The 61,364-nt window shown below is 64.5% G+C and overlaps 1 protein-coding gene across 1 annotated transcript; it reads right to left on the bottom strand.

Moving 5' to 3' along the window:
• Window positions 1–12,478: 12,478 nt before the first annotated feature.
• SH3TC1 (SH3 domain and tetratricopeptide repeats 1) lies at window positions 12,479–59,181 on the bottom strand. Its single transcript, XM_042937017.1, is given in 19 exon segments — window positions 12,479–12,984; window positions 15,346–15,542; window positions 16,339–16,489; window positions 17,152–17,274; window positions 18,937–19,087; window positions 20,098–20,278; window positions 22,259–22,885; window positions 22,888–23,916; window positions 25,602–25,643; window positions 28,030–28,163; window positions 30,623–30,818; window positions 31,556–31,632; window positions 32,430–32,634; window positions 33,294–33,440; window positions 34,185–34,290; window positions 34,927–35,054; window positions 37,094–37,168; window positions 38,588–38,809; window positions 59,037–59,181. Coding segments are annotated over 18 exon segments (4,017 nt in total). The 5' UTR covers window positions 38,778–38,809; window positions 59,037–59,181; the 3' UTR covers window positions 12,479–12,726.
• Window positions 59,182–61,364: the final 2,183 nt, after the last annotated feature.

The raw sequence follows: 61,364 nt of genomic DNA, 5'->3' as shown, positions 1-61,364 counted from the left end.
TACCCTACGACCCGCTTCAGGGATGGACCTAAAGGAAGTGCGAGCGGGCTGCGGAGGGTTCTCTGCGCCCCCATGGTCTTGGCAGCATCATTCACGCAGCCGAGACACGGACGCAACCCCAGCGTCCGCCGAGGGACGAGCGGGTAGGGGGATGTGGCGAGTGTGGACGATGGGGCGTGACTCAGCCGTGAGACAGACGAACTGCGGGCGCTTGCGACGACACGGGCGGACCTGGGGCGCGCGGAGAGAGACAAACAGCGCACGATGGTGCCCGTATGTGGGTCTACGGAGGCGGAGCTCGTCGGGACGGAGAGCAGAGCGGGGGCTGCCGGCGCTGAGGGCGGTGGGGGTGGGAAATGTTTAACTGCTTCTGTAAGCAGCATATATATATGTATTAAATTTCCTTTTAAGAAATCCTTCTCTGGGTGCCTGGGAGGCTCAGTCAGTTGAGCATCTGACTCTTGATTTCGGCTCAGGTCATGATCTCGAGGTTCATGGGTTTGAGCCCTTGCATGGGGCTGCATGCTGACAGCACAGAGCCTGCTTGGGAATCACTCTCTCCCCCCATCTCTCTGGCCCTCCCCTGCTCTCTCTGTCCCTCTCAAAATAAATAAACACACTTAAAAAAATAAAAGAAATTTAACAAGCCTTTTTACATCCTTATGCAAAAGAGTGAAGCTGGACCCCTACCTCACACCATATCCAAACATTCACTCAACGTGGATCAAAGACCTAAACGTAACAATAAGACAATAAAACTCTTGGGAGAAAAATTAGGGAAAAGCTTCATGACGTTGAATTTGGTGACTGTTTCTTGGATAGGACGCCACGGGCACAGGCCTCCGTCAAAACGAAACCCCTTGTATGTCAAGGACACAATCGGTCAACAGAGGGAACAGGCGACCGACACACACACCTGCTGGTGGCACATCTGACGAGGGGCGAGTGTCCAGAATGCACGGGGGAGGTGACCACGCTCTGGAGATGCGGGTGGTTGCACGTTATGAATGCGCTTAATGCTGCCGAACTGTATACCTAAAAATGGTTCAAAGGTAAATTTTATCTTAAATATATTTCACTACAATTAAAAAGACATCACAGCTCCTTTAACAGGACGGAATGGTCCCGTGCTCTAGCCAAGGTCAGCCTCGGCCATCCCATGCGACCCCTTCCCGGTCCCCACCTCAGGCCTGTGCCCACACTGTCCTTCTGCACGGCCGCCTTCCTTCCACCTGCCCCTGTCCCTAAGGCCCGGCTCAAGGTCCTGTCCTCCACCCACACAGTTGTACTTGGGACCCCAGGCAGCGAAACGCCCATTCTGGGGTCACCGGGCAGGCTGGTGCCCAGGGTAGGTCTGACGCCAGTGTTTCTCACCCACGCCCAGCCTCCCCAGCCCTCCCTGGGCACCTGCTCCCGGGCACGTAGCTGCGTCCTGGGTGGTGTTGCACCGGGAGGGTCTCAACCGTGCCAGGTGCCCAGAGCCTCGTTCTGTGTTCACTGCGGCCACGGAGTCCACTGGAAGGAGGGTGTTATAAGGCCACGTTTCCGTGAACGCGGCCCCCTGGGGGTGCTCTCCAGCAAGTGTGCCCCACGGGGCACGAAGGCTTCATGCTTCGTGAAGAGGGTGTCCCCGGGGTGAAAGAGACGACAATATGCACGGAAGGGCCGTATGATGCCTTTTTGTAAAAATCAGAAAGGGTATGTGCCTACACGTTCCTCCTATCCGGGTCTGGAAGGAGATTCTCCAAAGTGCGCCTCTCGGAGGTGGGACTCGGGCTGATTTTTCCTTTAATGATTGCCTTTCTCTACATAGACACGTACTGAGGGTACGACGGTCGAGAGTTACTTTGGAGCCGTGTTTGTGTGTGTGCACACGTGTGTGCGGGTGTGCGCGTGTGCAATGTAGGCGTGGGTGTGCACGCACACACCTGTGTGCACATCGTGTGAGTTCGAGCGGTGTGGGCAGGTGTTGTGGGAACGTTGCTCCGTCTGGGGGCGTGTCAGTGTTTCCAGGCCGGTCACTGTCTTCTCCAGCAGACAGTCCTGGTCCCCAGGGCCATTCCCAGGGCCAGGAGGAGGGTTCTTCCCAGACTTGCGGTCCTGGGGTTGTTTCCGGAGGGGGGAGGGGGGCTGGCCGCCTCCAGCTGGTGGCCGGCGGGCGTCTGGGATGCTCAGAGCTCAGGACTGACCTCCGGCGCCCGGAAGGCGGAAGGTCAGGTCCACCAACAACCTCAGGGAAAAACACTCACTTTCCCATCTGTCACCGCAGAGGAGCAGGGCTTGGCCGGGCCGGGAAGCAGCCGCCTCCATTGTACAGATGTGGAAACTGAGGCCCAGGGAGAGCATGAAACTTGCCCAAATCACGGAGCTGGCGAGCGGCCGCGGGGCACGGACTCCTGGGCTCAGAGCTTTGCCACCACCCCAGGCTCCAGGTGGACATGATTTGGGGGGACGCTATTCAACCCGTTCCCTGTCCTCAGGCTCTCTCCAGGCTCCCGAGCCAGATTTTCAGCCTGTTGGCAAATAGCACTTGCTGTTAATTTCTCAACCCCCCCCCCCCCCCCCCCGCCATTCCCGGTGCCGCTTCTGTCCCCCAGCCGCAGGCCCGCGGCCCTCATGAACGTGAAAGAAATGAGCCACTAGTGAGTAAGCAAAGTGTCAAAACAGACACAGGTGATGGGGGCGGGTCCTCCCCTCACCCCTCCCAAAGGAAAGAAAACCCAGCTCTCCGAATCCAGACCCCAGACCCAGAACAAAGGAGCCCTCGGGGGGAGGCAGGATCACACACACCGTGGAGGCCCTGAGCCGCCGGCTTCCCCGGAGGAAACCGCCAGCTTCCGCCTGGGCTCCTGCCTCCCACAGGGCCAGCCGCGCTCACACGGCCCAACCTTCCCAGGGACCCACCACTGCCGGGAAGCCGGTCTCTGGTCTCCTTCCCAGGCTCCAGGACGGGCTTCCCCCTGTCCCTCCCTCGGGGGGACTCGGGCGGCTGGTATGGAGGGGACCGGCGCCCCCTGCCTGCCTCCGTCTGTGTTTGGTGGGGGGCCCACAGCCAGGGGTCTACCTGACATTACACCCACAGCCCCACCTCCCTCACTGCCCTCTATGGGGCAATGGAAGGGGGCTGAATGGCCCTCGACAGGTGGGAGCGGCAGGAAGACGACCCCCCCCCGAGAAATGTCCACGTCCTAACCGTGGTCGTGTGAACGTGACCTCATACGGCAAAACAAGGAGTTTGGAGATGAGTTTACGTGAAGGATATGAAGAGGGGGGTTATCCTGGATTAGCTGGTGGGTCCGACCTGGGTTCGCAAGCGTCCTTCTCGGGGGGTGGGGGGAGCAGAGTGTGAGCACACACACGGGGCGGGGGGGGGGGGGGTGATGAGGGAGGTTTCCAGGATGCACCCTGGAAGGTTCCAGAGACACAGCCACCGGCCCAGCCGTGCGGCAGCCCAGCCCCCGAAGCCGGAAAGGGCAGGAAGCCATTCTCCCCAGGCCCCCGGAGGGAGGAGCCCCTGACGACTCCCCCATTTCAGAGTCTGGCCCCCAGACGGTGAGAGGGTAATTTCTGTCGTTTTAAGCCCCCCGCGTGTGTTACAGCCGCCACAGGAAGCCAACGCACTCCTACCCTTGAACAAATGAATATGAAGTCAAAAAAAATCCTGAGATACTGACTCGCAGTCCAGACCCCTACGTCCACCTGCCGCATTTCCCTCACCCCTGCCCCTTCCCCCAAAGGACCCACCCAGCCCGCGGAAGAGAGGGACGTGCCGGCACCGAGCCCACCAGCGCCGGCAGCCCGGGCAGCGGGAAGGGTCGGGCGAGCGGAGACTCAGTCCCTCGGTGGTCCCCAAGACTGCTCACTAGACTCTGTGGGCTTTCGAAAATTCCAACGCCGGGTCTCCACCTCGGGCCAAATGACAAGAAAGTCGGGCCCCAGTGACTGCAGAGACCGTGTTCTTTCCATTCGTAGCGACCCAGTCACTTTGGTTTTATTTGTGTATGTATTTTTACTGTTTACTCATTTTTGACTGAGAGTGTGCAGCAGGGGACGGGGGGACAGAGGGGGGGACAGAGGATCTCCGGCAGGACAGCAGAGAGCCCGAGGTGGGGCTCAAACTCCCGTACCGTGAGATCACGACGTGAGCTGAAGTCAGATGCTTCACCAACTGAGCCCCCCAGGCGCCCCTCACTTTGGTTTTAAGCGTGGCCACCTTAGGATGGGAACTTGGCCAACTTGGGGTGTTCCTCCCCTTGCCCTCGGTTCTCAGGGGTAACGGTTGGCTCAGCTGCCGAGGAGACACCCCCAGCCCTGGACGCCCCTGCTGGCCGCGGGGTCTGGTGCTGGGGGCGGGGTGTCCCATCCTGCCGGCCCTCGCTCACACCCTCCTCGAGGGGGCAGCCAGCCGGGTGCCCCCCGGAGGACTCTCGACACGTCCACGGCCTCCACGCCGGGGGGTCTGACAGGCCGTCGCCCTCGGCCAGAGTCGCTCTGTTGCTGGAGCCGCGTCGGATAACGTTCTTCCCGCCACCCCGATCTGATTCCCTAAGGGAGTTCGGGGGCCCCACGGCAGAAGGGGCCCTTTGTAGTCAAAGTCCCCCCCCCTTGGCCCAGAGCCTCCCCGACTCCCAGCGCCCCCACGAGAGGGTGCTTTTGTTAAATTGGCGAACCCGCGTGGGTACGCAGCCCCCAGTTCGCGTCAAGGTCCCTCTCGGCGTGTGCGTTCCGCGGGCTCGGACGCACGCGTGATGGCAGGCAGACTGCCGTTACGGTCTCGCCCGGCGCGGTCCACTGCCCTCGACACCCCTGGGCCCTGAGCTGTTCTGCCCTCCCCGGCCCCCAGCCCCCGGCCCCCGCTGATCTTACCGTCCCCACCGTCCTGCTTGTTCCGGAATGTCCCGTGGATGGTCGGCCACACGGCGTGCGGCCTTTTCAGACCGGCCGCTCGCCCTCAGTCATGCGCGTCCACACTTCCTCCGGGTCTCTTGCCGGCTTGATGGCTCGTCTCTTTCTAGCGCCAGGTAATATCCCGCCGTCTGGAGGGACCGCGGCTTATTCGTCCGTCACCTGCTAAGGCCACGTTAGTTACTCCTGGGTTTTGGTGATTATGGATAAAGATGCCGTTCACACCCGAGCTCAGCTTTTGGTGTGGACATAAGCCGTCGGCTCCTTTGGGTAAACGCCAAGCAGCGCGATTGCGGGATCCGGTGGCGGATGTTTACTTCCGTGAGAAACCACCGCCGATCTCCCGAAGCGGCCGCACCGCGATTCTGAGTTCCCGCCAGCCGTGACCGGCAGCTCCTGTCGCTCTGTGTCCTCGCCACGTGTGTGTGTGTGTGTTGGGGGGGGGGGGCAGAGTCCTGGATTTGGCTGTTCCAATAAGTGTGTAATACATGTCCCCATTTTTGTTTTTTAACGCGACGCTCGCCATGATAGAGTGGTTCCCACCTGTCACCAGACGACGTCATCACAACATTGTGGGCGGAGTTCCCGGTGCTGTACTTTCATCCCTACGATTATGCATTTTATTCCTGTAGGTTATTTTGTAACAGTAGCCGCTTCTAATAGGAAACCGTCTCTGGTGGCTTCGTTCTTGTTCTTCGTTTGTTAAACGCAGGTTCATCGTCCCGAGCTGTTCTCAGCCCTCCAGACTTTGCTCTGAGCCCTACGAGCCCGGCCCTCCCGGAATTAAAAACAAAACCCACCCGATGTCGAGGGCTGCCGAGCGGGGCCGGGACGGGGGAGGGGAGAGGGGGAAGGGGTGCGGGGGAGGCTGCTACAGGCTCAGGACAGCCGGACAGCGGCGTCTGCTCCCAGAGCTGCCTTCAGTGACCTCGGGTGGGCCCCCGGGATTGGCCAGGCTGGGAGGGTCCCCTCCGCGGGAATCAGCCTCAAGGTGGCAAACCTCACGTGAGTCGAATCAGGATGGCGGTCGTCGGGGGCACCTTGTTTCTCCTGCCGGAGGCCTCGTGTTCGCCAAGGGGGCTCGGCTGGCTACGCCGAGGCCTCGGGGCTCCCGGCCCGCGGTAAGCAGCCGAGCCCCGAGCGTGCGGCCACGCTTTCCAAGCCTCTGCCTGCGTCCTGCACGCTCATGTGCACCGGCCAGAGCCGCTCAGCGGGGAGGAGACGCCGTCTGCAGGGAAGACGGTACCCGACCTCCTATCACATCTGCCGACACAAAGGGTGCTTGGGCACGAACCTGGACGTCTCCCGGGGCGCCTGCGTGAGGCTGGCCGGGGACTGTGTGTGCTGCCACGTCTGCTGTGGCATTTGCCCCTTTATTTAAAACAGTCCACCATGGGGCGCCTGGGTGGCGCAGTCGGTTAAGCGTCCGACTTCAGCCAGGTCACGATCTCACGGTCCGTGAGTTCGAGCCCCGCGTCAGGCTCTGGGCTGATGGCTCAGAGCCTGGAGCCTGTTTCCGATTCTGTGTCTCCCTCTCTCTCTGTCCCTCCCCCGTTCATGCTCTGTCTCTCTCTGTCCCAAAAATAAATAAACGTTGAAAAAAAAAAAAAAAAAAAAAAAAAAAAAAAAAAAAAAAAAAAAAAAAAAAAAACAGTCCACCCTGTGTGTGTGTGTGTGTGTGTGGTTACATTGTATACACGTGCATATATATGCTGCACGTATCACATATAGTAAACACACACACACACACACACACACACACACACACACAGAGTTACCCCCGCTCGGGACGCATGCAGGTGTCTTCTCCAAGTCTGTGTCTTGTCTTAACACCATGTCCGTGATGTCTTTTCATGCAGGATGACTTATCACTTCTTAAAAATGTTTATTTAGGGTCACCTGCGTGGCTCAGTCGGTTGTCAAGCGTCCGACTCGGGCTCAGGTCACGCTCTCGCGGTCCGTGGGTTCGAGCCCCGCGTCGGGCTCTGTGCCGACAGCTCAGAGCCTGGAGCCCGCTTCGGGTTCTGTGTCTCCCTCTCTCTCTGTCTCTCTCTCTCTCTTAAAAAATAAATAAAACCATTAAATTTTTTTTTAAGTTTACTTATTTTTGAAAGAGAGAGTAGAAATGGGGGAGGAGCAGAGAGCCCACTGTGGGGCTCAAACTCACGAACAATGAGATCACAACCTGAGCCAAAGTCACGAGCTGGACGCTTAACCGACTGAGCCCCCCGGGTGGCCCCCACTCGTTTATTTTCCTTGGTTTGATGGTTTTCTGTGACCTTCAGGACCAGGTGGACTAGAAGTGGGGGGGCACCACCCGGCCCCCCTTGGGCCCACACGGAACCCATTCAGGCTCCACGGAGGGGAAAAAGCCCTCATGAGCTGGGGCGGGTCTCACTTGCTGAGGGTGTTTATCCCCGGGGGGGGGCTGGGAGGACGTGGAATGCCTTCCTGCATCTGCCGAGTGGCTCCGGGGTCCTCTGTGGGTCTGCCCCACGGTGTTGGCGGACATTGGGGTGCAGCCAGATGAGCGGCTGAGTCCAGAGTGCTCTGGCTCCCCCAGAAGGTCCGTTCCTGCACAGGGAGGACCGTCCCCCAGGGCCAGGCAGAAGTGGGAGGCGACCCTGCCCAGGCAGGACCGTCTGGGCCATGTCCTGGAAAGCAGATGTCCCTTTGGTCAGGGCTCCCCCCCCCCCCACCTCGCACTGGGCTCCAGGATCCAGGCCGAGGCAGGAGCCGGTGTCTGTCGTGCTGGACCGAGAATTCCTGGGGGCATCAGCCGTGACCGGACTCTGCAGGATCCTCCCTGCTGGCCCTCGGGCCTTGAGCCTGGGTAAGGACGGGCTCAGGGCCGGATGTGCACAGGGGCTGCCCCCATGGGGCGGGGTGGTGCAGAATGTGAGGAGAGGGGCCTGCTCTGGGCCTGTCCCCCGCCCCCCGCCCCCGCTCCCTCTCCTGCCCCGGGGGTGGGGCCTGTTCTGGAACCTGAGACAGCTTCAGCTCCCTCCCTTGCCCTTCTCTGAAAACCCCGCCCAGCCCTCCTCTAGCCTCGCCACTTCCCCAAATTGATGGGTCTCCAGAGAGGTTCCCCCGCCCTGCAGACAGGCGCACCAGAGCCGTCACAGACGCGGAGCCCACCCTGCGTGTTCTGGGGGGGACGCCCCTGTTTCCCGGAGACACCCCGGCCCCGTGTTCCCTCTTCCCCGGGACGCCATGCAAACCCAGCCCAAAGCCACAGAGGTTGTGAAATGCTTTCGGTTCTGGCTGGAGGTGAGGGCCGGCCTGGGGAGCACAGGCGAGGGTGGACGAGGGCCGTGCTCGCAGCTGGAAACGGCTGCCCCGGGGCGACGGCAAGGCCCTGCACCGCCCTTCGTGTCCAGGGGCGCAGGCCCACCCGGAAGATCCCCCTCTGCTCAGGGGGACCCAGACTGTCTGGGGCCCGCAGCCGTGCGGAGGGTGGCTGAGAGCCCGGGGTCCCGACGCCCGGCCCTCCCCGTCTCTCCTTCCTTAACCGCAGGTGCGGGAGCCAGGCCCAGGCCTCACACGTGGACGAGTGGAGCCCAGAGAACACGGACAGGTGGGCGCACAGGTGCACAGGCGAGGACAGCGCTGGGGAGGACAGCCAGCGGGGAGGCTGAACGCGGCCCCTGCAAGGTGGGGTCAGGCTGCAGGGCCGCCTGGCCTTTGGCCTTGGTGTGTGTTATCCGAGCCTCGTAGCAAAGGATCACGAACTTATCGGCTGAAAACTACACGCATCTGCTGCTTCACACTTTCTGGGGGTCAGGAGTTGGGCCCGGCTCTCTGCTCAGGGTCTCAGCCGGCTGCCGTCAAGGTGTCCGCGGGGGCTGTGGTTTGAGCTGAGGATCGGGGACCCCTCCCAAACCACATGGTTGTTGGCAGAACTCAGTTCCTTGTGGTTGCAGGACTGAGGTCCCCATGCTCGAGGGCAGCCGCAGGGGACCCCGGAGCTCCTTGCCATGTGGCCCCTCTACGGGAAGTTCACACCGTGGCTGTTTGCTTTCTCAAGGCCACAAGGAGAGCAGCTTAGATCTCTCCTTGCAGGGAAGGCTGGACCCTCTGTTAGAGGGATCGCCTGGTTAGGTCAGGCCCACCAGGATACTCTCCTGTTTGAGTAACCCCGTCCACTGATGAGACATAGTTACCTCCGCAAACCCACTTCACCTTTTCCATGGAACATAACCTACTTCTAGGAGTGAAACCCCATGGGTGCAGCTCACTCAGGGAAGGGGGTTCTCCAGGGCCGTTTTGGAATTCTGCCTTCCGTCTGGGGGAAAGCACACCCTGTCCTCTTTCACCTTGTCACGTCGGCCGTGGTGACCCCAATAAGCCCCCGTTTGTTACGGCACCAGTGTTTCGAAAGCCGCCGTCAACCCTCCTAACACCTTGGCACGGAACTTCTCTCGTCCTTCGCGTACAGGAAGCCGAGGCTCGCGGAGGGCAAGGCCCATCGGCACACGTGACTTTGCCGGGCGTCCCGGGTCACACAGGGGCGGAGAGAAGCAAAGCCTGGGCTCGCACAGACCCCCCGCCCCGCGGCCGGCAGACAGGTTCCCCGAGCCGTGCAGCCGGTGGCCGACAGACCCCCTCCCAGGCCAGGTGCACGCGGCCCAGGAAGCTCAGGCTGACCCCCCCCCCCCCACCAAACGCAGCTGCGACCACGGGCCACGCAGACCTTCTTGTCCCCAGCAGAGTGTCAGGGCCGCCGAGACACCTCTCCTTGGCGAGGGAGGGCCCTCTGCAGCCGGGGGTCCAGGTCTCCCTGAGGGGGGCCTTCCTGTCGCCAGAGACCCGGCCTGGGAGAGCGCCCAGCCTCACACCAGGCACGACCACCGCCCGCAGCTCCCGCCCGCTCCCTGTTCGCAGGTGATGGGGCTGCCGTCGCTCCACGGTGACGATGAGGATGACGGATGCTGTGTGTCCTTGGGACGGTCGCTATCCCTCTCTCAGCTTCAGTTTCCCTCTCCAAAGCCAGGACCCACCTACGCTTGGGTCAACATTTGTCCCTCGTAAGAAGCCGGTGCCGAGAAAGAGGTGGTCTCCACGGAGGCAGAGACGGCCAAGCCGGGGTGGGGACGTGCGGGACCCTGAAGTTAGGAAGTAGGGCTGTGTGACCCTGGGGGGGTTGCCTTCCCTCTCTGTTAGGGGAGGTGGATGGGCGTCTCCCGGGACCCCTGGCAAGGAGTGGTTTCATCCCTGGCCCGGGGGCTCCTCCTGGAGGAGGGGCCATTTGTGCCCCCTCATCATCCCCACGTGGCTCAGCCCTGAGCACGGCCTGCAGCAGCTGGTGATCCCGCACGCGGGTCCCCGAACGGACCCGGTGGAGACGCCTCCTTCTACGGCTGGGGCAGCGGGGCTCCTGGGCTGCGTGCCCGGTCGGCGCACGGGTGCCAGGCACGTGCCCGTCTCACACGCGCTCTGCTCCAAGAGGGGCTCCGGGGTTACCGCCTGGGGCCCTGGTCTCTGAAGGGCCCCCCCTGCTGCCCGCCCCCGCCTGGCCCTGGCCGAAAACGAGGGACTGGCCGCCCAGCTCTGTGCCTGGCACGTGCTCTCTCTTCTTCCTCAGGACCTTGCGGTAGGTTTGGTTTTGGTGACAGATGAAGAAGAGACTGAGGGTCTGAGAGGCTAAGAGACGCGACCAGTGACTCAGCCTTTGGTTCAGAGTCCCGGAGCCTGTGGTTGTTGGACCGCATCCCGCGGTGCAACGTCAGAAGGAAGCAGGCGACTCTTAGCCCGGGGTCCGGCACCGAGCCCTCGGCTCCGTGAGTCCTCCCTCGACCCCCGTACGGGGGCCATTGGTCTCGTTTTACTTCCGACCAAAACTGGGGCTCCAGTGAACTCACCCCAAATCCCCAGCCTCTGAGTGGGGGGCTGCGGGTGGAACCCAGGAGGTGAATGACAGAACGTGCCCTCGGGGCCACCAGGCCCACTGCCCCAGGGCAACGGGGGCGGGGGGGGGGGTCCCAGCGGGCAGGAGTGGGGCGCTGGGAACCCCGGGCGGGAGGGGTGAGGGCCACAGCTGGAGGTCAGGGAAGGCGCGGGTTCTGAGGCAGGTGGTGGCCCCCGAGTGACCTGCCCAACAGTCCGACCCGACACGGGGAGGCTGCAGGCCCAGCACGGGTCATCGGGTCGTTCTGTTTTCAATTACAGTGCGGCCTCCTCCCATGTTCCCCTCCCAGCGACCGCGAGAAGCCAGTTTGGGGTCAAGGTTAGAAGAAGCTTCCCCGGCTTCTGCGCCAGCTTCTGGAAGGCTCTCTGCTGCCCCCTGGTGGGAGAGGCCGGGGCGGGGCCTGCAGGCCGCCTCTGAGCCGGGCCAGGAACGGGGGCTCCCCCAGACCCCAGCGTCAGAGGCAGGAAGGATGACCGAGGGCCCTTGCCGGCCTCAGTTTCCCCTTCTGCTAAAGGAGGGTCGGGGAGGAGGGGGAGCGAGAAGTGACACGGGCGGCGTCTGCGGGGAGACGAAAATGTATCCGAACCAGGCACAGGCGGGTGGCTGAGCCACATCTACCGGCACAAAACGCCTCTGAGTCGGTCACTTTAAATGGTTCATTTTATCTTATGTGAACGTCACCTTGTTTGACAAAATAAATTAAAGAAAAAGAGATCGGAACAGTGCCGTGCGGGTGAGAACCACTTGGGACGCCCACGGCCTCTCTGAGCCTCAGTTTCCCTGACTGTAAGTGGAGGGTTCCTGGCACGTGGGGGCCCAGATGAGCCCCTAGACGCACTCACAGCAGCACATTCCGCACAGGGCTGGAGGCCCCCCCTCCCCCGGCCTGGCTGGCTGGCGGGCGCAGGTGGGACCGGCCGGGCTGGGCCAGAGGACTCTCAGGTGAGGGAGCGTGTGGGCCGCGTTCCCCTCGCTCGCCTTCGGGACGCAGGAAGGGGCAGAGGTGCAATGACGTGCTAGCACCTTCTTCCAGGACGCGCCCCTGGGTCCTGATGCTGACACATCCCCCCGAGGCAGGCGGGCAGGTGGTACAGTGGTTACAGCTCTGCCCCACCTACCTGCTGTGTGACGGCGGGCAGGGCACCTACCCTCTCTGTGCCTTGGCCGGAAATGGGGACAATAACAGACCCAACGGTGCGGCCCGGTGACGTCGGCGTGAGGGTTAAAGGCAGAGCACAGAGCCTGACACACAGTGAGGGCACGAGGAAGGGGGAAGATGCCCAGGGGATCCCACCACCGCCTTCCGCTCTGACAGGCCAGGAAATGGGTGCGAGGGGCGTGATTTGCCTGAGGCCACACCGCGCGGGGCCGGCAGGGGGACCTGGCCCGGGTCGGTCCGACTCAGTCCTTCCAGTTCACAGCAGCAGGGCGGGCCCCCGGGGACGGGGCTTGGTCCCTGGACGCTCCCCAGGCGGTAGGCCAGGGGAGGGGGCCTTGTGGGCTTTGGCAGGCTGCCGCAAAATTGTTTATTGCTATCAGACCCCTACTGTCCTGCCTCTGTTTCCCAGAAAATGAGCCTCCCAGAGACACTAGGAGAGGCGAGGACAGGGGTCCTCAGGGCGAGGGGCCGGGGGCCAGCCAGGGCGGACAGGGGACCTCAGGACGAGGGGCCAGGGGCCAGCCAGGGTGGACAGGGGTCCTCAGGGCAAGGGGCCGGGGGCCAGCCGGGCAGACAGGCGTCCTCAGGGCAAGGGGCTGGGGGCCAGCCAGGGCGGACAGGGGACCTCAGGGCGAGGGGCCGGGGGCCAGCCGGGCAGACAGGCGTCCTCAGGGCAAGGGGCCGGGGGCCAGTCAGGGCGGACAGGGGACCTCAGGGCGAGGGGCCGGGGGCCAGTCAGGGCGGACAGGGGACCTCAGGGCGAGGGGCCGGGGGCCAGCCAGGGCGCCCGCCCCCAGCACCGCCCCGGGGCCAGGTTGACTCTGCGGATGTTGAGCTCGGTGGCGAAGGTCCTGGCCTTCTGGTAGAAGAAGAGGGACTTCTCGCGGTCCAGGAGGAAGTTGTGGTAGATGGTGGCCAGGCGCGTGTAGATCTTCATCTGGGCCTTCTTGTTGCCGAGGTCCACGGCCGCTGCCAAGGCCAGCTGGTAGTACCCCGCCGCGTCGAAGGGGTCCTGAAGGAGGCCCCACATTAACACGCCCCCTGGCTGCAGGCAGGGGCTGACCGGCCTGTGTCCCCAGAGGCTGCTCCGTGCCCGGCCCCCCATCACCTCCACCCAGTCCCTCCCGACGGACCACTCTAACTGGGACAAGCCCCAGTTCAGCAGCCCTGGCTCCTCCCTGCCCCCACACACAGAGAGGAGACAAGGAAATAAAAGCAGGTACGCAGAGCAGTTCAACAAACACTCCCGAGCCCCCACCAGGCACTGGACCCCGTGCAGGGCGGGAGCCACGGCCGACTCTGGGGCCACGTCGACCACAGGGGTGACCGGCAGCCGGTGGCAGCCCCGGGTGGCACCTGAGTCAGCCTGAGGTGGACTTGGAGGGCTGCCTGGAGGAGGGGACAGCTTCACTAAGGAGCTGACCAAAGTGGGTGGTTGGGAGTTGTGTATCCGTGTGCATGTGTGTGCGTGTGTGTGCGTGTGGACGTGCACACCTGTGCCTGGAGCAGCCAGTGGGCGGCAAACAGGATTCACGCCCAAATGTGTCCCGTTCCAGCCTTGTTCTTTCGTCCCTGAGGCCCCGCGTACAGATGACCTCGATTCAGGGAGACCATTGGCAAAGATGCCCATGGCCCCCAACCTCTAGAGCGGCACTTGCCCAGGCCTGTCCCGTACAGGGGGCTCGGAGGACTCTCTCGCCCTCCTGGGCACGTGGCTGACGGTGTGAAGTTGGCCCGTGGCCCCTGATGGAACTTCCAAGCCGTCGTCACGGTGAGGACAGACGTGATGTCGACAGAGCGGCCATGGTGCGTCTGGGAAGCTGCCTGGTCCCAGCCTCTCGGGCTCAGGGACCTGGGCTTCTCAGCTGCAGCCCTGCCCCGTGACACCGTGGAGAGATAAGGTCCCCGTCCCCAGGGCCTGGGCGTCAGATCAGCTACCTCTGGGCCTGCAGCTGCCCCCGGCCCGGCCTCCTGACCCCCATCTTGGACACCTTTTTTGCCTCCCAGCCTGTTTCCCCCTCTCGTACAGAGCTGCTTAGGAATCAGTCACATGGCACCCGGGGCAGGCCCCACCCTCGGATGGGCCAGGGGTCAAGGGCATGTATTGCAGACGACACAGGGCTCTGGGTGTGAGAGCTCAGGTGAGGCTGGCCAGTCCTGCCCCACCGCCAGGCTCCGTGGCCCCGACACAGGGGAGGGCCCGGCCCGGAGCCCAGCCTGGGACATAGACGTGTATGCAGGTCGCAGGGTCAGAGGCTCGTGGGTTCTAGGATCCCGGGCACTGGAGCCCCACGGAGCTCTGCTAATCCTACCCTGGTCAACTGACCGTGCCTGGCCCTCAGCCTCTGCCCTGCCTCCAGGGGGCTCCACTCTTCTAGAACAGTAAAGCGTTCGCAGGCAGAACCAACCACACGGAGCCTGGGTCACACAGACTGGAAGGTAGTGAGGCTACGTTCGTTGCAGTACCCCCCCCCCCCCCGCCACCGGCCGACAGGCTCCCCAAGAACCACCCAGAAGACACGGGAGGCTGTAGTGACCACTTGTGACCACCAGGTGTCACCGGTGCACAGCCAAGGCTGCCCCGGGGAAGGGGGCTGGGGGCTACCAACTGGGTGGGGGTCTTCTGGTGCCACCCCAGCTCCGAGGGGCCATTCAGTGGGGAGGGGGAGGGAGAAGTCGGCCCCTGGGCTCGGGCACCCGCCCTTCAGCTGACACGGAGCAGGGACACCGCGCAGGGACGACGCTAGGCCCCGGGTGGGGTGATGGGGGCCCCTGCCTGTGCAGGCGAGTGATGGAGAGACATCTCCGGGTTCTGGTCTGTGAGGTCCCAGCTCCAGCGCCTCCAGCCCCCACAGGGCAGGAACTGCCCGGAGTGGTGTCCCTGCTACAAACCCCCGGGGGACATGAGGATTAAAGGGGACTCGGGATTCCAGGAAGGAGTCGCTCTGCCCACAGTGGTAGGCTTCCTGGAGGAGGTGCCGGGATCTGGGTAGCACCCTACAGCCTGGGTCTCCGGTGGGTCTCTAGTGACTCGTCCCCCTGCCCCCGGAACGTCCTGTCCCCCTCCTACTGCCTCGGCGGCTAACTCCTGCTTGACCGTCACGACTCGGCTTTGCCGTTACCGTGCCCGGGAGGCTCCCCCGACTACACGGCCGTGTCTGCTCTGACCCAGTGGCTGCCAGGGTCCGTTCGCACGTCAGCCTTCCCCACGGGCTGGGGGAGCTCCGACGGCGTCTGCTGACCTTGCCTGTGCCGCAGAGCCAGGCCCGGAGACGCCGGGGCCCCGGGGCCCGTGTGCGGTCCCCCTCCACACGGGGGCAAGGGCTCCCGACGCGCCCGAGCCCCGCCTCCCCCCGCCCCCGCCCACGCCCACCTTCAGGTCGTAGAAGATGATGTCCCCGAGCACCAGGTACACTTTCACGTAGTACAGCGTCTCCTCGGCGAACTGCAGGGGCGAGCTGCAGAGCGACAGGGCCTTGAGGTAGAAATGCTCCGCCAGCTCGCCGTGGCCCAGCCGGTGGTGCAGGGCGGCCAGCCGGTGGTAGGCCACTCGCTCGTTCAGCCGGTCCCCTAGGGTCGCAGGGGAGGGGGCACGCGTGAGGCTACGGCTGCGGGTGGCGGCGGGCACGGGCCAGCTCCGGCCCCCAAGCCGGCCGCTTCCTGTCCCGAGACTCACTCTTCCCATCTGCACAATGGGCCTGATATTGCAGGCTCGCTGTCCACCCCAGGAAGGTGGACCTGCCCGTGGGGCCTGCTCTGTACCTGCCCGTGGCGCCCGGAAGGGGTGACAGGGAGCCCCAAAGTCAGGCAGTCGCAAACCCCGGGGCTCGGTCCACCCGCACACACGACGACGCTCACCCTTCCTGGTGTATGAGCTGCTGCCCGCCCCCCCCACGCCCTCCGGATGTCTCCAGATCGTCCCCCTTCCAGGCCAGCACTGTGGGGTCTGCACACCCAGTCCTGTCTCCGAGGGGAAGACAGGTGGCTGGGAACAGCACAGTTAGGTGCCGGGACACAAGGTGCCCGGCAGTGAGGGGATCTCGCCAGCCAGGTGACAGCAGGGCTGGCTGAGTGTGGCGAGGAACAAGGGTAAGGGACGGCACGCAGACAGGCGCGTGCCGGGGCTGGTGACAAGCCGGGGTGTCCAGACCGCGGGGCCTGGTGGCCGGCCTTGGTGGTCAGCTGGCCAAGAAAGCCCAGCCGCCCCGTGAGCGTGACGTGTCCCCCGGGGCATCCCAGCCCGCCTGCACGGAGGAGGCGGCTTGCAGACGGAAGCAGCCCCGCACGCGGGCCGGGTTCCACGGCCTCGGGCCTTCTGCACCCGCCCTCCAGGTCTCCCCCGCCGGGGCCGGGGTGCAGGGCTTACCCAGGGTGATGCTGAGCGCCAGGGCCATGTGGGCGAACTCCAGGCCCTCCCGGGGCGCGTCCAGCTCGGCCAGCAGTGCCACCAGCTTGTTGCACAGACGGAGCTCGGCCTCCTGGTTCCCTGTGGTGGAGGCCAAGGGCAGCGCCCGATCCTGCCACACGGGCGGGTGGGTCAGGCCTCACCCGTGGCGGCCGGCCCAGGGCCAGCACCCCCTCAGAGCCCCGACCGCACGCTGGGAGCGTCCTCCCCATCATCCCGCTGTATCTGTGTTCGGCTCAGAGAGGTCCCGGCAGCCCCAGGGCACTGAGCCACCAGCAAGCTGGGATGTGGCCTGCAGCCCATCTGTCTCAGCAGCCTGGGACCAGCCCGTCCCCGGACGGTGAGAGCCTGACCAGGAGGGCCCAACCCTGCGCTCTAAAAACGCATGTTTCTCTGTTCCCCAGGGCTGAGCCGCAGGCCGTGAGCTGGGCGGGCAGGCACACGCAGACCTGGGCCCCGGGGCTGTGTGTCCTGTGATACACCCCTGTGCCTCTCTGAGCCTCAGTTTCCTCATCTGCAAAGTGGAACAGGACTGGCCTGCCCGAGGTTTGAGGTGCTGTAAGCCTAAAGCTGCCTCCGTCCCTCAAACGGCCTCTCCTTTCTCTGTCCCTCCCAGGTGAGGGTGGGGGACAAGATCATCCCTGGCGAAACCACCAAGCAAGTAAGCGGGTCGTGGGGCAGTCCTCCCTCCTGGCGGGAGGCCTCCGCCGGCCCCCCCAAACTCCCATGGAAGGCGCCCCCACCCCTGAGGCCCACCCTCACCGCCCGGCTCACCCGGTAGAAGGACACGGCTTTCTCCCGCTCCCAGGTCCCGTTGAAGAAGATGTCCCCAGCCGCCTCAAACAGCTCCAGCCCCAGCTTGGGGTCCCCCGTGTACAGGGCTGCGTTCTGGGCCACCTGCGGGCGTGCAGAAGCTCTCGTGAGACCCACAGGGCTCCCCCAGACCCTCGAGGCAACCCCGAGGACCCGCAACACGTGCTCCGGGTGACTCTTTCCTCTCCCTCCAGAGGGACTGGCCTTGTTCAGTCCCTGTGCAGCTGGGGACATCATTTCCCACTATGTCCCATGGGGAGGCCCGTCCAGCTAGGGCGCCGGGGGTCCGCAAGTGCGGGCTGCTGAGGAGTTTGGGAGCCGGCTCAGAGGTGGCCTCCGGGTCCCGGCGGTCACACCCGGACCCCGGCATTCTCTCCGCTGGGGTCCCCTCCACTGTGTCCCTCCGTGGCCCTTAGCAACACCTGCCTGTCTCTCCGAGCAGACGACTAAGACCGCTGCTTCTCTGCTGCATCTGGGGCCCAGCGCGGTGCCTGGCCCATAATAGGTGCTCAACAAACACCAGCTGTCCACCAGAGTGGACAAGGGTGGCCTAGCCCTGCCGGCAATCCAGAACCTTCCACAGTCCCATGAACCTTCGGCCTCTGCCCCTGTGAATCCCCTACTGCCGGGAAGCCCTCTTCCCAGTTGGGCACTGGCCCCACGCACCCTGCACCCCAAACCGAACGGAGCTCACCCTCCCGGCCCCTCTGTGCACAACCGCACCCCTGCCCACAGCCCCGAGGCGCCTGCCTCCCCCCGTCAGCGGTGAGCCCCGGGACCCTCGGCCCATGGCCCAGGGAAGTACACAGCAAGCGCTCAAAAGTGAAAACACTCATTGGCCTCACGAGCCTCTCAATCTATTCCAAGCCATGTCAAGCTTGGAACGCGACTGGAAATGGAGCATCTGTGATAAGTGGGTTTTTTAAGGAGGCACGCCATTAGCCACTGAAGAAAATACTTCTGTGTGCCAATGCGGTGGACGCGGCATTTGCACATTTATTGAGCGCTTGCTGTGTACCAACACGGTGGTGGCCGTGGTGAGGGGCACACGCCCCCGGCCCCTTGGTGGGGCTCGGATTGTTGTGGAAGATGCAGGGCAGTGGGGGTCCAGGGGTGGGGGTCCAGGGGTGGGGGTTCAGTGGTGGGGGCCCAGGGCTGGGGGTCCAGGGGTGGTGGTCCATGGCTGGGGGCCCAGGGCTGGGAATACAGGGCTGGGGTCTAGGCTTGGGGGGGCCAGGGCTGGGGGTACAGGGTGGTGTTCCTGGGCTGGGAATACTGGAATGGGAGTCCAGGGCTGGGGGTCCAGGGCTTGGGGGTCCAGGGCTGGGGGTCCTGGGCTAGGGGTCCAGGGCTGGGGGCCCAGGGTTGGGGTCCAGGGTGGGGGTCCAGGGCTGGGGGTCCAGGGTGGGGGTCCAGGGTTGGTGGTCCATGGCTGGGGGCCCAGGTCTGGGGGTCCAGAGCTGGGAATACAGGGCTGGGGGTCCTGGGCTGGGGGTCCAGGGCTTGGGGGTCCAGGGCTGGGGGTCCTGGGCTAGGGGTCCAGGGCTGGGGGTCCAGGGCTGGGGGTCCAGGGTTGGTGGTCCATGGCTGGGGGCCCAGGTCTGGGGGTCCAGAGCTGGGAATACAGGGCTGGGGCTCCAGGGCTGGGGGTCCAGGGCTAAGGGCCCAAGGCTGGGTGTCCAGGGGTGGGGGCACGCAGCAGGTGCCCCGCAGGGGGAGGGGATGAAGGACAGGGCGCCCCAGCACCTGGAGGTACACGTCTACCAGCTCGTTCTGCTGGAGGATGTAATAGATCTTCCCCGCCTGCAGCCAAGCGTGCGCCTCCTTCTCCTTCTTCTGCAGGTCGATGAAAATGCCCAGACTGCGCTTGGTGTAGTCCAGCGCGGACCTGTAGGCCCTGGGATTAGAGCGGGGGTCAGAGCTCGCGCTCCCGGGCCCGCTGTCCCTGGGGTTGCAGACCGGGCTCTTCCTGGTGCCCGTCTGCCGGCTTTGGCTCGCCCGGTGAAAGTAAGGGAGGCTCTTTGGAAGGAAACGGGGACGGGGAGCGGGCCATTCTGCCCCTGCCCCACTCCCCGGACACAGGCGCGCGACTTCTCTGGGTGCAGCGGGGAACGTGTGTGTGGGCAGAAATTGAGAGACAGCTTAGGCCAGTGGTTCTCAAACTCCAGTGCGGCCGCGGGAACCTATTCCCAGGGTTTCTGCCGCAGCAGGTCTGGGGTGGGGCCCGAGAATGTGCTTTTGCAGCGAGCTCCCGGGCGATATTCTCCCCCACTTTGAGAAGCAGTGATCAAGGTCACTGCCCGTCGGTCCTACTGTGAAACTGAGGCCCAGGTGGGAGGGGCAGAGGCCCCCCAAGTCCTGTGGAAACCTGGCTCCTTCCCTGCCTCTCACTGAGTCCCCAGCCGGGAGGGGTGTTACCAGTGACGTTCCCGGGACCGTCCATCTGATCGGGATGGTCAGTGTGGGCGTCACAGGGGACAGAGGACCCTGAAACCCTGCCCCGGAGAAGCAGGTGGGACAGCCAGCTATTTCCCCGTGGATGAGAATCCTTCAGGTGTACACGTGGCCACTGTCCTCACATCTGAGGGGACAGCTGGGAACAGACTGCCTGGCCCAGAGCTGGGCTGGCTGGTGGACACTCAGGGCAGGCAGAGGTCAGCTTACAAAAGCCACTGTGTCATGAAGAATGGCCCAGGAACGCACGGTCTGCCTCCACTGTGGTGTGTATGTGGAGACGAGGGGACACCCTTCAGGGGAACCCTGTGCCACGAGCACTGGTGGGGACACCCCCAGGCCGGCCAGCTCGGAGCTAATCTGACACTAAGGAATGAAGTGGTCCCTGAGGAGGGGCCACCCCACGACCAGGGCCGGGGTCCTCCCCGCCCCGCCCGCGGAACCGGCCCTCACCGCTCGGTGCCCAGGGACAGGTAGAGCCGGCTGATGGTCTCCAGGAGCTGCCCCTCCAGCACCTTGTCCGCCACCCTGCGGGCCAGCGACAGCTGGAACTCGTGGTAGACGACGCACTGGGCCTCGCTGGGCATGACCGTGCTGTAGAAGTGACAGAGCCTCTGGACGGCAAGCAGCTGGCCTGGGCGGGGAGAACGGGAGGAAGACATCGCCGTCACGCACGGCGGTGACATCTGCAGGGTTTGAAGTCCCCTGCCGTGTGCCTGCCTCAGCGGGGAAACTGAGTCCAGACCGGCTACGCGATCCGCCCCAGGCCGCACAGCCAAGAGCACGCCGTGATGAGCCCGGTGGGGCACGTCACAGTCACGCGCTGACCGCGTCTACACGTCCCGGGCCCGGGGGTCCTGGCCAGCCTCTCCCACCGCACCGGGCTGCCTGCTTCTGCTTCACAAAACCCCTCCTGGGGTGACGGACAGGGGCTGCCTTCACCCCACGCCGACGAGGCAGGGAGCACCGGGCTGACCATGCCGCAGGCGGGCACACTGAGTCTGGGGCACACAGCGCGCAGTGGGGCTGCGATTCAAACCCAGCTCCTGGCGTTCCGGAGCCAGCGCTCCCTCGCGAAGCCAGGCTCTGGCAGAGAACGGCCGGGCGCGCTCCCCGCCAAGCGGACCACCGACAAGGACACAGAAGATCAAAACAACACGGTGACCGGGGAGACCGCACATATCGCATTCTCAGTCGCCGAATCAGCGGGCGACGCTCCGTAAATGCGAGAGCCTGACGTCTTACAGAGCGTGATCTCCGGCGACAGCGGGATGAAACCAGGAATCGGTAACGGACGGGAGTGCGGGAAATCCACGAATACGTGGACGTGACAAACGCACTGCCAGACGGCCGGGGGTCGCGGGAGACATCGCGACGGGAACCGGAAGGTACTCTGAGATGAGTGGAAGTAAACGCACGGCAGACCCTGACCCCGCGGGACGTGGGACGCGGGACAGGCGCGTCTAGAGGGACTTTCTAGCCGTAAATGCCTACCTTAGAAAAGAAGAAAATTTTCAGACGCAAAGTTTAAGCTTCCGCCTCGAGGAACGAGAAAAACAGGAGGTACCTACATCCAAAGCGAGCAAAAGGAAGGAAAAATAAAGATTCAAGAGTAAAGATAGAATAGTGACGTCGAGAATCGAAAAAACAAGAGAGAGAAACGGATGAAACTGAATGACGGATCTTTGAGAAGATTCACAAAATGGACTCATCTGCAGCCAGACTAAGAAGAAAAGGCATAAATGATCGGGATTAGCCGTGAAAGACGGGATGTTAGCACCGGCCTTTCAGAAGGGTTTACGCCAACAAAGGGCAACCCAGATACAACGGATGAACCCGGGGAGACCCAGGCTGCCAAAGCCAACTCAAAAAGGAGCAGAGTGGCCCTCAGGCTCCTCGAGGTTCAGCATGGGGCAGAGGGGACAACAGGCCTGTGAGCACAGACAGGACCCGCCCGAGGCCACCGGGCACATCTGGGGACCCAGCTCTTGCTTCTTTCTGGAGATCCGCAGGGTCCCCTTCCAGGCTCCGTGAGCGTCCGAGTGTTCTACAACCCTCAACGGCTCCCCAGGGCTCTCGGGAAAAATGCCAAACCGCAGCCTGGGGTCCCGGATCCCTGCCTAGCTCCCCCAGCCTAGGTGGTCGCCACCCACCACCCGAGGCACCCACCCCAAACTCTGCATCTCCCTGCATGGCCCAGCTTTCCCCAGGGCCTTTGCACGGGCTTCACCGTCTGCCTGCCCTCCATCCTATGCTTGGCTAAACCCTCCTCCACACGGAGGTCCCACTCGTCGGGACCGGGAGCCCCCGTCGTCACGATGACACCCCCTTTTGCGGCTCCCGTGACCCGGGCATCTGTTTCCCACCCTTGGCGACCGGCCCCCGTGAGGACCGCACGGGTGCCGTCTGTGGCTGGAGCCTGCCCAGAGCCTGGCGGGCGGGCTCCCACGAGAGCCGCCCCGCAGCCGGCCTCGAAGGCACCCGCAAACACCTGCGGGTTCCCGCCATTCGACGCTCTCGACGGCGGGAGAGTCGAGCGCCCCGGGCGCGCTCTGGACGGACGCGGGGAGAAGACGCGTTTCCTTTCCGCGAAGCCGGCGTGCCCGCCACTCACCTTCCAGGTGGTCCATCTCCGCGGCGACCAGAAAGGCCCACTCGTAGTAGCACTTGGCCTGCCGGGCGCGGGCCCTGCGGGCGCACAGGCGGCCCAGCCGCAGGAGCACGCAGGTGAAGTCCTGGCCGCCCTCCCCGCCGGGCAGCCGCGAGAAGAGCTTCACGGCCTCCCGGCAGTAGTGCTGGGCCAGGCCGCCGGCGCCGGCCCGCAGGCACAGGGCCCCCAGGTTGGCCAGCGCCACCGCCTGGTTCCTCCGCCGGCCCCGGCCCCGCGCCACCCGCAGGGCGCGGTAGTAGCCCTCGGCCGCCTGCCGGGTCCTGCCCGTCCTCGTCAGCGCCACGGCCGCCACGTTGGCCATCACGCCCTCCCGCTCGGCGCCGGCCACCGCCCCCTCCCGCACGCACTCGAGGACGCCCAGGGCCGCCGGGCTCCGGCCGCCGAGCACGTGCAGCCAGGCGAGCGCCAGCAGGTAGTCCAGCGCCAGGCGGCTCCCGGCCCCGGCGGCCGCCTCCGCGGCCTGCGCCATCAGGGCGACGGCCCTGCCGTGCTGGCCGTGGCCGCTGTGCAGCCGGGCCAGGCTGGCGCACAGGGGCCCGCGCAGCGCCCGGCCCGCGCCCGGGCCCAGGAGGCCAGCGCCCGCCGGAGGTGGGGCGCGGCCTGGGAGGGCGGGCGGGGCAGGCGGGGGGCGTTGCGCAGGACCAGGTCCACGCTCCGGAGCGAGGCGCGCAGCGAGGCCCGGGCCCGCAGCGAGGCCGCCCTGACGCAGCCCAGCGCCAGGCGCGGCAGGCACCGCCGGCTGTAGGTGTCGGCCAGGAGCAGGTAGCAGTCGGCGGGCCAGGCGGCCTCCGGGGAGCCCCAGGCCTCGTGCAGGAGCAGCAGCCGCTCCAGGAAGGGCAGGGCCTCCTCCGGCTGCCGCAGGCGGGCGTGGTGCCTGGCCAGCAGGAAGCAGGCCCGGGCCTCGGCCTGCGGGCTCCGGCCGGCCACGGCCCGCCGCAGGGCGTGCGCCAGCAGCTCCGACCCGGCCTCGGTGCCGCAGCCGTGGCCGGGCGTCCCCAGCAGCAGGGCCGCGGCCTTGGGCGTCACCTGCGCGCACCTGTCTCTGTTCCTCTGCTTCAGGTGGACGGTGGCCAGGCTGCAGTACACGGCCGCCACCAGGAAGAGGTCGCCGAAGCGGCCCCCCAGGGCGCCCAGCGCCTCCTCGAAGTACACGCGGGCCTGGGACAGCTTGAGCCGGCGCACGCACAGCCGCCCCAGGAGGAAGCAGACTCTGGCGAGGGCCATGGGGAGGCCGGCCTTCTTGGCCGCCCCCCGCGCCCGCGCCAGGAGCCCGGCCAGCTCCTCCTCGTCGGTGCGGCCGCCGCACAGGGCGCTCAGCCCCGGCAGGGAGAGGTCGTACAGGCCGCGGAAGCAGGCCTTGTAGCCGGGCGCGTCCAGGAACAGCAGCAGCGAGCCCAGGGCCTCCGGGTCGGTCCGGTCGGCCCCCGCGTCCAGGCAGAAGGGGGGCTCCTCAGGGTCCGGTGGGCTCGCGCCGCCGGAGGCCGCGCAGAGACCCCAGGACTCTGGCTCCTCGGGGCAGTCCTGGCGGGATTTCAATTCTTCCAGAACGTTCTTCACCTTCTGCAGGGTCTCGCGTGGCTCTGGGTCCAGGTGAGGTGATTCTGCAAATCACCAAAACCCCCCGGGTGGATTAGAGGCCGATCTGGGCCTAGGCCGGGGTAAGGGACAGACATCCCTCCGAGCCTCGGCACCCCTGTCAGGTGCTGCCCGAGCCTCCCCTGCCCGAAGCCCAAGATTTACGCGCAACGCCAAGCCCAGTGCCTCGCACCCAGTGCGGACTCGGTCGTGGTTATGAGAATAGGGATCGATCTGGCCGAGCTTTTTGCCGAGTAAACCCTTCCGATGCTTCCTGTTTGAGAGCACCGCTCAGCGACCAGGGTCCTTTCCCCTCCAGGAAAAGCCACGTAACAGATGGACACGTCCACATTCCTGGCTGCCCCCGCCTCCGTGGGATTTCCTCAGCACTTGGGGGTCTCCTGTCGGGTGCAGGACTCCCGTGAAATCATCATGGGCCAACCAGAGCTATGGGGCAGCACGTGCTCGGAAGCCACCCCCAGAACTGATGAAACCCGCCTCGATGGAGGACAATGTTTGGGTCCCTGGTCCAGCTCTCGCCCGGGACCACGTCAGCTAGGACCCCCCGGGTCTCCACCTTCACCCTGGCTGCTTCGAGAATGTGAGGCCCACAGTTACTAAAGGGTTAAGAAGGAAAAGGACGAGGCGCTATAGAGCCTGGGGGCACCCGTACCCAAAAGTGCCCGTGTGCGGGGCTGTTGGCTTCGGATGGGGTCAGTACCCGAAGACACAGCCAACGAGCAAACAGCTACGCTTCCTGCTGGAAAAACACGAGCTTAAAGGGGAATTTGTTTGCAAGGAAAGAACCAGAATCTAAAGACTCTTCTGTTTCGAGTTCACATAAAAAATACGTTCAAAACTAACGCTCTCTTTATTTGTCCGTAAAGTCGAGGAATAAAGAAGAATTCAGTGTGGTTCAGCAGCAGACGTCTGACCTGACTAATCCGACGTGTAGGTGCGAATGCGCCCCTCAACCTCGCCGCCCCCACCCCCTCCCATCCCGGAGAGTCCTGCCCTCCTCACCCAGTAGAGGCCCGGGCTGGAGGGAGGGCCCGGAATGGCCCCGGATGTCCTGAGCCTCCCCATCGAGTACCCCAAGTGGCCCCTCCCTGTTTCTACTTAGGTGGACCCCAAAGGGTCCTCGGGCATTCAAGTCCCCAGATTCTCCCTGATGCAGACCTTCTGTGGGGCGGTCAAGATGGAGGTGTGGAGGGAGAAGGAGGGGGTCTCCCTTACCAGCTCCCAGGGGAAGAAGCAAATCTTTGAGAGGCTTCTCCAGCGTGAGACTCCAAACCCAGCCCCCCGCACCCCCTTCACCCTCCAGACCCAGCATTTCACTTTCTCAAAGCCAAGAGTTTCAGATGTTCTAGGTTTCTAGAAAAGAACCCATGGCCGAGTACAGGCCCGGGCAGTGGAGGGGACCCCCACCTTAGCTGGGGACAGAGCGGGGACAGCCACGGCCGGGGCAGTGGAGGGGACCACCCCCCCCTTAGCTGGAGGGCTGGTGCGTTTGCAGGGACCACTACCACAGCAGGGGGGAGTTTTACCCTCACCTCATCCCCTCCCCCTGCAGGACGGACCCCCTCCCGCCTTCCCCGACGGAGGTGTGAGGTCGTCGCCCAGAGCCCCATCCGCACCCAGCTCTGTGGCTTCTGCACCCCCGGGCCCAGCCCCTTGCCCGGAGGGACGCTGCCGTGTGGGGAGAACCCACCTTGTTCTTCCAGCGGCTCAAAGTCGGCCTCTTCTAATCTGTCTGAGAAGGGAGAGAACAGAGGCATCACCCTCCGGCCAGCACCTCCAGGTCCGGGCCGTGTCGGGACGGGTGGGGACACCAGGACAGAAACACTCCAGTGACCTGAGGGGCTGCAGGGCTGGGGGGAATCCCCTGGTCAAGAGGCCAAGCCCTTCCCTAAGCCTCAGTTTCCACCTCCTGAAAATGGGCTGACGCTAATTTGCTGGGAAAAGACGTGTGAAGTGTGATGTCAACTCTGACAAATGCACAGGGTCCGGGAAGCTAAGGGGCGCCCGGCGGAAGGGGGCCCCCAGAATGTCCCCCCGAGTGGGGGGCTGACATGGGTGCTATGGTCAAATTTAAGTTTGCCTGTTTAGGAAGAGAAACCAATTTGTGGGACCTGGAAAGTTTAACTGTGTTACTGGTGGAAAAGTTCCCGATGCGCAAGTCGTGTCTGCTCCAGGGCCGTGAGGAGTGTGTGTGTGCGTGCACATACGTGTAACTGTGCTCGTGTGTGTGCATGGATATGTAGGTGTATGTGCATGTGGATGTGTGTGCTGCCTTATTTGAGTGCGCGCGTGTGTAAGTGTGTGCACGTGTGTGTGTGCGCGCGCGTGTGCATGTGTGTGAGCATGCGCACGTGCGAGTGTGCAAGCGCGCGCGTGAGTGTGCGCGTGTGTGTAAGTGCGCGCGCGTGTAAGCGTGTGCGTGTGTGCGTGTGCGCGCGCGCGTAAGTGTGCACGCGCGTGTACGTGTGCGTGCGCACGCGCGTGTGTGTGTGCGCGCATGTAAATGTGCGCGTGTGTGAGTGTGCGCACATGTGTAAGTGTGTGTACACGCGTGTGTGCGCGCGTGTAAGTGTGCGCGTTTGTGAGTGCGCACGCATGTGTGTGCGTGTGTGCGCGCGCATGTAAGTGTGCGCGTGAGTGTGCGCGCGTGTGTAAGTGTGTGTGCACGCGTAAGCGTGTGCGCACGTGTACGTGTGCGCGTGTGAGTGCGCACGCATGTGTGTGCATGTGTGTGCGCGCATGTAAGTGTGCGCGTGTGTGTGTGCACGTGTGTAAGTGTGTGCGCGCGCGTGTGCATGTGTGTGAGCATGCGCATGTGCGAGTGTGCAAGCGCGCGCGTGAGTGTGCGCGTGTGTGTAAGTGCGCGCGTGTGTGCGCGCGTAAGTGTGCGCGCGCGTGTACGTGTGCGTGTGAGTGCGCACGCATGTGTGTGTGTGCGCGCGCATGTAAATGTGCGCGTGTGTGAGTGTGCGCACATGTGTAAGTGTGTGTGCACGCGTGTGTGCGCGCATGTAAGTGTGCGCGTTTGTGAGTGCGCACGCATGTGTGTGCGTGTGTGCGCGCGCATGTAAGTGTGCGCGTGAGTGTGCGCGCGTGTGTAAGTGTGTGTGCACGCGTAAGCGTGTGCGCACGTGTACGTGTGCGCGTGAGTGCGCACACATGTGTGTGCATGTGTGTGCGCGCATGTAAGTGTGCGCGTGTGCTGTAAGCGTGCACGCACATGCCGCACGTATGTGTAAGCATGGGTGCACATGCGTGTGCTGCACATGTGTGTGAGTGCATGTGCACATGTGTATACTGTGCGTGTGTGTAAGCGTGTGTGCGCACGTGCATTCACCTCCGTGCACAGGATGAAGGAACCGGCTAGATTGCACCCCCCGCCCCAGGCAGTCCCCCAGCGGGTCTGTTCCTCTGTCGCCTCTGTTGCCGATGACATGGCTCCCGCCCCCACCCCCCCTGCACGGCAGCCGACAGAGGGTCCTTCCTGAGCGCAGGGCAGCGCGGGGAGAGGGAGCAGCACCGTCTTTAGGCGCTGGTGGCCCTGGGGTCCGGCCCCGGTCCCTGGCGGTCAGGCAACCAGGCCAGCCCACAGCCACGTGAGCCCGGGCTCCTGGTCCTGTCACGGAGGGCGGTCACTGTCACCCAGGCTGGCGGAGCAGCAGCTCGTGGGCAGCGGGCCGGGCCCCGGTGCACGGCGGGCACGCCTCGCGGCCACTGCGGGCATCTCCCTGCCGCTCGCCCCGTCCCCCTCTCTGCCTCTGGCCCGCTGCCGTCCCTACGGGCCCCTCAGGCAGCAGCAGCACCTGTGTGGTCACCTTTAGGTGCCCCGGGGCGGGCCTTCTTGAAGGGACATGGGGAGGGGCGTCCCGAGCGGGGCACGGAAGCCGGAACAGTCCGCGCTCCGCCGAGGGGACAGGAGCCCGAGCAGCCCCGGTGCCGGCCGGCCGGGGCTCGGGGTCTCCCGGTTCGGCTGCAGACCCTCTTGTCCTTCTGGGAACCTGCCCACAGAAACCGTCCTAAGCACCCAGGGTCTGATGCAGGTCCTGCGACGTCCCCGCGGCCAGGGGGAGGGGAGGGAGGAGCCGTGCCCCCCGCCCCCGCGGCGCCCTCACACCTACCCAAGTTGTACACGGTGCACGTGTCCGCGCCAGACATCCTCCTCAGCAACCGCCTGGCGTCCTCGTCCGAGAAGCGCCCTTCGTTGCTGAAGAACGACCTCTCTTCCTCATCGAGAAAAATCACGTTTTCCAGCCTGGAGGAAAGAAGGTGCTTTATTTACAACAGCACGTTTCCTGCCCAAGACCCCCATCTACTCTCCCGTGTGACAGACACCCCCGTCACACCTGCTCTGTGCCCGGCGGCCAGGTCACCGGGATAGAAACAAAATAGATCCGGCCCACAAGGCCCGCCTGGTCCAGCTGCAGGCAGAATGTACGTATCACACGTACGTGTGTGTGCACGTGGGTGTGCACAAGTATGTGTTACAAATGTGTGCGTGTGCACGTGTGGATGTACAGGTCAACCCCTTCGCATCACGAGCTCCCGGGCTCCCCACGACGCCCAGCACAGAAATGGGGCGCTCCTGTCCCCGCCAAGTCCGGGAGATGAAAAACGGGAAGGGGAGAAGGGAGAGAAGGAACAGGCACGTTTCGCTCGTGGGACTAAATCACCAGCGTTACGTGAAACTCTGAAATGCGCCTGGAAACTGGAAGGAGCTGTTTTGAGACGTTAAAGAAAATCTCAGAGTAGCTTCTGGTACATTCAACAGAACAGGCCCGTGTGCCTCAAAGACGTCAGTGTCCTAAAGGACCACGAGGCGAGGGAGGAGAGGCTGGTGGCACGAAGCCTGGAACTTTCTCTGGTTCTCCGGGACACGACTGGGACGCTGGCAAACCCCGAGTGTGGCCTGCAGGGCGCTGCTCGTCACCGTCCCGATCCCGAAGGGCGCGTGGCGGTGCCCAGGCGGGCGTCCTGGCTTTAGGGGACACGCGCCGCGCCACTCGCCGGGAAAGGGGTATCCTGCTTACAACCACCCCCGACGGCGTCAGTACGAGAAGGAAAAGCGGGAGACGAATGTGACAACGTGCCAACACTTGGGTGACCGGGGGGAAGGGATTACGGGAATTTGACGCTCGTCTTGCAACCCCCCTAAGTCTGAAATTTTGCCAAAATAAAGGAAAAGAAAGGGCAGAGGCACCAGGAGGTGGTTCATGAAACAAAGGATGAAAACCCAGGGTCTGGAACAGGAAAGATGTGCAATCAGCTTTTGTGGAGCGAATGAGGGGGTCCGCGGGGCTTTCCCAGGCTTCCTGCCCAGGCCGCGGGACGTCAGGGCCAGAGGACCCCTGAAGACGGGCGTGGCAGGCCAGGTCCAGACCCAGTAAAGGCCCTGTCCCTACGCCCACCTTCTCTGGGCTCATGACTGAGGTCTTGACAATGATGCTTCAAGCCCAGGGGAACGGAATTGCCACCCAAGGATGGGCACAGCTGTGCCCACTGACCGCTCCCCCAAGGACACCCCTGCTGCTGCCCAGGGCCGCACCGTGGGGACACTCAGAATTCTCCAGAAGGGCAGGGGCGGGCATGTCACCAGCAGGGTGTGGGGGGTCCCACAGGGAGAGGAGCAGGTCCCCAGGGATGAGCCGTCGGAGACGGGGCCTGGGGGCCAGTGAGAGCCCCAGGAAAACTGGAGGGCAGGGATGGAGGGGGTGTCTCACGTAGGGGCACACGTGTCAAAGCAGACTCGTTCCGGAAGGGGCCTGATGGCAAGGGGCAGCCTTTGACATCGGCGGTCACCAGGGTCTGTGTCGTGGGGGGCCTTGAAGGCCAGGCCTAGAATCTCGAGCACCTGACTTCGGCTCAGGTCGTGATGTCGTGGTCTGTGAGTTCGAGCCCCGCGTCGGGCTCTGTGCTGACAGCTCGGAGCCTGGAGCCTGTTTCAGATTCTGTGTCTCCCTCTCTCTGCCCCTCCCCTGCTCACACTCTGTCTCTTTCTCTCTCAAATTTAAACATCAAGAAAAGAAAAGAAAAGAAAAGAAAAGAAAAGAAAAGAAAAGAAAAGGAAAGAAAAGAAAAGAAAAGAAAAGAAAAGAAAAGAAAAGGAAAGGAAAGAAAAGAAAAGAAAAGAAAAGGGAGTGGCAAGGTGTATGGGGGTGAATAGTGTCCCTCAAAATTCATGTCCACCTAGGACCTCGGGAGGTGATTTATTCAATGAAGGGTCTTTGCAGATATAACCAGTTGAGGTGGGGGTCACACTGGGGCAGGGTGGGCCCTAATCCAATGACTGGTGTCCTTATAGGACGAGGCTCGGAGACACATGCTGGGGTGAGGAGGCCGTGGGAAGACGGAGGCAGAGACCAGGGTGATGTGGCCACCAGGAGCTGTGAGGAGGGCGCCTCCAGAGGAAGTGGCACCTTGACTCTGGACTCCTGGCCCCGTGGGCTGGGATAGAATCTCCACCTGCTGAGCTAAGCCCCCCGGCGTGGGATGTCGTGTATTTCAGAGAACAGCCCCGGGCTGCACTTGGAGGAGGGACACGAGGGGTCCAGGTAGGAGGCTGACGCCAGCCCTGGGGACAAGGGAACAGGCGCCCGGGCGGTGGCGAGGGGGAGGGTCAGGGGTGCCATCCGGGACCTCGTCCACGTGTGTCACCAGGCTGCCCCCGGGGGTAGGGGAGCGGGCTCGGGAGAGGGCAGGGCCTCAGCCACTCACTCAGACACTTGGCCCTGCACACTGATGTCACTCGTGCGCACAAACCCGACCTGGCCCGAGGCCGTGTGCCGGCCCAGGCACCAGGGCAGGCCGGGCACCCGGGCGCCCAGGACCTCGATGACGTCACCGCCTCGGAAGGTCAGCTCTTCAGGCCCGGAGCCCTGGTAGTCTGCCACTGCTGAGGCCAGGCCCACGGCTGCGGAAAGGAGGCCACGAAGTCAGTGCTGGGGGCGCACCCCGGGGCTCTTGTCCAAGAACAGCTGGTCAGGGCTGCCACGAAGTGTGGCCGCTGCACCCAAGGGGCTGGACATCTAGGGGCCCCCGGAGGGGGCGCTTCCTCCGCACAGCGAGCATGGGAAACTGAGGCCCAGAGACATTAACTAACTTGGCCCAGGGCGGACGCGGCTGTAAACATACATCCCTCTCCCTCGGGGCCTCGCAGCCACTTCACCGGTATACAGGGCCCTGCCAGCTTGGGGCAGAGCAGAGAGCACTGGACCAGGAGCCCAAGTCAGAGCCCCACTCTGGCCTTTCGGGAGAAGACCCAACACCTAAGCCTCCGGACCCTCATGAGCTCACGCGGCAACATCAGCGGGAGCCTAGCCCTCCCGTCCCAGGGCCCTCTGAGGTGTCTCAAGTGCGGCCGGAGAGAAAGCAGTGCCTGATGGGTGCTCTGTGAATGGGACCCTCGGGGCTCCCCGGAGGCAGCGACGGGGACGCGGCCCGGCTTCCCCGCACCCCGTGCGACGAAATCCGGGCCAGCCGGTGGACCTCTCTGAGCTTCGTTGTCGCAGCATGAACTGCAGGGGATTCTAGCCACCCCCTCTGGCTTGGGGAGGATTCAGGGCGAGCACAGAAGCTTCCAGAATGCGGGTGCCTGCCCCTCCTTGCCCACGCCTTTCCCAGGGGAGAAAGGCCAGCGAAAGCATTTACCCATCAGCGGAACGTCCGATGTCACAGGGCCGCTCACGGAGTCGTCGATGGGGTCCCAGGCGACCCTGAGGGCCCACCTGGAGGGAGACACGAGAGGATTTCAGATGTGAGGCGAGTGGACGATGCGTAGATGGGATAAGTCAGCAGCCCCCAGGGACCCAAGCAAATCTCACCACTTGCCACCACTATGCACATACAGGCACACACACACATCTGCCCAGGTGGGCAGCCTCAGACCTCGGCATGTGGCCGTGCCTGCAGGGAGTCCCCTGCCCCTCCTCCGGCTGGCCTCCTGAGAAACCTCCCTCCATTAGCCCGGGACGGCAGCCAAGCCATTGCCAACTATTTCACAGATTCTAAGCATCAGGTCATCATCGACTTTCTCTCTTTGCTTTGGCTGCCAGGAAGCTCCAAGCCAAGTTAACGTCCCACGCTCAGCTCCTGAGCAAGAACTGGCGTGCTACCCAAGCTTCCTCTGCCTTGGTTTTCATCTGTACAGATTTCCACATGCCTCCTTCCTACGGGTGCATGGTAGGCAGCTGGCTCCCGCAAAAGCTTTTCAGAACGAGCTAGAACACGAAGCAAGAGCTCCACGCTGCACAGTCTGGTGCCATCGAATGCCAGCCCTGCCAGGGAATGTCAGCGTCCTCGGGCAGCTCGCAGCCCTGAGGCCCAGAGCTGGGCTCACTGTCACGGCCACACACCGGAAGCAACAAACAGGGTCAGGACCGGGTCTGCCTGGAGCACCGTCCAGCCCCTCTGGCTGAGGCTGGACCAGCGCCTGGGGGCGGGGGGCGCGGTGGGGGCTCCAGGAGGCCTGACGACACACAGGACGGGACCGGCCGGAAGCGGAGACACAAAGGTCGGTACCTACTGATGAAATGGGATCAGAGGTTCCGGAGCGGCCACCGCTGCCGTGTCCTGGGAGCACGTGCCGGGGCTGGGCGCCCTAGAGTCCTCTGCCGGGGCTGCGTCTCCCTGGGGGACCCCCGCGGCTCGCCTCGGGGGCTGCGGGCCTGCGCCCCGGGGGCTGGTGGTCACTCTCACGTGGTGGTCGGGACACAGGACAAAGAAAGGGCCTTCGAAGTGACAGACAGTGGCCTTCAGTGTGGGACCCACCCGTCCCCGCCAGGCCGCACGCGGGAAGGCAGTCCTGCGGGGTCTCCCCAGCCCCGGTCTCTGCCGCCTCCCCCTGGACTGGAAGGCCGGCGCCGGCCTGGAGTCCCAGCTCTGCTCACACCTGCCCGGGGAGCCTCGCTGAACCTCAGACCCTCGGGGCCTCAGTTTCCCTTCCTGTGGTCCCCAGGGTCCTGCCTGCCGGGACCACCCCCGGGAGCCCGGCCACAGCCGGCCGGCCGCCTTTCTTCGCGTCCGCAGCCAGGGCGAGACCGGCAGCTGCGTGTTCTGTTTGCTGCTGACCCGACCCAATGACGAGGCCACCTCGGCGCTCAAAGCAAGACCGCGTCGGGTCAGGAACCCAGGATGGCGGTGCCACTTGGCAGAAACGCTTTTCTCTTCTTTCCTGGGGGCCTGGCCAGGTTTCTACCGCAAAGTGACAGGGCCTGGGCGCTTCATGGCTGGGGTGCCCCCCACACCCCGCATGCTCCTCCCTGCACGAAGCCCCCGTCCGTCCCGGCGTGCACGCCGGGGCCTCCAGGACCCTCCTGCGGCCCGTGGCCCCCGTGGCCCCAGCGTGGTGTGCCCCCGGCCGACGTCACCGTCACCATGCAGCGCTCACCCTCCTGGGCGAGGAGGATCTCCTGTGTCCGTGTCAAGGCCTCCTGGTCCACGTGGACTTGGATGGTCGTCTCCTCGTCTTCGCTGGGCGCGAGCAGCCAGAAGGCCTGGTCCACGAGCAGGTTTTCCAGGCAGTGGTGAGTGAAGCCTGGGGGCCAGACGGGCCTGGTGAGCGGCAGGCCCCAAAGGGAGACACGGAAACCTTCACAGGCCGGCGCGGGGGGAGCCCTGCCCTGCCCTGGGGCCTCGCGGTGCCGTCTACAACCCAGGCAGCCCCGGGTCTGACCACCTGGGCTGTGAGTGGACCGGCCGTGACCGTGGGCGACACACTGGCCTTCTGTGACCCTCAGTCTCCTCGTCTCTGAGACGGGACAAGAGCCTTCAAGGTCAAGTGTGCTGGGGGTTTGGCACAGGCCCCGCTCAAGGTGTGCAAGATGCCGTTGCTCTCATTGTCCACTCTGTCCGTCCTCAGACCCAGGTGGTGGGGCGAGGTCCCTGAGAGGACGCGGCCAGACCCTCGCGGATGCCTCCCGGAGGGCTGGGGGCGCTTTAGAGCCCTTTGGATGAGCTGGAAATAACCCGGTCTGCGCTCAGCCAGTCTGAGCTCAGCGTCCCCCGAGGTCTGGCCGTGCAAAGCTACCACACGGTGCAGCGCCGGGAGGAACTCGGGGCGCGGCCCAAATGTGGGCACAGACGGGCGTGCCTCTGTGCCCCCACCCATCACGCCATTTCCCCCCCGAGAGCAGGAGAGCGAGCCCCACTGCCCAGGCCGTCGTGAACAACCCTAACCTGAAGCCCGATCTATGACATAACGTGCTAGGCGTGTGACAAGTGTCCTCCGGGGGGGGGGGGGGGCTCCCCATAACCAGCTCTGGGAAGGTCACCACCTTACCAAGAGCGTGGTAAGTGGAGAACTTCCAGATCTCTTCGAAAGTCTTAAACGACACCACAATCCGGTCCTGGTCACTGTGGATAGACAGCAGCCTGGCCGATAACTCCTTATGGGGAGGAAACAGTCCCGGGGGCCGTCAGGCATCCGACGGCCGGGAGGAGCCAGCCGTGGCTCCCCAGTGCCTCTGCCCAGCCCTGCTCCTTCCCTGAGCCCCTGGGGGCTCAGACTCCGGGCCCCGCTCTCGGTGACTCCGCACCAGGGAGAGCAGGCTCTCGGGCAGGCTGGGCTCTCAGCCCCGTGCAGCCCCTTGTCTCTCCCAGCCCCTCCCGCGGCACTGATGCAGACGTCCACACTCACCCTGCACCCGTCTCCTCTGACCCCCGTCCCGTGAACTAACTCCCCTGCTGGTGATGGGGCATTGGAATAACACCAGCGGGTACAAGGCACAGCGTCGTGTGTCCTGGGGAACGGGAGCTACCAGGGCCCCACCTGACACGCTGACGACGGAAGCCACTCTTCTAATCCGGAGCCCGACCCTCAGTAAGCGGCCCGCGGGATTCGGCCGCTTGCCTGGCCCCACGAAGGGCGGCCAGTCCCGGGGCACCGCGCTCGTGCTCGCGTGCCGTCTGGACCTCCCCCTCCTCCCGGGGCCGCCCCTGGCCTCTGTCCCCGTTCTCAAGCCCGGAGCCCCTGCTCCTTCGCTCCCGCGGGCTCGTTTTCCACCCAGAGGAGCCAGACTCACCCCCAGCACGCTGGCCACTTCGCGGCTGTCATTTTCCAGCAGGCGGAGCCGGGCCCGCATTGCCTGCTGCAGGCTGGGGTCTGGAAGCCCCGTCTTCCTCCGCACGGCCAGCAGCTGCAGGGTCAGGTCTGGAAGGGGCCAGCGCCCAGCGAGCACTCAGCAAAGTCACGGGGGCCACCGTGACCTCCAGCCCCGACCTCTCCCACCGCCGAGCTCCAGACGGGGGCGTTCGAGTGTCAGCGGACACCCGCAGGCACCCCAGAGCCCACCGTCCTGCCCCCAAACTGACCCTTCCGCCTCTGTCCCTTTCCAGAAGGGCCCCCAGCCCCCGCCCTGCAGACCAAGGACACCTCCCTGCACCACACGGCACGAGGGTCCACCTCGTAAAACCAGCTGTAAAACCAGGCCCAACCCACCGTGGCACCCCTCCCCGGGGCCCCGGGTCACGCCCCCTGCCTCCAGACCATCCTCTGGTCCACGGAGAGCCGGGGGGTCTCTGACACTGAGCTCTGGCTCGCTGTCTGCCCCAGCTCTCGGCACCCCCCCAGGCAGTGCCATCCGGTGTCCTGAAGGGCGGCCGCCAGCCAGGCGGGGCCGTCGAGCTCTGGAAATGTGGCCAGTGCATCCGTGGGAAGTAGATTTTAAATTTTATTTAAGTTAAATCGGAACAAAAGCTCCCCCCCAGCCTCTTCTGTCCCTCCCATCTAGCCTGCGGCCTCTCGGCTGCCCTAGGACATCAGGACATCCCCCACCCTGCCCCAGGGCCTTTGCACTCACCACATCCTCCACCTAAAGCACTCTCTCCCAGATCAAATCCTGGCCTGCCTGCCTGGCTGCCCTACAATTCAGATCTCGGCTCAAGTGCCCCAAGCCCACCCCCACCCCTGTCCTCCTAAGAGGCCTCCGAACCAGGCTACGGAGATCCCCAGGGCATGGACTGCTCCAAGGAGGTGGAGGGGGATGATGCCGGAGGAGGAGAGAGGGGGAAGGGAGAGGGAAAGGTGGGGGCGGAGAAAGAGAAGAAGGGAGATGGGGAGGGGAGTACAGGGGAAGGGAGGGGAGAGAAGGGCGGTATGGAGACTTCTGGAACCTGGCATCGGCCCCACTCCCCCAGCAGGAAGCGTGGCCGACATTTCACAACTGGTTCTAAGATGTGCCCCTGCTCCCGTAAGAGGGCGGGACCCAGAAATAATCTGCCGCTTGCTCAACGCGCCCGGTCATCCCGAGTGACCACAGGCAGAGCCGGCTGCCCGGAAGGAAAGTCGGAAGAGGAGGGTGGCGAGGCAAAGGTGAGCCGCCACCGCTGGGGGTCAGGAGCAGGGGCTCAGGGGTAGGGGGCTTCTGCCCGCCCCTTCCCCCCCGCCACCCAGGGCTGCCTCCCGCATTTGCGCCCCGCAGAAAGCCCCCTGGCCCTCGGGGCCCCCTCCCCAGAAGTCAGTCCTCGGGCGCCGCTCCCAAGGGCCCTGCTCCTTCCTCTGCGTCCCTAACCCGGTCATGTCCCACCTGTGACGCCTCCCCAGAGTGTCACTTCCCCTGCATGTGGTCCAGCCTACTGGGCCGTGTCCCCTCCTCGGGCAGATGCAAACACAGACTCCGCAGGAGCCCTTTCCAAAGGCAGACAAACTCCAGCCTTCGGGCCCCAAGTGGAAATGCAGAGTCCTGGGCCCTCCCCCAGTGGGGCTGGATGGGAACCTGGGCACGGGACCCGGCCGTCTGCATCTAGGCAGTCTCCCTACCCCCACAGGGATCCTCAGGCAGGAAGTCTGGGGACCACACTTTGAAAATCACTGGGTTAGGGGCGCCTGGGTGGCTAAGCGTCTGACTTCAGCTCAGGTCATGATCTCATGGTCCGTGAGTTTGAGCCCCGCCTCGGGCTCTGTGCTGACAGCTCGGAGCCTGGAGCCTGCTTGGGATTCTGTGTCTCCCTCTCTCTCTCTCTCTCTCTCTCTCTGTCCCTCCCCTGCTCACACTCTGTTTCTTTCTGTCTCAAAAATAAATAAACATAAAAAAAAAAAGAAGAAGAGGAAATCTCTGCGTTAGACTTTCCTGAACCCGCAGGCCATGGGACAGTGAGGGTGGGCACAAGGGGGGGCGCCCAGGGAGCCCACATTCACGTCCCCACCCACACTGAACCCTGTGGCGCCATGTGGTATGTGAGGACATCTACCTGTGGGGCAGGTTCCCATCTGGCCGGGAGGGGTCCCAGCAGCCGGCCCAGAGCCGCCAGGGGCCGGGAAGGCATCTGTAACACAGCAGGTTTGGGGGTCAAGGTCAGAACAGGCACAAACCCCCCCAATATTTCTGGAGGAAAAGAGGTGTGTCCGCACACCTGCGAGGGGACGAGGACGGGGCGGGTGTGAGGGTCTCCCTGTGTTGTGCAACAAACAGCACGAGTGTTGTCTTGCTGTGTCGGAGTCTAGAAAGTTCTCACCGGCTAAAACCAAGGTTTCGGCAGAGCCGGCTCCTGCTGGAGGCTCCGGGGGGTGGGATGGGGGCGGGGGGTGGTCTGTCTCCAGCTCGTCCGCCCCCCTCGATCTCTGGTTCTTCCTCCAGTCTCAGAGCCAGAAGCCCGGCAGCCTCAGTGTCTCTGATTCTGACCCTGAGGGTTTTTTTTCCCATCTCAGGATCCTCGACTTACCCCCACCCCTAAAATCACGTCTGCCATACGTTCTGGGGATCAGGACGTGGACTTCTTTGGGGCCACCGTTCTGCTGACCCCAGAGGAGAGGTGACAGCCCGGAAGGAACCCAGAGTCCGGGGCAGACAAGGCTGTGTGCTGATCAGTCTGCAGCAGTCGCTGACCGAGGGTGAACCGCGCCCCCTCGGCCTTGTGAGGTGAGCAGGGCGCGGCTGACAACCCGGCTAGGGTTGTGGACGCACCCCGAAGTGCAGGGTCGGTGGAGGGGGCTCACGCAGGGCAAGCCCCCTTTGGGAGACCCCCAACGGGCAGCCAGGCAGGGGACCGGGAGGAGGGAGGAGACGCGAGGACAGGGGAGCCTGGGGAAGGGCAGGAGGCACAGGCCGTCCCTGCCTCGGGGAGGGTCTTTCCCCTCCTTCCCTCATCTCCAGAGCCCAAGGAGGTAGACAGCGGGGTCCTGGAGATCACCTTGCCACCCCTCAGGTTCCCAAGTGGGGAAACCGAGGCCCAAGTCAAGCCAGTGACAATCAGGATTACACCAGGGCCCGGGCAGGAGCGCGGCCATGCTTCTCAGAACAGCCTCCTGAGCCCACGTCTCTGGGTTCATCTCCCCCCCCCCCCCCCGAAAGAGGCCCTGCCTGGTCCTTGCCCGGTCCTTCCTGGCCACTGGGCCCCTCCCAGGGCGTCCTCCTCAGAGGAATGGGCTGTCCCATCCTGAGCAACCCCAGGGCTTTATGTCCTGAGGACAAAGCAGGACTGCGGGAACGCAAAGGTTTGTAACAGAGCCATTCATCGAGGTGCAGCCGTTCTAGAACTTTCCCAGCCCCCTTCCCCTTCGCCACGCCAAGTTCTGCTATCGCGGACACGCACCCCTGGAGAAACACTAGCTGGGCCCCCGTCTCTCGCAGGGTGAGAGGGCACTCACTGGGCACGGGACTCTGTTTCGACCCACACTCTGGCCGCAGACACGGCTCCGTCCGCGGGCGGCTGGACAACAGGGAGGACGGTCCGAGCTGTACTCACCACCTCTGACCACCGCCTGGGCTTCCTCGGGCCCCACGCGCTCCCAGGCGACCGACGAGCTCACGGCCACTCTCTGGACCTCGTGGCTGCGGCCACCGCCTCCCGAGGGCCCCGCAGGCCCCCTCCCCATCGGGGCCGGCCCCTCGCCAGCCGCGTCCCCTGGGCCCTCCATGACGGGCGGTGGCACCATCAGCACCGGGGGCTCCGCATGCCCGCTGGCCGCTGTGGGGAGAGCAGAGGGTGGTGGTCAGCGCTGAGGCCTCTCCGGGAACACGGGTGCCCACGGAGAGGCCGCCACAGGGGCCGGGGTCAGGAGAGAAGCCTCCGCTTTGCCCGGGGGGTGTCTCCGCTTCCTTTCAGAGGTCTGTCCGTCTGTGCGTCACCGCTTCCCCGGCTAGGACGACCCTCCGAACCCCCAAGCCCCCAGCCACGTGCTCTTCCCGACACACGTGCGGCGTTTGCCCGGTGATGAGGCCAACACCGGCCTCGCCTGCAGGTGGACAGACGGGGGCCCGTTCTTGCCGGCCCACGGGCCACTAGGAAATAGCTCAGAGCCTGACCCGTCCTGGTGCTCGAACATCCCTGCAAGCACTGGATGGATGTGTGGGAACAGGGAGCAGAGAAGTCCTCGTGGGGCACCCGGCACCTTGCATTTGAGATGAGTCCCCCCTCGTGTTCCGTCCAGCCAGAGCTGAGACGGACTCCCCCAGAGGCAGCCACTCGAGTCCGACTCGCACAAGCCTCAGTGTCGCTGTGATTCTGGCCCCGGGTTCCCAAGAGATCCCGTTGCCCCTTACAGCGACCCCCTGGGCTCCAGCTGGCTCAGCGGGCTCGGCCGGGGCTCTCATGGGGCCGCTGGAATGCGGTCCCATCCCACTGGTCAGGAAATGGGCCAGGTTCCGGGCCGCCTCGGAGGAAAGGAAGCAGGTGGGGGACGGCAGGGAAGGAGGAAGTGGCCAAGGCAGAACCGAGGTGGATCGGGCCACTGCTCCCCACCCCGGGCGCCCTTGGGCCTCCCAGCCACCCTCCCCCCCTCCCCCCCCCACCAGGAGCTGTCATCATGCTTCACTCGTGCCTGGGGTCACAGATGAGAGGCTGTTACAAATGGACACACGGTGCTCCTGGGGTGGGAGCTCTGTCACCACTCAGGACACAGGGCAACAGAGTCCCCTTTCCAAAGGAAGGGGGGGGGGCGGTGGCAGGGCCAGGGCTGAGGAAGGGAGGGGAGGACTCCCAGCTGTGGCCATTGGGACCGGGTGCAGCCAGGTCTTGGGGACACAGGTGGCAAGGGATGGCCCTGCTCGGTCACGTTTCACATGGAGGTCGGTGAAACAATGCTAGGACGCACAATTAAGGGAATCCCCCTTATTTCGGGCCTCCCTGATCCCTGATGATGAGCTATGGGATTTCAAGCCAAAGCCGGAACAGGCCGGCGGGAATCCCCTCTGCACAGAGCACACAGAGACAGGAAAACACCCCCGGCCCCCCTCTCCGGGGACAACAATGCCAGTGTGGCTTCCTCCCGGCCCACCCCCTTCCCGACGGATGCTGGGGAGCAGGGCCCGGGCAGCGGACAGAGAACTCGGAGGCAGCGGCCCGGAGAGCCCCACCGGCCCCCGGCCCTGCCTCCCCAAGGCACCTGCTGCCCATGGCAGGAGGCAGGACGCACACTGGGGCAGCCGGGGAGGCGCCGTGGGTCTGGGGTGCAGCACAGATGAGGTGAAGGCCCCCAGAGGCGTTGAGCACCCCCACGAAAGCTGAGGAGCCACTGAAGCGTTTAAAGCCCGGAGTAGCGGGTTTGGTTCTGTGCCTTGGAAAGCTCCCTCTGGCCCTTGTGCAGAACGAATTGAGGAGATGGAGACAGGGCCGCCCTGGGCCTTGGGTTTATTTCCTCCCCTCAAATTTTCACCAAAAACAAAGGGGCAGCTGGACCTTTACTAGACCCAGTGTGGAATATTTTCACAACTATTTACAGAACCCCATCCGCTCAAAGCCCCTGTTCCCGCCTCCCTCCAGACTCCCCAAACCCGAGGACTGGAGAGCGAGCCGGGTTCCCAGAAAGCCACCCGCACGTGACAGGGCTGGTTCCGGGGCAAAGAGAGCTCTCCTGACGCTGGAGGTGAGGGGAAGGGCGCCGGGCAGCCAGGAGGGGCGCAGGGGGAGGTGGGGACCGCGTGTGGAGGGGCTGACAGGTGGCCGTCCACGTCGCCAACGGCACGGTGGGGCAGAGCCCCAGAGACAGCCAGACGTCCAAAGTCGCTGCAGCCCTGCTGTCCCAAGGGGGGCAAAGCATGAGTAGCCTCACAGCTGGGCGAGTGGAGAGCGAGGGCGGGGGCCCAGACCTCAGGCTCCCACCCCCTGACCCCAGGGGACAGGCCGACCCCTCCCGCCTTGTGCTCCTCCCAAGCTGAACAGGACGCGCAGGGTCACCGGTAAGGCCCCCGCCCTCCCTCCTTCCTGGCCTTGGGGATTAGTGGTCAGGGCTCCCGTGGGAGCCTCTGCTCGTCCCCCGACACACTCAGTCCAGCCACACGTGTCCTCCACGGGCTGGGCACCAGCAGGCGTCCCAGGGGCACTGGGCAAGCGGTGGCGGCTCGGCCGGCGGCCACGCACGCCCCAGGCTCCTGGATGGTGACTCGGGGGGGGGGGGGGTGGGCCTCGGCCCCCAGGGGCTTTGCCCGGCCCACCGCTCCGCGGACCCTCCGTTTCATTCCCCGAAATGCTAGAGCCACTCCTGCCGGGGCCTTCTCAGCCCATTCCAAGCCAGGATTGCCTCTACAATCCGAACGACAAAGGCGGAAAGAAGGAAAAGTCGGAACGGCCACAATAGCTGCAGAGGCAGGGCTCCCGGGTTTCTGGTGCCCCTCGTGTGGCCTTGCCAGACAGCCCCTCACTACGGGGAAACAGGGACCCTCCCCGCCCTACAGGGACCAACACTCCCCCAGCAGCCCAAGGCCCCCAAGGCTTACAGAGGCGATGCCCCTGCCCCTCCTCCAACCGGGACCTGATTCCCATCTGAGGGGCACAGCCTGGCGGGGGGGGGCAGGAGGCACCTGACCCAGGGAGCAGCCAGCACCCCACCCCCCCGCACACGGCCAGGCCCCGCAGCCCCTCCCCTCTCCAGGGATGCTGCCAGGGCCCAGGGGAAGAAGCCCGCCGGGGTCTGCAGTCACCCAGGGCCGTCTCCACACAGCCTCGTCACTCAGGCCCTGGTGCCTGCACCCCCTGCTCCCCGCGCCGTCTCCCTCCTCGAAAGCACGAGGCCCCCTCCGCATCTTCCTGGATATGGCTCCGCGTGCCGGCCGCCCGCCCCAGCCCCCAGCCACGTCCAAGCCCCAGTTGATTTCTTTCCCTCCACGCCTCACCAGCGCTGCTCCCCACACCTGCTCCCGCACCGCTGCCCGCCACAGGTGGATGTCAGGACCGGGGTGCTCAAGGGGCTTTGAGGTCAGTCCACCGTCCTTCTGCCCTTCCATTGAGAAGCCCACGCAGGGCCCCAGGCCTCCCACCCCGCCGGCCATGTCACCCTTCAGGGGACAGGTCCGCGTCCCCACCTTGGGTACAGGAGGGGCCCCGGCAGCCGGATGTCAGCCTTTCGTTCTGCCCGCCTCTGCCCGCAGGTCAGGACTCGCCCGTCCGTGTGTGCGTCCGGGCCCATCGTCCGGGCTCCCGGCAGCCTCAGGGACAGCTTCCTGAGGAAAGGGGAGGCTTCCTGGGCTCACAGACCCTCCCCCCTGCTCAGTGATGGATGTGCCCGAGCAGGCGGGGCCCCCAGTGACAGGCCTCAGCCCGGGGTTCCTAGTCGCGGCCGGAGATGAGGAAGTGAGCCCAATCTCTGCCCGGAGTTCCCTCCCCGCCGGTTCCTATAATGGCCTTGCCTGGCCTCACAGGCCGTGGCTCCTGCCGTGGACGCGGCTCCCACACTGCCGGGGCCGCTGACCTGCGGCCCTGGGGGGCTGCTCGCTGGTCACCATCAACGGCAGACTCTCCCTTCTGGCCTTTCCCTCTCTGTTCGGTGTATCTGGGACAAACCCAGGGGGCACCTGCTGGGTCCGCAGCAGCCCCCAGGCCCTGGCCAGCGCCCAGCCCAGGAGGGGGGAGTGTGGCCCCAGAGCACAGACACGTGGGGTCGATGGGCCGGGAAAGCCTGCGTGCCCCCCTCAGCCCACCCGGAGGGTGAGAACGAAAACTCGCGCCTCACGGGGACGTCGACCAGTAAACAGATGGTACTCCAGGGTGGCAGCTGGCACTTAATAAGTGTGGGTTTAGCAGAGGGTGAGATCGTACCCTTCCAGCCCGGAACACGTTCAGGGAGGTCTGGTCGGAGCATTCACTGGGCTCGTACTGAACAAATACCTTGTGGGCCCACGCAGACCTTGTCCAAGCTCCAAGAAGCATCTCTTGACAGCTGTCTGGTCACCCCGGGACTGGGGTGACCAGTGTCCCCCAGATTCGTACCCACCAGGGAACCTCAGAAGGCGTCTTATAAGAAGAGGAGGGACACAGACAGACAGACACGGGGTGGGGGCCGTGTGACCACAGAGGACAGACGGAGGATGAGGCCCACCGCCCAGGAGCGCCTGGAGCCCCAGGAAGAGGCGGGAAGTTCCCTCCCCTGGAGCCCCTGGAGGGAGCTGGACCCTGGAGACACCTTGATTTTGGACTTTGGGGCCCTGGACCGCGAGAGAGTCAGGTCTCATCGCCGGCCGCCGCGTGTGGGGCTGTGTCGCGGCCGCCCCGGGGAACTAATTCACCTGTGACCCCCGCGCCTGCTTTCTCTGCCAGGGGCAGGATGGAGCTCACCCACGTCATGGGATTTTGTGAGAATCAAGTCAGAACGGCCCATACGGGACGCGTCGTGGTCACCGACAGCGGTGCTGACGTTCTGAACAGACACTACCCCTAAGTGCTAACCAAGCACGGCCGTTTAATCGTCGTGACGACCGGGGGAGGGGGGGAGGGGGCTGCCACTGTGCCCTTTTCACAGGTGGCCAACCTGAGGCTTACAGCCAGGGACCCGGCCCCGCCGGGGTGGCGGGGGGAGCACACATGGGATTCGAACCCAGAGGAGCTGAGTGCAGCACCTGTCTCGGGCCCCCGCCCCGCCTCCCGCCAGGAGTTCAGCCACAGAGCTGGGGGTCCTGGGGCACATGGAGGGGTCACTGGACGCCGGGAGAGGGTCTCAGTTGGTGTGCTGGGAGCACGTACCCAGGGCAGGACCTGGCGTTGGAAATCCTGGGCCCGTGTCCTCCCCCACGACCGTCTGGTGGGTGCCCCTGGTCCGGGCACTCGCCCCATCTAGTTGACGGAAAAGAGGCCCAGGGTTGGTGACCTCGGAGTGGCCAGGCCACCGCTGCAGAGCCACCCTGGGCTGTCTTGTGGCCTCTCCTGTGGCATGTGCCCGAGGTGGCGCCGTTCCAGGGCGGGGGACGAGACCCCCGAGACCCGGAATCCCTTATCGCAGGCCGCGTGCTCAGCCGGGGGACAGGCCAGCTGAGCGCCCGCACGGAGTGGGGTCAAGCGAGCTCACAGAAGCCAGGCTGGGCCAGCGTCCCAGAGTCCCGGCTGCCGTCTGCTAACCGGGACCCAGACCTCCGGGCTCCCCAGGCCACGGCTCTGCTCCCACGGTCCCAACACAGCAGAAAAGGCTTCGAGAAATCCAAAGTTGAGAGGCCGTTCTTAGACCCCACCGTGTGTGGCAAGACCCGACTCCGGGGCCAACACCTGCCCCGCCCGGCCCAGCGCCCCCCATACCTGCTCCCGCTGCTCAGACGCCGCTCCCCGCCCGGGGGGGTGGGCGGCAGGACCGCAGGCACCCGGTGGCGGCTCCCGGCCCCTCCTGGCTGGCCCCGCGGGCTGTCTCGGCAGCCGGGGCGGCCGGCCGCCCACAGCGCAGCTGTCCGCACCGCGGCTGCCACCACCCCCTGCTTCCTGCCACACTTCCTCCCTGCGCCCCGGGCCGGTGGCGAGAGGTTGGCCCAGAGCGCCTGCCTGGCGTTGATCATTAGCTCCTCCCTGGACCAGCTCCAGGCCCGGCCGCCTGCCCACCGCCCAGCCCCCAGGCTGTGAGAGCCGGGGAACCACCCAGGTTCCAGCCTGGGCCCCGGGCTTGGGGAAGTGCACCAGCCGCTGGCCGAGCGGCCCCGCCAAACCTCAGCCCTGCTCTGTTCCTCTTCCACTTGCCCCACACGGACACACACGCACGGACACACGTGCAGCCCCGTCCCTCTGCCAGGTGCTACCCCAGCCCATTGGCCCGCCAGGGACAGATCGGGGTCGGACCACGATTCTCCTTGCTCCCTGACTTCCCACCGGCTCTGGGCCCCACCTGGGGATCTGGGCTCCGCTCACCAGGGCGGGGGGGTGGGGGGAGAGCTAGGCAGGGAATGAACTGGGGTCAGCCCACAGCCCCGTCCTCCCGTGTGCTCACTGAGGCAGGGGCACAGCTCCAGTCGCCGGCCCCAGCCGGGCCCCAAGAATCACCGCAGGAAAGCCACCTTCTCCCCTGTCCTGTGCTCAGACGGGCCAGGCTTTCACACCTGGCCTGGATCAGACCAGGAAAATATCTCCAATTCAGTAGAAATGTGACTGTTTCCCACACAGTGAAACTGAGGCTCAGGGAGGTCACGTGATATGCCCAAGGCCAGTGACGATTAGAAGAGCCCAGAACGGGTCTGACAGATGCCAAAGCCCCGAGGCCGGGGTTTCTAAGGGCCGCACTGCTGACACTTGGGACGATCGCTCTTTGCCGTGGGGAGCGGCTGCTGTGTAGACGTGGGATTTCAGCAGCACCCCGGCCCGGCCAGCAAGATGCCCGTACCACCCACACCCCAGCTGTGACGGCCACACACATCTCCAGACATTAGTCACCTGGGGGCAACGGTCCTCACCCTCCTGCCCGCCTGTCCTTCCTCTCACCGGCTTCTGGTGTCACCCACGGCCACCCAAAGTTACCAATTCCCCTCCCTCCCTGCGGGGCCAGAGCCCAAGTGCCTCACTGGGTGGAGCCGGCCACTGAGGCCGAGAGCGGGCGAGGGGTCACGGGCACAGCCATGCCCGGCACACGCCCAGCCCGGCCACCCCGCCCACTGCACAGAGAGCCCACAGCGGGAGCCAAGGGTCAGGGGGAGGCGTTTTCACAGTCTCCTTGGCCGCGGGCAGATCTGACGCTCCTCTGTGGGTCCCAGGGGCCGGAGCAGGGGGTACAGCTGCTTCCCCGGGCAACTCCTTCCCTCTGGGAGGTGTGGCCTTGTCTCCCTGGAGGGACAGCTGTGAGGGTCACACTGCCAGTGTCCTGGGGCTGCCGTGACAGAGCTCCACAGACCGGGTGCCTTAGTCCCTCCCCGTCTGGAGGCCAGAAGTCTAAATCAGGCCTGGGCAGGCCTGCGCCCCCTCCCGAGGCTCCTTCCCGCCTCTACCAGCTCCCGGGACCCCGGGTGCTCCTGGGCTCCCGGCCACGTCGCTCGGGCTCCCCCAGCAGCACGTGGCCACCCCTGCACGTCTCCTCTTCTCTTCCGCCAGGTGGTGTTCTGAGGTTCCCGTGGGCCACCATCCCGCCCAGGACCCCTAAACGCCCGTAGGAGTGGGGAGCAGGCTCAGGACGCGGCAGCTGGTGAACACTCACACCGCCGCCCTCTGGTCACGCCTCAGCCACCCGTCGTCCTTCAGGGGCGCGTCCTCCTGCCCACCTCTGGGAGGCCTGAACAAGGTCCGGGTGCCCTGTCCTGAGGCTCCTCCCGGGCGAGAGTCCTCACTGCCCCTTCCTCGCAGACACCTGCCTCTCCGTCTCCCCACCCTCCTCCATCCACTCCAGTTCTGCTTCCGACCTGCCCAGCCCAGCGGGGCCTGCCCAGCGCCCTGCGCCTCTGCCCTCACAGCCCTGGGGACCGGTGATGCCCTCGTCCGTGTGAAGGACCCACTGTGCATTGGAAGTTGGATTCTCCTTGCCCCCCCTCTGCAGCATGGGTGCTCCTCTCCTGCGGCCACTCTCCGGGGCGGGCCTGCCTCCCCCTTCCAGACACAGGGGCCCCAGGGCAGCTGGCACCTGCGGATGCCCACGGACGGGCCCACAGCACCCCCGGGCCCCCCTGTCACCCCTCCGGCCTTCTCACCGGAGGGGAGAGCTCCTACCACAAGGGGTAGGAGGTGGGCACCTGCGTCCGTGGACAGCACCTTGAAGGTCAGCTCTGCCGCACTGGCCACACGACCTTGGCGTTTTGGATTCTCACGGAAGCCCCAGATGGGGTCAGATGCTATTCTGCGGTCTTACTCTTGGTCATCACGAGGATTAAACTAGACGCAGGAATGCTCCAACAGACCAAGTGCAGACCGTTGCTACGGCTGCACGTAAATGTCTGTTCGTTTTACAAATGCCCGTGTCCAGGCTCTCTGGTGGCCGAGGCCCACGGGCACCAGGGGCACAGCTCTCCAGGCAAACGAGAGCTCTCGGCTGCCCACCCCTCGTTATGCCCCTCGCAGCCCGGGGCTGGCCTGTGCCACGGCCCGGGGGACCCCGGGGGCTGCTGCTGGGCACCGGCACGGAGACCTCCCTCTCCGCCCCCTGCGTGCCCTCCACGCATCCCCCTGCTCCTCTCGGCCTCCGCCCCGAGCCTGTGAGGTGGGACCCCCGGTTCTCCAGCCTGCGCTCCAGAACCCCACCGTGCGCACGACACCAGATGCCTGGCCTCTTCTCCCTTTGTTTTTCTGGAAATCGTGCTGAACGAGGTCTCAGATGGGCTCCACATCCATAACAGGGTCTGGACACACTTCCTCTCCTGGCCATTGTCCCCTGCTGCGGCCCGAGACCCCGCATCCTGTTTGTCTCCGCAGCTACGCTCTTGGTCCAAGGCCGGGGGCGGGGGCTTCCCAGGGCCTCCCCAAGCGTGCCCAGCGTTCGTCCGCGCTGCAGAGCACTCAGACTCCACAGGATGCACCCCAATCCCCACGGCACACCCCAATCCGGTGTCTCGACTTTGCACGGTGCACCCGGACTGTGCTGATCGCACCGACCCCAGAGCATGCAGCCCTAAGCACAGGGTGCCCGATTCCGCACCGTGCACCCCCAACTCCGGAGTGCACCCCAATCCCGCCAGTACACCCCAGGAACCCTCCAGAGGAAGCACACGAGCTTTCTAGGTCAGGGGACTTTGCAAACAAGGGTCCCTCGTGGAGGCTGGGTGTGCGGCCGGCCCACACTGCCCAGGCTGTGAGTCCCTCTGGGAGAGCCTGTCACTCCCGGGGTCTCGCTGCCCCCCTTGCAGAAGGTGGAGTCCCACGTGGAGGTCTCTAAGTGCCCTCCCCCCACCCACGCACGCCTCAACGGCTCTGGTGCCTAACACGGCTGCGGTAATAAATCCCATCGCACTTGCCAAGAAGATGCTAGATGTGTGGGTTAGAGCCCTCCTGGTGTGAGTGTTACCGCCACGCACTGGACGCAGAGGCAGCTCCCGCCCAGGGTCGCGGGGCCCGCAGGCAGTGGCGCCAGCCGGGGTCTCAGGTCCACCCAGCACCGGGGCGGATGCCCTGACTCCCAGGAACCCAGAGAGCAAGTCCGGTCCGAGGCCGGCATTTTGCAAGTCATCAGACCCCATGCTTCGAGCACCACAGTCTGATTTTAATTCTCGGACGGCAATTCTGCCCCTTTTCGCATCACAGGGACCGGCCGATGTCTCGCTGAATCGTAAGGTGCCGGGGGGGGGGGGGGGGCACGTCTGGAAGCTGCCCAGCTGTCCACAGACTCGAGTGTCCGTAGAGCTTTTCCGAGCACCTGCCTCTGGGGCCCGCCTTTCCCCTCCTCCAGGAAGCCCGCGTGCAGCTATGAGGGTGCTGGATGGAAAGCAAACCAAACCTTGAGGGCAGCGCTTTCCCCGACAGAGGGGCGAGCACGTTTGGGAAGCGGGATGGCTCGCGTCCCGCATTTTGCCGCTCGGGACGAAGAGACACGTTTTCTAGCCAGTGTGGAAGCCGTGGGCACGACTCCCCGCACCCGGGAGAGCACGCGCGTCCGCGGAAGCCCGGGGCCTGACACACCACAGCCCACGCTCAGGGTGGGAGGCTGGCCTGGCCTGTGTCCTCTGTGCGGCCTCGGGGAGTCACGCAGGAGGACACGGAGGCTCAGAGAGGGGACGGGGGAAGGAGCCGCACGGGCAGGGCCTCCCCGAGGGGTCATGTGGACGGTTATGCTGAAGCACAGGGAGCCTGGCACTCTACGTCCCTTGACCACACGCTGTCACTCGGTCCCTGTCTCCCCAGTGTCCTTTGCAGGGAAGACAGTCTAAGGCTTCCTTCCAGATGGAGGCTGTCCCAGGCGGCCCTGGGAAGTACCCAAACCGGTTACGTGTCCTTCCCTTGGGAAAGTCTGCACCACCCAGGGGAGCAGCTGCACCGGCAAGCCCCCAGCCCAGCCCAGCCCAGCCCAGCCCAGCCCAGCGGCCGTAACTCCCAGGATGCTCTCCCAGGGTTCCTGGCGGCCCCCCTCCCGCCCTAAATCCGCCTGACTCTACCCTGGACTCCACCTTGCGATACAGGCAGAGATTTCTTTCCTCCGAGCCCTTGGGCAGCGCCTGCCGAACCCGGGGCGCTGACTCACCCCTGCTCGGCGGGGATGGAACCCCGGGCTGCGATCCAGAGCTGGGACGCCGGGGGCTGAGGGGGCCCTGCCTTTCACCCTTCGCTGATTTCTTATTGTTCAGCTCTTGGGGCGGATAGCAACAGCTGTGGTCAAGTGAAGGTAAAAGGCGATTCTGAATTTCGTCATGTCGTCCTAAGGTATTTCCAGTTCTCTGGGACTGCGACCCCGGCCTCCCCCGGCCCAGCTGGGCTCCCCAGGACACCCTCCCTTGCCCGTGGCCCAGCGTCTTGCCAGATCCCCTACTCGATGTTGAGATATCTCTGCTCTCTGGGGTTCGACGCTACCCGCCCCCCACTCCCATCAACGATCTTGGCCCTCCCATCACCACTCTGCCTTCCAGGCTCCCGGCCATCAGGTCCCGGCCACAGGCAAACTGGGGAGACAGACCTGGAAAGAGAGTGGGACAAAGTAGCACGGTACTTACAGGGGCAAAGGGAAGCCTGGGATGGAAAGGAGAGGAGGAGAGAATCAAGGAAGACTTCTTGGAAGTGGAGGCCTCTGGGCTGAGTCTTTCAAGACGAGGCCAAGAGGGGGTGTTGCAGAGGTCTTCCCGGGGCCAGGGCCAGACAGAAGAGCCCTTAAACCCAGCCTCCACCTAGACAACCCTACTCCAGACACGTAGCTCTGCGGCGTTATGGAAGCTGGAGAGGCCAGGTCACGCTCTTGCCCCCAGGGTTAACCCACAGCCGGTCAGAGTGGTGAATCTCAGGAATGCAGAGGCCCCCAGGGGCGGTAGGGTAGGGTGCGCGACTTCTCCCTACTCCCTGGGCTCCGGGTCTCTCCAGCCGCCCTGGGTGGTAGAAAACAAGGCCCGCTGAGGCCACACAGGCAGTTCTAGAGCGGAGGCGACGATGCGTTCTCATCAGGCGGGTCCAGGCCAGGGGAGCGTGAAACAGAGGAAATGGTCCACAGCAGGTGCACCTTGTGCAGGTGAGACCTTGTATACAAAACAGGGGTTGGATCCGGCCCTCAGAGCGGGCCCTGCTCTGGAGAATGGGTGGGGTGGGCACACGTAGAAAAGCATCTCAGGATCCGCCCCCCCCAGGCAGGAAGGAGCCAGCCCACAGGCGTTCCCTGCCGCCCTGGGATTGGGATGTACAAAGGTTCAAGCGGAGCGGGGTGGGGGCCAGTCCTGGCGCCGGGGACGGGGGACAGGCTTGGAGCTGGCACAGGGGAGAGTACATGAAGCTGCGTCCTGCCCCCTCCAACCCCTGGTCGTGGCTGTACCTGCAAACACGGTTAAATTGTCAAGTATTAGCGAGAACCAGTGCTTCGCGTGTAGGAGAGGAGCGCCAAATAAACCCAGGTGACTGCGGAAAGAAACCGAGACTCAGGAAGAGAATGCCCCTCAGCCAAGGTCGCGGGAAAGAGGGTCCCCAGAGTTCCCGTGGTCCACGCTAAGAACACCCCGTCGTCTTTCCCAGTCTCTGGCTCCCCATCTGTGTGATGCAGATGCAATTTTCCAGACAGGCAAACAGACGGGGCAGCACGCACCCTCCGGGACCCATGTCCCCGAGCCCCACCTGGGTCTAGGAACCCGGAAGGTCGGGCTGGACATGCCCGTCGGCACGCCCGGGTCTGAGGACAGATGCATCGGGGATGGAAACAGACTCCGCGGGCCTGGAGCCTGGCACCCAGCTGCCACCGGCCACACAGAAAGGGCCAGAACGGGGCCGTGCTCAGCAAGGCGCCGCCTGTGTTTGTTATTTTTGGCCTCAGCGGCTGAAAATGCCCCAATCAAAGATGAGCAAAGCTCGAGTCGGTGAGATTTCAGGAACTGCTCTTTGCAAAACAAGGATATTGGGACCAAACAGGCCTGTGATGACTGACGGCCACCCCGGGCCGGGTCACAGGCCGCAGGAAGCTGTCAGCAGTTCCCGAGCCTCGGCCGGGACTGATGACGCTCCCTGCCTCCCCCCCCCCCCCCCCCGGTCATGACCATCCGGCCTTCACGCCAGGGACTCGCTGACTCGGCCGGGCAGGGCGGCCCGAGAGCTGGCCGGGCGCTCCTCCAGACCATCCTCCTGCATCTGGAGCGGCCAGGGAGGCCAGGTGCTTCCAGAAACGGAGACTTAAGTGGGGCGCCCCTCCTTGCACCCCAAATAATACGCCTCGGGTCCTCAGAGCAAGCCGGTTAGAAGGCATAGAGACTATCTTCGCTGCCCGCCTAGGGAGCCTGTGCCTCACGCCTGCAGGGGCGCCACGGTGCCCGCCAGCTCTCAGTAGCCCCCTCCTCGACGAGGGATGGGGCCCCAAGGGGCCACACGGCTGCGAGTGGCCAAGTCTCAGGAGCACGCCGGTTTCTCCCTTCGTGGTACAGGCGCGTCCTACCCACCGGACCGTCTGGCTGTGGGCCGTGGGGTGACCCAGGGCGGGGTGCACGGAGGCGGCGGGAGTGACGGCCCGTGTCGCCCCGGCTTACAGACGAGACCCCAGGGACACCCTGATCCCACTGAACCTCGCTCCCCAGAGCAGCAGCATTCCTGACTCTGGGTGTGGGACCCCGGCTGGAATTCTGGACATTCCCCGGAGCCCGGTCACCAGGGGGCGGATCTGGAAACTCGCTTACGCAAACATTAACCCAGCGGAGCACACACTTCCCAAAGGCCTCCCGGGCGTGAAGGTGAAGTCCTCCCAGCCCCGACCCATCTCCTTGGAAACCAGGCCCAGGTCGGGGCAGTGGGGGGGGGGGGGGGGGGCAGGCTTAGGCGGGAATTTCCGCAGGACTCACTCCCGAGGCCCCCTTGGCCTGTGCTGGGACACGCAGGAGGGTGGCCCTGTCAGCCCCCAGGTCGCTGAGGGCATGCGGGGGGCACGTATTGTTTGCCTACTTCCCCTCTTCCTGCTCCCTTCCCAGCAGCACCTCCTTCCCTGCTCAGCCCGGCCTCGCCCCCCCACCCCCACCCCTGCCTCAAAACCGGCCTCGTCCAGGCCACCTGCTCCCACCACGTCCGCCTCCCTGTTTTCTCGGCCCAGCGGACCACACGCCCCCTCCGAAGGCCTCTTTCCGTACCTGCACCGGCCACACCTCTCCGCCCGCACCGGCCCTGTGCGCTCGCGCAGTTGGGGACTTCTGGAGCCGTCTGTCTGTCTGTCCACACTGGCGGTTTCAGGGTGCCATCTCTGAGCCCTGGGGGCGGGGCTGGAGCACAAGGCACTCCCCTTGGGGGGACCTGGACACCTGCCCCCCACGGCCCCCGACCCGTGGCCGTCTGAGCCCCCGGCCCCGGCCCTGCATTTGCACATCCCTCTTCCTGGTCAGCTTCTCCACCAGGCTCTGACCGCCACTCGCCAAAGCGTCCCGCAGGCCCTGCCTCCTTCCAGCCTCCCCTGAGCCGAGCGGCACAAGCCCCCCCCGCCCCAGCCCCCAGCGCCCTGAGCTCGTCCGCACTGTAACTGGGGTCTCCGTAGAGGCTGTCGCTTGGTTAACACACGAGGACCCACAACGGGGGCGCCTCAGGGGCGTCGATGGGCCCCACACGCGCTTGTGAAATGACGGGGACACAGAGCCGCTGAAGGGCGCGGTGGGCGGCCCAAGCCCCGCAGGACCCTGAGCGCCAGCCTGGGAGCACAGATCTGCCTGCCGGGCGCACAGAAGGGGCGGATCCCTGAACGACGCCCCTCGGAGGCCCTGAGCCCTACAGACGCTGACCTTTTCCACCTGCCCATTATCCAGGGGCTCCCTTCCTTCCTGGCCTCCGGGGGGGCGGGCAGCTGGGTGGACAAGACCCGAAGTGAGTGTGAACGGCACCGGGCGGGCCCTGGCCACAGCACTTGTGCCCTGTGACCCATATGTCACAGAGACGGGGTCAGGGTCACAGCCTCCTCCGCACGGCCCGCCATGGGCTCTGAGCCCCACACCTGTGCCCTTCCCACGCCGGCCGCCCAGCCGCGAGCTCTCATGGGCCGTGTCACGGCTTCCGCGACAGCCTAGCGGCCACCCCCAGGGTCCCCTCTCACTCGCTGTGGGATGTGCACCTCCTCCCCCTCCCTCTCCTGCGTGCAGAGAGGGTAGCCGTCTGCACCGGTTCCCGCGGACCCGACGCTGGCTGTGCGCAGCGTGGGGAGAGGGTCGCACAAAGCAGAGCTGTTACGGTCATCACTATACAATGAGGGCAGGGCTCGGGGGCTTCAGCACCGCCCAGCCCGCACCTGCCGGCCCTACTCGGTGCCCGGCCCAGGGCGTCAGACAGCCCCGCCTGCAGAGCCCTCAGCCTACTGGTGACAGCAGCCAAGGAAACGTATGGAGACAAGACAGCACAGCCGGAGCGACCGTGACAGGGGATGCCCAGAGAGGGCGGGGCCACCACACAGCCAGGATCCCGCCTGGGGACCGCTGGGGAGGCTGCCTGGAGGAGGCGCTCGGAGCCAAGCCTGGGCACGTGAGCTACATCCCCCAGCTTGAGCTAAACACAAAGCCTAGAGCTTCTTATGGTCCCAGAAAGTAGGAAGTGGGAGGGAGGGGGGGGACAAAGGACAGACAGATGGATGGATCCCACCCTGGTGGGATGATGTCAAAGGGACGCAGGAGCCAATCAAGAGCTCCCAATGGCCAAAGCGAGAACACTAGGAGCTTCAAAATAGAGTAGAATCGGGTTGTAACGCAAGGTATAAAATAAACATCCTGCGGAGCTCCTCAGCTGGGCCTGGCCTCTCCTCTGAGTCCCCATCATCGGCCACCCCACTCACCCCATCAGGGAGGACAGGGAGCTGCCCGCACATCACCCCTCTCGGCCCTTCCCCACCGTGAGCGAGGGCTTTGCACAGGATGCTCCTCTGCCTGGAGCACAGTCTTCCCTCCCCGGCGAACTCTCATGCCTCCTTCCAAACAGGACTCCGTGATCACCGCCTCTGGGAGCCTTCTGGGATTGCTCCCGCTTGTGGGAGGGGTTGGCAGAGGAGGGGAGGGAGTGCTTTGCCTTTGCCCTGTCCACCCGGGCCCGGCCGACCCTCCCACAGCTCACCCCTCACCGCACCCCTGCAAGTCTCCCAGAGCCGGCCGAGGGCGGACAGGCACTGCGCCCTCTAACATGGTGCCCGGTGCCTGGCGGGGGCTCAGCGACGTCCTGTTCACTGACCCGAATCCCAGGCTAACGGGCGCCTTGGGTGAGTCATTTACCTGTCAGCCTCAGGCACCCTATCCATGGGCAGGACGGGGTCTGGGACGGGGGCGTGGGTGCCCCATAATTACAGGAGAGAGCCCGGTGACGCGGGGCCACGCTCAGGGCCCGAGCGCCGGGCACCTGCAGACACAGCCTCTTTCTTTATCTAATTGTATCTAAAACAGTTCAGATTTAGAGAAACGTCGCCCTGAAAGCACGCAGCTCCCACACACCCACACCCGGCGTCCCCTGCGGTTAACGCGTCCCATGCCTGTGGCACGCCTGTCACCCTTGGTGAACGAGTCACACACTGACTCGTCATTATTCACCAAAGTCCACACTTGGTTCAATTGCCTCCGTTTTCCCCTGATGTCCTTCCAGTCCTCAGAGCCACCGAGGGCACCACCATATTCGAGTGTCCCTGCTTTTCATGACCTTACTTTTGGGAAGGACTGGCCACAACCATGTTTGGGGAATGTCCTTCCGTCGCGATTGGTCTGGTGTTTCCCCATTTAAAAAAATTTTTTTTTAAATTTATTTTTGAGAGAGAGAGAGAGAGAGCAGGGGAGGGGCAGAGAGAGAAGGAGACACAGAATCGGAAGCAAGCTCCAGGCTCTGAGCCGTCAGCACAGAGCCTGACGCGGGGCTTGAACCCACGAACCGTGAGATCGCGACCTGAGCTGAAGTCGGATGCTTAACCGACAGAGCCACCCAGGCAGCCCGAAAAAAAATTTTTTTTAATGTTTATTTATTTTTGAGAGAGAGAGAGACAGAGACAGAGTGTGAGCGGGGGGAGGAGCAGAGAGAGAGGGAGACACAGAATCTAAAGCAGGCTTCAGACTCTGAGCTGTCCGCACAGAGCCCGACGCAGGGCTCGAACTCACGGACCGCGAGATCATGCCCTGAGCCGAAATCGAGAGTTGGATGCTTAACCAGCTGAGCCACCCAGGCGCCCCTTCTCATTTCCAACAACCAAACCTGCTGCTGACCTGTCGCTGAGTCGGGCCAGGCCTGGGCCCTGCTGCCAGCGGCTGTTTTTAGCTGAAGCGCGCCTGAGAAGCTGGCCCTCTCAATGCCGGCTCTACACCGCGCCAGAGGAGAGACCGAGCACCCCGCAGAAGAGCAGTGGGACCGGGTCCTGTCTGTTAAGACAGAGCAAATGACGCTCAAGCTCCCCAGCCAGGCGTGCAAAACGATCCCAAGGGACTCGGTCACCTCCCGGTTCAGCGAGACCGGGCCTCGGTCAGCCGGTGCCCGGGACCGGTGTGAGGGCGGGCGAGCCACCAACAAAACCGCGGCCCTGAGCGGCAGCCCCGCCTCCGGAATTCCCCCCGGGCACACGGCCACCCACCAAGGAGATGGCGGGGCTGCCAGGGCGTCCAGGCTCCTTACAACAGCTGCACCTGGGGAATAGCCCGGGCGTGGGACTGATGTCGCTCCAGCCAGCACCCAGCGGCCAGCAGCACAGAACGGGAAGCTCCCCGCGGCCGACCGGGAAAGGTCCCCGAGACCCAGCGACGGGGGAGACTGAGGTGCGGGGATATGTGCGTCATGCTGCGTCTTGGGCTCTAAAGGGGGTCGGAACGTGTCTGCGTTTGCTGGTGTTTGTGGAGGGAAACCGTGAGGGGAAGAAAGGAGCAGGGGGGTTGAGTAGGTGAAGCGCGGGCATTTTGCCGGGCGGTGAACCTCGTCACCGGGTGCTGTGACACCTTGTGCACGCCACGTGTGCGGATAAGGACGCGGTAGGAGGTCGGGGCCGCCGGGACGGGCGCAGGGGGCGGAGCAGGGGTCCGTGTCACCGAGGCGTGAGCCACCCTCACTGAAGGTGGCAGCGGGTGGGCCAGACCGAAGCCAAAAGGAGCCACACGTTCTCACCGGGCCCCAGCCGATATCGCCGCTCAGCACGGGGCAGGGGCGACACATTCTCAGACTTCTGCACAGGTGCTGAGCCGCTGGAATTTGAACAATTAAGTACGTGGACGGTGGATGGTGAAAGCCAGGTTTGTCACTGTTGGAGTAGGGTTACAGAAAATCAAGGAGAGGGGCTGGAAGAATCCATACGGCGATGGGTGACGGGCGGGGACATCAGGTCTCAGTTGACACAGACACATTCCGCATACGGAAGTGCTCACATCGGTGTGTGTGCAAAGTACTTAGACCCGCGTATGGAGACGGGTTAGACGCACACGCGCTGCCTTGCAGATCTGTGTGAAAAAGAGAAGACCTAGGTAGCCGCAAGCACGCCCAGAGTGCGGGCAGATCTTGGGTCCTAAGACCATCCTCCAACAGAGGGACTCAGGACCCTCGGAGAAACGGCCGGCTCTAGGACCAGGCCAGCAAAGGGCCAGGGTGGGGCCTGGCTTGTGGTGCCACAGAGGAAGGAAGCGAATGAGCGGCTGAGCGAATGGATGAAATGCCACCAGGACGGGGTGAGTCGAGGGGACACAGGAGCCCACTGAGAGAGCTCCCAATGGCCAAAGCTAGAAAGCTTTGAGCAAGAAAATTAATTAGTATCAGATTAGAACCCAAACTGTAAGATATCCATGAGTCTATCCAGGATGAATCCATGAGCAAATACATAAAGGACGGAGAAGGGACAGATCTCTCCCCTGCAGAAGAACCTCCAGGGATTTACGTGGAGACACCACCCCCGAGGAGGGGGGCCCCCTCCCCAGTCCTCAGGTGGGCACTGAGCGCCGTGACCTCCCCGCTAAGAACGCAGTGCGGGACGGCAGGGAGGGGGCCGGGCGGTGGGGAAGCCCGGCAAACCCGGCCACGGCCGGGGGGTCAAGGTCAGCATCCCAGTGACGGCGGGTGCCCTTGACGGGACGCGAGGAGAGGGCACTCCACCACCCCGGTCTTCCTCCCGGGGACCCGCGATCCCCGTGTAAGCACGGGAGACGACCAGACGAGTCCCGGCCGAGGGACCTCGCACACAACCCCTGGCCGGGACTCCTCGCAGAAATCGTCACAACATGGCAAGTCTGAGGAACCGTCCCAGCCCCGAGGAGCCGGGAGACGGGCGGACAAAATGTCATGTGATGTCCTGGGCGGGCTCCTGGGCAGGGAGGGGACACTAAGGGGAAATCTAAGGGAATCCGAGCCAAGGATAGACTTTACTTAAGAATAAAGTCTGGTGGCTCAGTCAGTGAAGTGTCCAACTTCAGCTCAGGTCATGATCTCACAGTTTGTGGGTTCGAGCCCCGCGTCGGGCTCTGTGTTGACAGCTCAGAGCCTGGAGACCTGCTTTGGAGTCTGTGTCTCCCTCTCTCTCTGCCTCTCCCCTGCTCTCTCTCAAAAAAAAATTTTGTTTATTAAAAAAAAAAGAACAGTGGACCCATCCTTGTGCACCAGCTGAGGCAAACGCACCCTTCTAATGTAAGATGTCAACGGTCAAGGAGACTGGGTGGGAGGGTATGAGAACTCTGTGCTAGCTTGGCAGTGGTTCTGTAAATCTAAAACTGTTCTGAAAGGTGAAAAAGGTGGAACACCAGGATGCGGGTGGAGAGGGAACCATTAAGACCCACACACTGAGGGTACAGCCGGGCCTGCAGCCGACTGCCCGGGGCGAAGTCCCAGGTCCACTTGCTGTGGCCCTGGGCCAGCCCAGGAGCCTCCTAGCGCCGCACCTGCACCTCCCTCAGCGGGGCTCAAGGACACCGAGGCAGGCCTTGGGCGGCCCATCCTGGCCCAGCCGCTACCCTCCAGGGGTCTCGGCCATGTTGCGGCACCCAGGGCCTCGGGCCTCTCCGTGTGAATCAAGGAGGAGGAACCCTCACGGTCCGTCCCGAGAACCCTGCAGCCACTGGGGAGGGGGACGGTCACAAGGGTCCTTGTGCCTGTGCAGAAACTGAGGCTCAGAGCAGAGCAGCACCTGGGGCCACGGAGGGGCCCCTCACCCCGGTCAGCCTGTGCCAAGTCCACAGCGGGGGTCGCAGGACTGTGGGAGCAAGGCCCCTCCCTGGTCTCGTCCATATCTGGCCCCATTCCTCTCCCCACGGCCCTTCCCTGCTCCAAGCCTCTCTCAGGCCCACCTCTGAAGGAGCTGTCGTCCCTGGGGCCGGCGGGGCGACAGGGACTTTGGCCCCTGGGGGCTGAGATGGGGGCTGGAGAAAGAGGGGGGGGCAGAGAGCAGGGTGCTGAAGTCCAGGCAGGTAGGGCCGCACCAGGGCGAGGGAAAGCCAGGACCCCGGCCCCTGCCACCAGCCCAGGGCTGTGGCTCCTCTCCATGGTCATCAGCACAGACGGAGGCCGCTGACCCAGTGTGGGCCTGCACGGGGCCCCCGTGACTCTCTCACCCTACAGACAGGGACACTGAGGTACAGAGGGGCAGGGTCACTAGCTCCCAGGTGCTGGGCCAGGACCAGAACCCCTGGGCCCACTGTCTCCTGAGCCCTCCCGGGGCCCCAACCTGGGGGCAGGCACATCCCCCTCTCACAGTGGCCACCGCGACAACATCCAGCGTCACCTGCCGGCTCTCAGCTCCTTTCTCAGGCGTGGGGACACCAGGCTGGCCTTTCCTTGGCCACCTGAATCCCAGCCTGAAGCAGCACCCGCCCTGCTGCTCCCCGACCAGGCGGGATTGGAGGGCACGCCCCACGCACGCCCTCCCCTGACCCCACCTGTCCAGACAGGTGAGCCGAGCCAGGCCGCGGGCCGCCGCCGCGTAGGGGTGGCTCCTCCCGGGGCAGATCCAGCCCAGTGGCCGGGGACTTACCCTGCCAGGGAGCAGACGCTGCCAGCGAAGGAAGAGAGGGAGGGAGGCTGCCTGGGTCCCTCACCTGCGGCTGCCGCGGACACTTGCCTCCTGGCCCAGGGCCCCACAGGTCGGTGGGTCCAGCCGGGGCAGGATGCACACGCTTTAGGCCCTCAGGCTCCAATCAGGTGGCCCGACAGTCGCCCAGGTCATTGGTCACGCCCACGACTACGGCCCGCCCCTCGAGTCTCCTCCCCCTTGACCTTCCTCCTCCTTATCTGCTCGGAAGTCCCCGGTCAGCATTCCCGAGCTGGGAGGGGAGGGGTGGCCTGGGGGGAAGTGCAGGCTCCAGGCCTGGTGTGCGGGGAATTGGGGGGGGAGGAACCCTCAAGGAGGAGGGAGGCCTGGCCCCTGAACGGCTGCAGGGGGCGGGGACAACCCACCGCTTAGCTGGGCTGAAGAGAGCTCGCCCCTCCAGCGGGCCCTGCTTCCTGTAGCGGGGCCTGGGGGCAGCCGGCTGGGGCACTCAGCAAACACTTATTGGACACCTACTGTGTGCCGGGCCCAGCGTGAGGTCAGCAGTGGGTCAGCGAAGGGGGGCAGGGTCTCTCGTGTGGGGTCCAGAGAAGCCCATATTTGCTCATGATGAGTCACCTGCCGTGTCCTGAAATTTGGAGTCTAGACTCCAAGGTCCGGCCCAGAAATCTGGGTTTTCAACAAGTTCCCAAGTGACCTTTGACACCCCCGTCCCCAAAGGGCACGCCTACCTTCAGATTAAGCGACAGGTGGGCGCTGACCCGCCCGGCCCCGTCCCCTCCGCAGACCCCTGACCGCGAAGGGAGGCAGACACCTGCCCTACCTCGTCAGTGCTCGTGAGGATAAGCGGCTCGCGACTGTTGGGGGCGGGCACCCCAGCTGTGCATTTTCACCAGGCATCCCGGTGACTCTCGGCCACGGGAGGTGATTCGTGCCGTCACGGGCGGAGGTGGGCAGGGAGTCACTGGCTCAGTTAGGAGTCGGGACACGCTGGGCTGTGGGGCCTGAGCGCCCGTCCTCGTCACCCGTGGGGACGCGTGAACGAATGACCTAGGCAGTGTCTGAGGCGTTCTCCGCTTTGTGAGAGCGCGGGGTAGGATTCTGCACGGCCCTGCCGGCTGACAGCCGATGGCACCGGCCGGGCGGCCCCGACGCTGTCCAGTCTAGAGACCTTCCCGCAAAGCCTCACGGGCTTGTCCGTATGTCCCGTGCTGCCCCAGGACGGGGCTCCTTCCAGGGAGGACGGCCGGGTCCCAGAGCTGCCACCCCCGTGAGGGCCACCCACCGCCAGCTGCCCTCAGCACGTGCAGCCTAGAGACTTCTGAATTCCTCTCAAGGATCCAGGGGGTAGAGATCACATAAGGAAGCCAGAGCCCCGCTCTTCCGGAAGCTCCAAGAGCCTGGCTGCATGGGGCGGCTCTCCCGCCTGGCCCACTCGGGGCCGGGGAGCTTCCCAATGCCCACGGTCACGTGGGGGCTCCGCCGATTCACTAGGTGGCATCCTGCAGGGACTGAGCTGTGACCCCGCTTTCCCGGGCCTAGTGGGGGCCCGGCGGCCAAGCCCCGTGGCTCGGTCCCCAGGAACCTGTCGGGCGTCCTGGGGCCCGCGGGGATCCTCCAAGCTCTCGGACGGTGCCCAGGGGAGGATGCCGGTCACCAGCCCGGGGGGGCGTAGAGGTGGTGAGGGTGAGGGCCTGCAGGGGGCCAGCACCCCACTCACGCCTTTGATCTCAAAGGCTCTGAGCACCCCACCAGGCTGCCCTGGGCCTCCTGCCGGCTGGGACAATAAAGGCCCCAGGCCACACAGCAATGTGGACACAGCCTGATCCCGAAAGTCTGCAAGCAGGGGTCCTACTGTGGGACTTTCCCCTGCTGGAGTCTTGGGGTCTAGGAGCTCTGCCCACCCCCTACCCCGGCCTCGCAGTTTCTCTCACGGGACCACACTGGGTCAGGGCCCCTGTACTTTTTTTTAATGCTTATTTTTATTTTGAGAGAGAGAGAGCAGGGGAGGGGCAGAGAGAGAGAGGGAGAGACAGACAATCCCCAAGCGGGCTCTGCACGGACAGAAAGGAGCCCGACGTGCGGCTCGAACTCACGAACTGTGAGATCACGACCCGAGCCGAGATCAAGGGTCGGAACGCTTCACCGACGGAGCCCCCAGGCGCCCCAGGGGCCCTGTGTTTTTAATCCCGGCTCCATACAGACAATACACAGCCATCTCTGGGCCTCAGTTTCCCTGTTTGCAAGCTGGAAGTGTCTGTGCTGGGAGCCCTGTGGGTCAGACCACGGGGGTCACGACTCCTCCTCACCTGC

The sequence above is a fragment of the Panthera leo genome, chromosome B1 (assembly GCF_018350215.1).
Source record: "Panthera leo isolate Ple1 chromosome B1, P.leo_Ple1_pat1.1, whole genome shotgun sequence".
NCBI lineage: Eukaryota > Metazoa > Chordata > Mammalia > Carnivora > Felidae > Panthera > Panthera leo.
This window is presented reverse-complemented; position numbering and strand designations above follow the sequence as displayed.